We start from the raw sequence: 71559 nt of genomic DNA on the forward strand, positions 1-71559 counted from the left end.
CTCTCCCCTTCCTAGAGGGTTTGTAGTCAGAGAATTTGAAGACAAGTGACACTGAGAGGTTCATAGAGCTTGAGGATCTGGGACTGCCAGTAGGGTGCATTGGGTTTTAGCAAAGTGTATTGTGGGTAGGGAGGGCCCTTGATACACTCTCAGGATGGGAACTGCACCTTGATCCCTGACTGTCTCAGGGTATCATCTCCTCTGACAAGAGGACACCATTTCAAACCATGCTCTTAAGTTTTGGCCCCTGAAGCCCACGGAAAAAGCATCAAGTAGCCCTCCTTTCCTTGCTATTGAGTCTGCAGCTTGCAAAGGAACCACTGTTTCTCTAGACCTATGGGAAGGAGGCTATACTTTGTGTGGCCATAATGTTCTGGGGACAGAAAGCCCCTCTGTGCTTTCTTTATCTATCCCAATGTTCCTCTTATAGGGGCTGGACAGTATTCTCCCTTTGCTGGTCTTAGGCAAATTCTCAGAACAAAGGTTCACACCACTATGATGAAATATAGTGGCAGTGAGGAGGTGTCACCAACAAAGATTGAGAGGCAGATGTAGGTGAATTGACTGTGGGCCATGATGATGGGGAACCTCACTTTGCTAAATGGAAATGTCTGGAAATTTTCCCTGATGACCAGTAACCATCTTTTTCTCTTTATTTTTGGCCAATTATTTTTTTTTGGGGGGGGAACAGGTTTATTTTTTTTAATTTAATTTTGTTGTCAAGGTGGTGTGCAGAGGGGTTACAGTTACCTAGTATGGTATTGAGCACAAACTTGTCAAACTTGTCACCCCTGTCCCTCATTTTTTGGAAATTGGGAGATAGCCATCTTTTTTTTTAGACACTTTTTCTGTGTGACACAGGAAGAGGAAGTGAGGGAGGCCAATCCTCTTATAGCCTTTTGGGACTATAAGGGAGAGACAAATGGGACTGGGATACTATATGTTAGGGTGAGGTGTTTCCTTCCTCACCTCAACTGATGGCAGATCCTGGACACCTCCTTCTGCTGTGAAAGAATGGCTCTTCTCACTTCAAAGTCACATTTCCCTGGGAACTGGGGGACAGAAGTAATGGTGCAACTCATGTGGACACTTCTGTAGGGATTTCCTAAAGGTGACAGAGGGATAGGTTTTAGCACACCTTTTTGTATGGAGTGTCCTCAAAACATTCATACTTACTTATCAGTGGGCTAGTACCTTTTCCCTCATGCTGGCCTGCATATCCATCTTGTACGCTATAGTGACCATCTCCTTGCCCCTTCCTCCAGCCCAGAGCAGGAATCTGGTGTTGGTATCTGTTCCCCACAGCCTTGCCAGCTAACACCAGAGGGGCAGTTGGTCCAGGTCTTAAGTCAGGAGTTTTATTGCTCCTTCCTCAGTGCCCTGCTGACCAGGTCCACACTCTCGGGCAGGAGTGGAGGTGTCCTGCATCTGGCCACTCTACCCAGGGCCTCCTAGGTCTGATGGAAGGGTGGAGATCTCCCTCTGGGCTGGAATGTAAAGTCCCTTCAATTCCTCATTTTCAATCTTCCCCTAATCCCAAGCAGGAGCCTCACCCTCTGATGACATAGATTACAGTCAGATTGACTTCAGGAAATGACTCAGTCGGAAAGGAAGGACAGGGCTGGTCCTTATGTATTCTTGTTCTCTCTTCCAAACCCCAACCTCTCTCAGATTGGGAAGCAGAAGGCAGGCATTACTTGCCTGATTATCCTACTTGGGGTTTCCCTGTACTGTCAGCAGGGGTAGAGTCCACAGGTTTCCCCATTTTCATGGAGTCTCAGCTCCTCTCCCTCAAAATCTAGGCTTTGTCCCTTGAAAGCAAAGGGGCTCACTTTTTCTGACTCTCAAGGACAGAGATAGTAATTATAGTGTCTGAGAGAGCAAGAGTAACACAGAAGTACAATGAGGACTGGGAAGCCTGTCCATCTTCCATAGAATCTTCTCATTGGACCCTAGCAGAGACTACTACATCTTCTGCCATCCATACTCGTTTTGTGTGTGTGTGTGTGTGTGTGTGTGTGTGTGTGTGTGTGTGTGTGTGTGTGTGTGTGTGTGTGTGTGTGTGTGTGTGTGTATGCGTGTGTGTGTTAGTACTAGGGGATTGGACTCAGGGCCTGGGCGATGCATTTGAACTTAGTTTTCTCTTTTCCTTTTTTTTGTTTGTCAGTCATGGGATTTGAACTCTGAGCCTCGGCCCTGTCCCTGAGCTCTTCAGCTCAAGGCAAATGATGCCAACCACTTGATCCACAATGCCACTTCCAGTTTTCTGGTGGTTAACTGGAGATGAGTCTTGCAGACTTTCCTTCCTAGATGGTTTGAACCATGATCCTCAGATCTCAACCTCCTAAGTAGCTAGGATTGCACCTATGAGCCACTGATGCTTGGCCTCATCTGTAATCTATAAAAATGACAGTGTCTCCCATGGTTTTCTAAGGCTGAGTGAAAAGGTGGAGAAGGGATAGGTATGTTTACCTAGTTGATTAGATGTCACTACTTGTGTGTAAGTTTTATTATTATTTGGGATGTTATAGGGAGGGATTTCTTTGTTTTACCTCAGATCTAAACTCATCGCTCACGAGTCCTTAGCCTTTCCCCTCCAAAGACCTCCAAGAAATGCAGTGCCTACCAATTCCACCAGGTTGAAGTAGGAGGCAGGTGGACAAAGGTGACGGAGCAGAGGCTGCAATTATCTGACAAGATGTGCTCTGTGGTACTAGTGCTAGAAAAGGAGACCGGGCCGGATAATTTAGCCACGTCCATCAGCAGATGGGTTGGAGGCTTGCTCACAACGCCCTCCGCTCTCACCTCAGGGTCCAGTGAGTCGTCCTTCCACAAGTCTCAGAGCAAGTTCCAACTCCTCCAGATCCCGGAGGTACTGACAAGAGGGACTTTCAAACCGATCACGGACAGGAAGCCAGTGGAACGGACAAACACCTCGGGGCGGAAGTGGTGAGGTCACATCCGCCCCCTGCATGGGTCCTCCCGCGGCCAATGAGAGGGGCGGAAGTGGGTTCTCTGGAGTGCTGTCCGGCCTCCTGCGGTGGCCTCAACTCAGTTCCCGGCTGAACCTCCACCCTGTCCCCTAGGGCCTACCTGAATCTCCTGAGCTGGAAGACAGGTGAGGGCCAGGTCAGGCTGAAGACACCATCGGGGCTCTGCAGAGCTGACCCATCCGGGCGGTGATGACTCTGTGAAAACCTGGAGGGGCGGGACGGGAAGTCCCACCCCATGCTGACGTCACCCACTGTGGCGCCAATGCAAACTGATCAAATCTTCCGGTGGGGTTTCCTGGCTTCGTGTGAACTTGTGCAAATTTTACTCGTAACACAGAAAGAGGTGTCAGCATCCAGTGGTTTGGGCAGATTGGCCTTTGCCAAGTGATCTCACATTTCATAATCCAGTGTGGATCTCCATTTCACGTTTCACTTACAGTCAGAAACTTACCTCTTAACTCTACTAAACACAAACATACATTTTATGGATGTGTGCACGCATGTGTAACTTGATTGGATTGGCCAAGGTGATTACTAAAACACACCTCCGTGTGTATGTCTGTGAGAATGTTTCTAGAGACAGATCATCTGGGCTCTGACCTCATCAACGGTTATGTTATTTGGAGACAGCCAACGTCAGCTCCATACTGGTTATCTTCCAGCCTTAGCCACCACAACTTGCCATTGCAGGCTTGTGTTAACAAGCAGGGTCTAATCAACTGTTTATTTCACTGATGGTCTGAACTTGCAAATACACTATAGGAAGTCTCAATTAGGTATCATCCTAGGCTCTTGGTGCCTCAAACATAGAAGTGAATGAAATGTACACAAGAAATTTGAGAAAAGCACAGGTTTGCTAAAGTAAAAGTAAGACTAAAGTGGGAATACACTCCACAGCTTGAGATAGGGCCTAACTAAGAGAGCTCTTGGGTGCTAGCAATGGTGTCCATGACAATTTAAGCTTGGTTTGGATCAAACTGGGGATTCATAGTGTCTCTCCACAAAATGAGCCCTTCAGGATGGACATTTTGGATTGGCAGGTAGCAGCTGTATGACAGTTTTCCAACTTTACACACCCATCACTGAAATGGGGAGTTAGTATAGGTTTGGGGGCATGTCTTGGATAGAGGTAGATCATTGTGTCTTTAAGAGTGGTGATTGAAAGCATGGCCTTTTTTATGTCAGGTTACTGTGGTAGTTTGAGCCAAATGGAGCCATGATTTTGAAGATTATTTTGTTTATGTCTCCTTCATGGAATGCTTTGTTGTTCCTAGCTGCCATGACAAGTGTGGCTCAGTTCTACCATGTCCTCTCACTATGATATACTCTCTCACCACACACCCAGAAACAATGGGGCCAGCATGGTTGGATTGACAGCTCTGAAGTTGTGAGCTACAATAAATGCTTCCTCCCTTATGTTGTTCTTGTTGCAGGTGTTTTGTCACAGCGACAAAAAAGCAAATACACACAGACACACACACAGACACACACACTCCAGTCAAACCTTCCCTTAACCCTACTGGAAATGGAGGTAAGTCCATTCACATGAAATTGTCTCATATAGTTTACATACATTTTTTCCTATGCCCTTAAAGTTTGTGGGAAGAAGAGTTTAAAGGTGATCAATTAATTATTGTGCAAGAAGAAATCTGAAGGAAACTCAGCATTCAGTCTGTGGCATGGGTTTATGGGCTGCTTTGGGGCCCGTTTATACCGAGACTTGTGAACAAAAGTGGAGCACACACATTTGAAATCTTGCAATTTTCCCAGAAAAGAAATGCTTGTGAGGTTGGAGCCAAAGAAAGTGGGGCTGCTGAAGAAAATGAGGGCCAGGAAAGCAAAACTTAGTATTTTACACTAGGACAAAAGGATGTATCTACTTTGGGTAATTCAGTAATTAAACAGGTCCCACTCATCACAGCTGCAATAGTTTAGATGTTTTAACTCATTTGAAAACTCCCCTCCCTGAGATAGAACCACAGGACATCCTGCTGGCAGAGGGCACCAGGGAAGTGTTAATTGTGTGCATCCCTCCAGGCACTCAGAAACCACTGCCCCATCATTGTGACTACTGAATGGACTGGATGAACTGCTTGAGCTGGCATTAGAACCTGGCACTGTGCACATCTGTATGATGCTTGTTTTCAGGCATGTAGAATGTAAGAGTTGTGATACCATGGAGGCATCCACTCATTGAAAAGAAAGGATGGTGAGGCAGGGCAATGTGTGACATAGTCAGAATCATGCTGGCAGGCCCTGAGGTGAATCCTGAAGTTGTTACAGTGGTATCACAGATGCAATGTAGAGCATATTTATTTTGTGTGTGTGTATGTTCTGGTAGTGTGTTAGAATTCAGGGCCTCATATTCTCATTTGACTTTTTTACTCACAGGTGGCACTATACTACGTGAGCAAAATGGCCACTTTTGATATCTTGCTGGTTAATTGGAGATGAGAGTCTAACATTCTTTTGTGGAGTCTGACTTCAAACTGCAACTCTCAGTTATCAGCTTCCTGCATAGTTAGTATTGTAGGCATGAGTCAGTAGCGCCCAACTATGACAACAGGCTTTTAGAATGCCAATATTATGGAACAACTTCCAAGGGGCAATGAGTTGAATCAGCCCCCAAGAGAGGCTATATGGACTGAAAATGGTAAAGCTATAGGAGTAGTGCTGCCCAAGCCCTTCAGATATTAGATATGGAGTTCCATGGTTTTCTGATTGCCATTCTGAGTCTTCTTCTCAGTTTGGTGTGGCCTCTCATTTACCACTCTCTTATTACCGCCTTGTAGAATTAGCCATTGTGTCTTGGGAGAATATTGTAACCAGAAGTTATTGCATTTGGCAAGACTCCATAATTTTAGTTTCCCTGGCTGAATTTCTTCCATGCTTCATCTCTAATTATTTCCTAGTTTACTCATTCGTAAAATAGGGATAGCAATAGTATAACATGAGAGCCTTGGTGTGATATTGCCCTTCCCTGGGGACTGCTGTAACAATATACCATAAACTAGGTGAATTAACGAAATACATCTTCATTCTATCATGATTCTGGAAGTTCGAAGTCCATTGTCAATGTGTGGGCAGGGCTTTAGCATCCTTTGAAAGTTATAGGGGCTGATATGTTTTGCCTTTTTCAGGTTTTACACGAACCCAGCTTTTGCTGAGCTTGTGACAGAATCACTCCAGTTTCTGCCTTCATTTTCAGATGGCTATCTTTCCTGTTTATGAGTGTAAATTTCCTTTTTCTGATAGTCAGATGGATTAAGAAGCCAATCCAATGCTATCTATGTCAACTTGACTACATATACAAAATCACTGCCATCTAATGGGGTCACCTTCACAGGTTTTGGGAATTAGTTCTTCAGTATCTCTTTTTGGATGGCAATTTAGTTACCTTTAATATAGTTTATTTTCTTTAGGCAGTTGTACAAAGGAGTTGCCATTCCATAGAGCAGTTTATGAATACAGTGCTTCTGATCAATATCACCCCTTCCAACATTCCTACCTATCCTCCAAACCCACCCTTTCCCTCACTTTTCTTAATTTTTCAATTATGCATTGAATTTTTCCCATTTATTTATATATACAATGCATCTTTGTCTGTGTCATACCTTCTACAATTTCACCCCCTTTCCACCCACCCTTTCCCTTATTTTTCTGTTCTGTGGCATATACAATGCATTCTTGCCTGCATTCTAGTCTCTTCACCCATTCATTTTTCTACCTCTCTCCTCTTGACTCCCCCTACCTCGCAAGTTCCCATTTCCTACTACTCATTCTGTTAGGCTTTGACTTAGTCTTTCTAAATAATTATACTCTTCGCACTCTCCTTAGATTCTATTTGCTTCAGTTAATTCATTTATAACCAGTTGGCTGATACCCTGTGTTTACTAGTAAATGTATAGGTACATTCTAGTTCCCATTAATGACGGAAACTATGCAAGCTGTGTTTCTCTGGGTCTGGCTTACTTCACTTAACATAATCCTCTCCAAATCTATTTCCTTATAAATGACTCAATTTCATTCTTCCTGATGGATGAATAGAATTCCATTGTGTATATACCACATTTTCTTGATCCAGTCATCCATTGAGGGGCATCTGGGCCGATTTCAGATCTTGGCTAGGGTAAATAATACTGCAATGAATATGATTGTGATGGTAGCTTTAGTGTATCCCTATTTGTGTTCTATTGGATTAAATACCCAGAAGTGGAATTGCTGAGTCATAAAATAGTTTTATGTTTCATTTTTTTGGGATCCTCCATATTGTTTTCCAGAGTTGTTCAACAAGTTTACATTCCCACAAACAGTGTAATAGAGTTTCCTTTTTGCCACATCCATGCAAGCATTTGTTATTTTTTAGTTTTCTTGATAATGGCCATTCTAACTGGGGTGAGGTAGAATCTCAATGTTGTTTTGATTTTCATTTCTTTTATGGCCAGAGATGTTGAACATTTTTTTTTCATGTGTCTATTGGCCATATTTGCTTTTTCTTCTGAGAAGTCTCTCTTTAAATCATTAGTGCATTTTTTTAAGTTGGGTTTTTGTTTTTTTGAGGGTTTATTTTTTGAAGGTTCAATTTTTTGAGCTGTAAGTGTATTTTGGATATTAGGCCCTTGTCTGGTGGATAGTTGGTAAAAATCCTCTCCCATTATTTGATCTTTCTATTTAGCTTGTTAGCTTGTCCTTTGCGATGGAGAAATTTTTAAGTTGGATGTCATCCCTTTCATCAATTCTCTCTCTGATTTATGGTGTCTCTGAATTTTTAACTTAGAAAGTTTGACCCTTACCCAGGAGCCCTAGTGTTTCCCCTACCATTTCCTGTAAAAATGTCATGGTTTCTGGCCTTACATTGAGGTATTTGATTAGTTTTGAACTGATACTGGTACAAGGTGATATATGGGTATCTAGTTTCAGTTTTCTGCACATGCACGTCCAGTTCTGCCAGCACCATTTGTTAAATAGGTTATCTTTCTTCCAGCCTATATTTTTGCTTCTTTATAAAATATTAGATTGCTATAGATCTGTGGGTTCATTTCTGTGTCTTCTAATCTGTCCAATTAGTTTGGAGTACAATTTAAACCCATAATACAGATTATTAAATTTCCCACAAAGTAAGTGGATATACAAAGGAATTATTAGAACTGAATGTCTAAGACAAGCATTTTGGAGATTTTAAATTTCTAAGTCAGTATGTATCTTAGAGTTGAGGCAGTTTTCTGCTTTCTTTTATGATTGTGGTTAAATGGATAGCTCATTTCACATCTTGGAACTATGTGAACGAGGTACAAATTTTTTGTATAATAAGATAAAAAGCAACCCAAAGAGCCTTAGTGGGTTTGTGACCTTAGTGTGATGGTTCCCCACAGAAAATACTTAGGAAGGAAAAGTTACTGTCCCAGAAGTAGGGTACTCATTCTTTCCACTATACTCTCTTGAGGACCTAGAGTATGCCAAGCTCCAGGGATGCAGGTTGGTAGTGGGAAACATTGAACATCCTGAGCTTAGTTCTCAAGTCACAGAGCAGAAGTACAAGTCTGATTGTATCTGTGCCAGTCTAAGGAAGAGCTAGCTGTTCAAGGGGCTGGAAAAAGCAACCAATTTAGCATATCACATGTGATACATAACCTGTAATATAATGGAGACTGACCAAATAGTCAGGCTCCATTATAAATGCCTATGTACATTCATTTGTACAAAGAATCCAGTATGGATTTGGTTCAGTCCTGTCATATTGCAGGAGTAAGTTTGTGGAAAACTTCATGATAATCATTCAGAATCTAGACTGAAGGACTTGTGTGAAAGTTCACCATGTCTCATATCCTAGCGATAATTTCTTCAGACTATATGGGAGCTGTTCCAGTCTCATGACTAGCATTTGGAGATCAGTTAAATGCTTCTGGTCAGGGAGGTAGAGATAAAAGAAAAGTGGAACAGGGGACAAATTCACCCAGAATGTTCAATGTACATATGTGATAAAGGAAGTGGAAAATGTGAAATTAGCCTGGGGGGGGGGGATAGAACAGACAAGATGGGGAAAATGATGAAAGGGGTGACTGTGAACAGGAAGTATTGGACATGTAAGTGTACATGTTAAAGTATAATCCCCTTGTATAAAACAATTTAACAATTTAAAAAGAACTTTCTCTTATTCAAAAATGAAACAAAACAAAAACTTAGCCACTGGCTGTGTGGCTACCATTAAGGAAATTCTGGTCAGAAGGAACAAAAGATCTCATCCTCTTACCCAGGGAGGGTAAGAAGTCAAGGATGGTTGCTGACATTTGTCCCTCAAGAGGTCCACCTGCTTCCACTCACCGTTTTATGTGCCTTTATAGCATTGTCCCCTCTGTCTTGAATTTCCTTTGCTCTCTTTCTAAGCTTGGAATCTCATTTGTCCTTTCAGATTTAGGTCATTGGCTTCAAAGTCCATGAAGATATAACTGTAATCCCTCTGTACAGTATTTTTTGGGGGGGAGGTCCAATCGTGGGGCCTGTACTCTGGGCCTGGGCACTGTCCCTCAGCTCTTCAGCTCAAGGCTAGTGCTCTACCACTTGAGCCACAGCACTACTTCTGGCTTTTTTCTTTTTGCTTATTTGGTGCTAAGGAATTGAACCCAGGGCCTCAGGCATGCAAGGCAAGCACTCTACCACTGAGCCACCATCCCAGCCCTCTGTACAGTATTTTTACAATAAAAAAACATACAAAAAAGTCCATGCAGTTTGTCATACACAATGCTATTTTATGATTATACATTTATTTGTGTTCCCAGTGACTCTGACAGTGCTTGGGATAAGGCGGTGGCTTCATAAAACATGTTGGATGAAGGCAGCTTAAGGATTAAACTTCCTGATGCTTTAAGAGAAGTCAAGGTGAGGAGAAGACATGTGAGTTAGGGTAGAGAGTCCCAGAGAAAATGTGACAGAAGCACACAGTGGTGAGGGAAAGCACAGCAGAGATCTAGTAATCAGAATCAAATAAGGACAAGAATGACAGAAAGTTGCTTGAGCATCTGGTTGATAGCTTGGGTAGCCATTATCCTGATGGTCTGCACTTTTTGCCTGAACACATGCAGTTGATCTGCACTTTTGAGGGAAGAATCACTGGCCGAGAGAGTCCCAGAAGATCCCTGACCTCCCCCTGTAACCTAGAAAGACTTCCTGGAATCCCTGGCAGCAGCAGGAAAGAGTACTGTCCTCCTTGTCTCTCAAGAACTGCAGTTTGCATCCATTTCACTAGACGCCTAACTATTGCTCCATATTTCTAAGCCTCCAAACTCAACGCTCCATTTACCTCACCCTTGTCTGGACTCCAGACACAATCAGAAAGCTCGCATGTTTAAACAAGCCAGGAGAAAGTTGCCAAGAACAGAGGTCTGTCTTGATTTGAAAAATCAGGTTGTATTTTGCAAGAAAAAAATGTCCTGTGGTTTCCCACAATTTCCCAATTGGAAACATTCAGAGTGTGAAGTTTAGAGAACGTAGGGCTGGGAATATCAGGTTGAGAGAGGGCAGTCCCATATTTCCAGGCTGAAGTACTTGTTGGTCAGACATGCCGGAGCTCTTAAGAAAGTCTAGTTGACTTGCCTAGGGTTGGATGCCAGTTGCTATTCCTCTCACTGGAGCAGTATAAAAGTGTAGTTCAGTGCAAGTCTTCTAATTCCCTAGTCTCTCCACTCTACTGCTGAATTCCAGGGGAGGAACCCTGCTGGTGTGAAGCTCTGATCCACAACCACTTCCTTCTTAACTCATGGCTGATAATCTAAGTGTCATAGTGTAGCAGAGTTCTCTCCGCCAAGGCTCTGCCTGGTCTCTAGAAGTCTATCACATTAGAGACAAGATGTATACAAAAGTGGAAAAGCCACCAACTCAGAAGTGTGGCATACCTCCAAGGTAATCTTTAAACTGCAGTCCTGACATACACTGATGTTTTGGAACACTGTAACATATGTCAATTCCCAAATCACATGGATATACTCACTGGTTTATTTTAATGCAGAACTATTATTTGTCCTTGGGTGGAGAACATTAGGAGCCTACCATAAGATGCTCCTGGAAGAATACATTAGTACATCAAAGGGAAAGATTCAACAAAGTAGAAGTCAATCGTTGCTAGAGTTAAAGATGAGGATGTCATCCTGCATATGGACAAGGGCCTTTGTCAATGTCAATATGACTTATAGGTCTGTACACAGGCCAGTGAAGCTTTGGACCTCCATCCAGGATGGAACATCAGACAAGACATTGAGGTGAGGAGCGGTTTAGCAGAAGGTTCCTTTGCATTGCTGGAGAGAGGGCACTGGGAGTTTCTGGATTTTTTTTTATATAAAAAAAACACTGGTACAATACAGGGTTGTATGTTCAATGCCTTAACGCATTGATAATACTCCACTTTAAGACCAAGGATCTGACTGTTTAATACATTCCTATATTTTTCTGTTTATTTTCATGTGCTTCTCTTGGCAAAATGGTTGTTAATGCAAAAGAATATACTGACAGTGGTCTGTGTATTTGTGTTGTTGTAGAAGGCAATCAAGCCCCATGTTCTAGCTATCCTTAGGATGAACTAATAACATTGATTTTGTGGGCCTTCAAAACAGTGGTTCAGCTGCTGAACTCCCTGGAACCTTATCAAGGTAGCCTCTGGACTCTGACCTATCTTCCTGGATGGTATCTTTGGCTCCTCCACCTCTATCTGCTAGGTGGCATGCTACAGAAGCTTCTCTATGCTTTCACTTTCCCCCTGTATTTCCGTGTTCATTTGAAACCTTCTTAATTCTAGGCATTGTATATCACCTGGAGGATGAATGAGCATGGGAGTTGACATGGGGTCCTGGTGCTTCAGCAGCTGAAGCTTAATTCATGTTACTCATCTGTAAAACCAGCTGATGTAATTATATCCATTTCCCAGTGGGTGTTGGAAAGCCTAATTACCACTTGTGAAATGTTTTGAAGTTCTCAAAAGAAAGCTGGCATATTATGGCACAGTATGAGTCTCACAATAGTAATCCTTTCCAGTTTTTCTTGAGGCTAACTAGTATTCATATTGCCAGTCATGAAACTGTTGTAACAAAGTATGACTACTATACATTGTGATACTACCTTAATACTTAAAGTATTGCTGTGCTCATGAAAAACTCTTAACTAGAAATGATGATGATAGACTAGGTCACTTGTTATGAGGTTGCATTGTTTTTGGATTCCAAAAAAAAAATAAACTAATGGAGTTCTTATGGGGTTGGCATTTGAAAGAGCATCAAACAGCAGGAGCATTCTTTGAACACCTAGTATACAGCAGCCAGTGTGTTAGGTAATTTCTCCTTGAATCTTCTTAAGACGCTGGTAGAGTGTGATTTATTGTCTCTCTCTCTTGCAGAAGAAAATAAGGGAGGTTTAGTAAAGTTGACTCACTCAAGGAAGATGAAGTTGGCACTTGTAAGCAGGGTGATAGGTAACGGAGAAGCGATCTGAGATAAGATAACCACAAAGTCCAGGCAGGAGTTTAAAAAGGTAGGTTCCACATGTCCACTTTATGAATCCCCATCAATAGGCTTTCTGCTCACGGAGAGCAAAATCACAGGAGAATTCAGTCAGATGGAGAGGTGATTATTTTAGTTCAGTGTAATGTGAGTTTCAGATTGCAAATGAATCTGGAAGTCTGAGGTGTGGAAAGCAAGTCGGTACACAAACTGTGGCTTCCCGAAGAGATCTGAAAGGTGAGGTTTGAGCTAGATCACCAAAATGCAACATTTTACCCATTGCCATAACTTGCCTGCCCCAAGATTCACTTGTTTCAGGAGAAAACTCCAGAAAGCAGCTTGAAGCCAGGTGACAGGTGTCTTGGAAGACCTTACAGGGGCGGGGGGCGGGATTACTAGGTGGAGTGCTTCCGCCTTCACCCAGTGAGCATCCTTCTTCGGTTCTCCACTCCGGGTCTCCATCTCCCTGGCTCCACCTCCCACTGTGTACTCTGCTGACAGCTGGAGTACCGAACAACGCCCATCCCCGAGGCCGAGAGCTCAGGGAGGGGCTCAGGGCGCATGCGCAGTTGCTCTACGGAAGCCCACAAGGAGGGGCGGGGTGTGTGCGCGCGCGCGCGCGTGTGTATGTGTGCGTGTGTGTGCGCGTGTGTGTGTGTGTGAGTGTGTGCGCGCGCGCGGGCGCGCGCCCGCGCGGCGGCTCAGGTTTCTTGGGGCGGCGGCGTTGTCGTCGGGGACGCGGTGGCGTTGGCACCATGACCCCGCTGTAACGCGCAGGCTGTGCGGCGCGGGGGGAGGGGGGAAGAGGCGGACGCAACCGTGAAGTTCTCCGCCATGAACCTGAGGGGCCTCTTCCAGGACTTCAACCCTAGGTGAGGCTCTGGCGTTGGCCGCGTTTCCAGGACTACCGGAGGGCGGAGGACTTGGGCGCGAGCTGGGGCTCGGGTTCCGGGGAGGCGAGGCGGCTGAGATGCTGCAGCCCGAGGACCCTTCCTGACCCCCCTGATGGGGACCAGCGGCTCTCGGGCTAAGCTTAGGGCCTCTGCGCTTGGCTGTGTGCGCGCTCCTCCCGCGTCAACTAACAGCACCCGGCCACGGCCCAAGTCGCCCAGCTCGGAGCCCCGTCCTTCCCCACGGGAAGCCTACTGCTCTCTGCCTGCCCACCCTCCGTGGGATCCCGACTTACCCCACTCGTTCCCATCGTTTCGACTTCCAGTTTCACTTCCCATTCTCGGTGCGAAGGCCAATCCCTTGGTCCGATGCCCCTATCCCTGACCCCAGCCAGCTCTTTCCTCCAGCCCGTCAGTCCTTGAGGTTTTCCTGCAGTTTGTGCCCATCCCTCTTTTGCTCGATTTGTTGTTGAACTGATGTGTGAAACATTCTGAGATCCTTGATGTGTGTGTTAGGGTATGGCCGTATCTTACATAATGCATGGAGGGGGGGGAGAATGAACGTGATAATATTCTACACACATGTTTCCCACCGGTCTTGGCTACGTTATTTGCAGGAAGTAGAAATTGCTGTCCTTATTTTCCAGATGGAGAACATCCAGTCGACTGTGAGGAGAAAAGTCTGGCTAAGGAATCAAGTCTATACACTTGCACTTGTGCAACTCTTCTAAAACTCCTTTCTTCCCTAGGCTGTGAGCTCTCTGGAGTAGAACCCACCTCCTCTCTTCTCCCTTTCTGGCACCTTCTGTCTATCCACCTGGTCTACAGTACATAGTAGGCACTTTTTGAAATGCCTGTGAAAACAAACTGAGCCAACAGACCTGGATTGGAGATCAGGCCATAGGAAACCAAATGATTCTCTGCCCTTCTTAGGCCCATCTATAATATAAGGAATTGGTCAAATACATCTCTTAAGGCCTCTACTCAATGGAGACGGTATCTGTTTCTGTTATTACCAAGTAGGAAGCCGGACACTGTAAACCATTTGTGTCCTAAGTCCCATGCTAGGTACTTCAGATGCTGGGCATTCCCATCATGTGAGTAAAAAGGGGCCTGTAAATAGATGATTTCCTGAACAGTACAGTGCTGAACTGTGAGAACATATCTTGGCGGCTTGTTGGGAATGAAACAAACTCTTGGAAGAATGTGCATGTGTTAGGGGTGCAGTCTCCTTAGGGATGATGACTTGTTTATTTTTTTAATGATCTTTAAGTGTTGTACAAAGGAGTTTCAATTCGACATGCAAATTAATAAGCACTTTGATCAATGTCAGCTGGTGACATTTTAAGCTATGAGCTATTGTGACTTCCAAGGTGCTCTTATTCCTCTGAGTTCATATTCTAATATTGTGTGCCAATCTCCTCTCCCTGTGCAGTCATTATCATTGTTGGCATTGAAGGTACTCTGGCAGAGAGGAATTTATTTAGAGTAGACACCAGAGAACTAACTGTATTGCCTTTCCCTTCTGCTTGTTGGAGTTGAGCTTGGTTTGCAAGGGAACAGTTGGAGCTGGACATGCCTTGTGTGTCTTCATTGTTTGCAGAGAGTGTAATGAGAAAGATATGTAAAAGCTGAATTTGTTTTATGTCCTTGGGTAACCCACTTATCTATTTAATCTGTAGACTGAGTATAATCCCTCACTAGGCTAGTGAGAATGAATTAATGATTGACTGCAAATGATTTACAAACAGAAAGTTCCCTAACTTGTTTGCCATAGATAGATCTAATAATCTCTCAGGCTAACAGTCATGACAGAAAAATAGTACTGTACTGTTAAAACCCTCAACCATGTTTTCCTTAGCCTGTTTCCTCCCCTCCTCCCCATACTAGTATATTCTGTGCTGAACAGATTTATAAGAATTACCAACATATTTATCTGTACCTGATTTATACCTGGTTAAAATGCGTCTCTACCTAAAATGGTTAAGGTATTTTTAACTATGTCATTTTCCTGATTCAGAGTTGCCAATGGGAGAGAGCAGTGGCACTTTACAGATGTTTCAAGAAGATATTGAATGAGTAATATTGGCGAGTTGGTTTTATCTGATGGTGTTTCATGTCTGGATACATCTTATTTTTGACAGTGTGCTTTTGCCTTAGAAGAGCCTTTCAGTCAGCTAGACAGAAAACTTATGGATATAGAGGGAAATACCTTGTGCGAGGGCATCAGATCTTGCTGCTGCTGCCTTGCTTCTTGCCTTTAATTCTGAGCCAATTCATAACCACTCTTCTACCCCAGGATCTCCAAACACACTCTTCACTTTATTGGGAATATTTCCTTTCTCTCTGAGCTAGTTGACTCCTATTTATCCTTAAGATTTCTGCTTACTAGGTTCTAATTCATGGAAGCCTTTCTGAATTACCCAAACAGGTCCATTATTCTGTGTTTTTGTGCCATAGACTGCCTTTATACCACTTATTTGTGCCCTGCATTTGTCTGTTTTACTTGATTTATACCTCTCTCCCCTACCCTTAACATGATGTAGGGCTAAGGCCATGATTCTACTATTATTGTACTTTGTGCATATGAGATAATAGCTGGCTCAGTAAATATTTGTGAAATGAATGAGTAAATAACTCTCCAGAGCCTAAAAGAACAATCAATGGCTACCTTTATCATGGAAATCACATATATGTCACAAAGCTTGGTTCCCAAGCCAGGTTGTGGCTCAAGATCTTCATTCCTAATTTCAGGTCTTGGTGAATCAGAACCTGCTGCAGTATTGCCAAGACTGTGGAAACTGCAGTGACAGAAAATGATTCACAGTGTTAACAGTTGTGTAGGGCTGCCAGCTTATCCTCTACCTATTTCCATCTGGCAATAGAACCGGTTGATTATGAACTTCTTTTCTAACTGCTTTTTGGTTATAGATGTTAAGACGTACTGACAGATTCTGGACCCACAAAGAAGTTCTTTCTTCAGTGTCTGAGACTTCCTTAATAGCTTATGAACTCTATTCATAGAATATGATTCCTGGACATTCCTGGGAGATAGGGATCTAGGAGTTGGTGGCTTTCAACGGGTACCCAGGACAATATCCCAAGATCTTAGATTTTCTTTCTTTCTTTTTTTATTGTAAAGATCATGTACAGAAGGATTATGGTTACATAAGTCAGGTAATGAGTACATTTCTTCTTTTTTTTTTTGTCAGTCATGGGGCTTGAATTCTGGGCTTGGGAGCTGTCCCTGTGCTCTTCAGCTCAAGGCGAGTGCTCTACCGCTTGAGCCACAGTACCACTTCTGGTTTTCTAGTGGTTTATTGGAGATAAGAGTCTCATGGACTTTCCTACCCAGGCTGGCTTTGAACCGCGATCCTCAAATCTCAGCCTCCTGAGTAGCTAGGATTACAGGCGTGAGCCACTGGTACTGGGATGTACATTTCTTTTTGATGAGTGTTAGCCTCCCTCATTTTCTTCCCCATTTTCTTCCTCCTTTCCCCCAAGTTGTAAAGTTCATTTACAACATAGTGTCTAGTGAGTATCACTGTTGCATTGGTTACCCTTTGTCCAGACATTTCTGTGATTTCCCTTTCCTTTCCCCAAATCATATAAACTTATATACAAGACAAAGGGTACTGAATCAAAAACAGTGACAACAGGGCATAAATCAAAGGGAATAAAAGGTGAGGAAAAAGAAATAACTGCAAACAGTACATTATAAAAACCTCTTGTTTCCATTTCTTGGAGTTCATTTTGATAAGCTTCATTTTATATGGTCATATGAGCTATTGTGATCCTCTGCTAAGATATCATAGGCATATTCTAGAATGAGAGAAACTCTGCAGGCTGTGTTTCTTTGTCTGGCTTGCTTCGTTTAATATAATTTTTTCCAAGTCTTTCCATTTCCTTATGAATGGTTCGATGTAATTCTTTCTGATGGAGGCATAGAATTCCATTGTGTGTATATACCACATTTTCTTGATCCATTCATCTACTGAGGGGCATCTGGGTTGGCTCCATATGTTAGCTATGGTAAATAATTCTGCAGCGAACATGGTTGTGCTGGTCGCTTTAGTGTGGTCTTGTTTCTAATCATTTGGAGAAATGCCAAGGAGTGGCATTGCTGGGTCATACGGAAGCTCTATGATTAGTCTTTTGAGGAAACCTCCATACTGCTTTCCAGACTGGTTGAACAAGTTTACATTCACACCAACAGTGTAGTAAGTGTTCCATTTGGCCACATCCCTGCCAGGCTCTGTTATTATCAGTTTTCTTGATAATGGCCATTCTAAATGGGGTGAGGTGGAATCTTAATGTTATTTTGATTTGTATTTCTTTTATGGCTAAAGATGTTGAACATGTCTTCATTTGTATATTGGTGATTGTTATTTCTCCTTCAGAGAAGAAGAAATTTAAGTCTTTAGCCCAAGATCTTGGATTTTCTACCACTCTCATGGAATTGTTGACTTAGTAAACAGCCAGGCAGCACTGGAAGGCTGTGAGAGCTTTCTCTCAGGTGTGCTGGACTAGGAGGAAAAGATTGAGAAATGCCTCTCTGGGGTTTTCATAATGAAACTTGAGTGAGCATGGAGGACTGATGAGGTCAGTGTGTTTGAAACTTCTTTTATGTGTGTGCCAGCACCAGGGCTTGAACTCAGGTCCTCATAGTGTTATTTGGCTTGCTCACAACTGGCACTCTACTACTTGAATCACACCTCTAGTATTTCCTTTCCTCCTCCCTCCTCCTCCTCCTTCTCCTCCTCCTCCTCCTCCTCCTCCTCCTCCTCCTCCTCCTCCTCCTCCTCCTCCTCCTCCTCCTCCTCCTCCTCCTCCTCCTCCTCCTCCTCCTCCTCTTCTTTTTCTTCTTCTATTTTTTTTTTTTTGCTGGTTCATTGTACATAAAGTCTCTCAGACTTTTCTGCCCAGAGTAGCTTCCACTATTGGTCCTCGGATCTCAGCCTCCTGAATAGTTAGGATTATAAGTGTGAGCAATCAGTGCCTGACATTTGTCAATATGTATGTATCACCTCTTCTGAAACCATTCTGTGGATTATATAAATTATCTTCTTTTATTTGAAATCAGCAAAAATAAATGTGATTGTTGAATTTGGTTGATTATAAAAGGCAGCTACCTGACCTTTGTGTTTTGTAAATTATCTTTAAAGCATCATTCATGGAACAGTTCCCAGGTTCCTACCATGTGCGAAGAGATATGCTTGGTGCTCTGAGTACAAGAATAAAAGGGATGTAGCCCCTTTTCAGTGTTCAAACCTAGTTGATGATGAATTTTGGTCAGCATGAATGTATTGTCAGTACTGTTAATGAACTACTCATTACTGAAATGATGGCTTTTCTGTTCTGCCATGTTAAGCCACCTGTAGTTAGAAAATTATCTTGGATTTACTGGTTGATGGTTATTATTCATAGCTATGACTTAATGAGTACCTACCTTGTGCTAGACACAACATATAAACTTTGTATGCATTGTGTCTAGTGTGTGTGTGTGTGTGTGTGTGTGTGTGTGTGTGTGTGTGTGTGTGTGTGTGTGTGTGTGTGTGTGTGTGTGTGTGTGTGTGTGTGTGTGTGTGTGTGTGTCCTGATGGTTGACTTCAAGGCCTGGGCACTGTCCTTGCGCTTTTTCATTCCTATCTTTTGAGCCACAACTCTACTTCAAGGTTTTTGGGTAGTTAATTAGAGATGGGATCTTCATGGTCTTTCTTACCCAGGCTGACTTTGAATTGCAATCCTCAGATCTTAGCTAGGATTACAGGCATGAGTTACTGGTGTCCAGCATCATTGTCTCTTCTTTTTACAACTACCTTACAAGTTAGATATCAGCCTCATTTTAGAGAATTTTAGAAGGCTTATGACTTCCCTTAAGTCACATAGGCAGTAAGGAAACAAGTCAGGATTTTAATTCCGGTCAGTATTTTGAAATCTGGGCTCCATCAACCTAGTCAGTGCTGCCTCTCTCATTTAGTGACAGACAGCCTTTTCTTCCCATAGCAAGTCCAGGATGCTAGGAGACATTCTGTTCATGAATTGTAAATGATTAATAAAACAGACCTTAAATTTGAGGTTGTATATCCAAATAAGGAATGTTATTTAGAGAACTAAATTAAAAAATATTTTATAATATTCTAGTTTCTTCAAATATATATACACAAATATCTATATATACAAATATATGTTTGTACACGTATCCACATGTATGCACACACACATATATATATATTAGGTTTATATAATGTTATAATATATGATATTGATGTATATACACACACACCTATTCCATTGCTCATATTCCTTGTTACTCATCTGAAATTCCCTTTAGAACTGGTTTTACAACTCATATAAGAAAATCTGTCTCATTATATTATAATCATGTAGTATTTTGAATCAAAATACTGCCCCCTGATTTGATCATGTATCTTATTCACTACACTTGGCTGTGGCTGACTTTGGGCAGTTTACAAAACTGAAATCCACTCTTGAGAAGGTTTGGCACCATTTTGGATATTCAAAATAATAGCCTGCAGGCTCTCAAGGCAATTCTATGAGGAAGGATCCAAAGATGGTTTAAGCAATGACATAGTGGAATTCAGTTCACTGCCTCCCAAAGGGGCTACTTAAAGCAATACAAGTGTAAAACTTATGCTTTTGAAATTAGCATTCTTACTACTTTGATAGCTGCATGTGTTTTTTTTTTCTTGGCTGCTGTTCAAGGGCCAGGATTTTGAGGTGCTGACTAAATGTGTTGAATGAATAGATGTTGGGTAAAACTCAAATTGAGACGTGTACTAATACAAAGTCCTTGTTTTAGGGGAAAGGCAGAAGATTTTGGAGGAGTGTTCATTTCCTAAGACTATGGGAGTTAATCTTACTTACATTGACGTTAGAGATTTCTAATTGCTTTAACTGATCCTGGTTCATATTTGTATATGCTGACTAGAATTTCAAATAAAAGCTGTGATTTGAACTCTGGAGATAGATACTTTATAACTAATAATTAATCCATCCTTTCCTGCGAACTCATAGTGAGAAAAATGATTTCTAAATGGGATTGTTACAACAGTATGACAATTTCCTATTTCCTAATACTACCAGAACTATAATAATTAAATTGTATAATAGATTCATTATATCATTCACCTAGTGCTTTCATATACCACTTTCCTAAGTGCATGAGAAATAACTAGATAAACTTAGGGGAAATAATTCACCTAAAACCACAGAGTGAGAAATGGCAGATAAGGAACTTAGAAGTGCATCTACCCACTAGTGTGGGCTCTTTCTATTCTTTCTTAAGATTGATTTGGTTTCATTTGGATTTTGTGCTTTTTAATACCTTATTTTGTACTTTTAAAAGATATCTACTAATTATGTGCCCTTAAACTTTTTTGTCTTTACAAATTAAAGCCAGTTAAATTTTCTGCTCAAAATTTTAAATTTGCTTAGCAACATTCTGCCCAGTGTAGGAAGTATAGTCCATTTTTAACAGTTTGTGAGAATATCAGTTTACTAGTATGCCAATTGGAGCCATTACATCAAGCCGTGTGTGTGTGTGTGTGTGTGTGTGTGTGTGTGTGTGTGTGTGTGTGTGTGTGTGTGTGTGTGTGTGTGTGTGTGTGTGTGTGTGTGTGTGTGTGTGTCTCTGTGCATTTGTACAGGCTTCCGTCAAGCCAGCAGCTTCCAGTAGAGAAACCTGATGGATCTAAAGAGTCCAGCTACATTTTGCTTTTTTTTCTGGTACTGGGGCTTGAACTTAGGGACTCTTGCCCTTGGTTGGCCTTTTTGATCATGGCTAGCACTCTGCCACTTGAGCCAATGTCTCTACTTCCAGCTTTCAGATCTCAGTTGTTTTGTGCTGGTACTGGGGGCTTGAACTCAGGGCCTAGGAGCTTTTTGTGTTCAAGGATAGAGCCCTAACACTTGAGCCACAGCTCTACTTCTGGATTTTTAGTGGTTAATTGGAAATGAGGATCTCATCGACTTCCTACCTGGGATGGCTTCAAACTTTGATCCTCAGATCTCAGCCACCTGAGTAGCTAGAATTACAGGCAGGAGCCACTGGCAGCCAGCTTTCAGCTGCAGTTTTTGATTTGTACAAAACAAATATTAGACCTTTTACACAGAGGTAATGTTTTTGCTACATTCCCTCTGTTCTTCTCCCCATCAAATTGAGCAAAAGGAATTTCAGCCTGAGCAGAAAACTATAAGGTCTAGTTCATGTTATACTACTCATTAATAATGTACTAACATTATTGATTCACAGGTAAGTCTTTCTTAAGATATCGCTAGTTTGTTTCCTCCCAAATTTCATGTGTTGGAAACCTAATCCAAAAATTAATATGGTAGGGGGCTGGGAAGGTGGCTCAGTAGTAGATTGCTTGCCTTGCATGGATGAGGCCCTGGGTTCGATTCCTCAGCACCACATAAGCAAAAAGAAAAAAAAAGCCAGAAGTGGCGCTGTGGCTCAAGTGGTAGAGTGCTAGCCTTGAGTTGAAGAGCTGAGGGACAGCGTCCAGGCCCAGAGTTCAGGCCCCACGATCAGACCCCCCCCAAATTAATATGGTAATAGTATTTGAAAGTAGAGCCATTGAGAGACAATTAGGATTAGATAGGATTATGAGAATAGAGTACTAATCATGGCATTAATTATTTTATAAGTGGTGAGATCCAAGCTAGCATACTTGCCCTATCTTCCTTTGTGTGTGTGTGTGTGTGTGTGTGTGTGTGTGTGTGTGTGTGTGTGTGTGTGTGTGTGTGTATAATTTTATTTTTTTTGTCAGTCATGGGGCTTGAACTCTGGGTCTGGGCACTGTCCTTCAGCTCTTCAGCTCAAGGCTAGTTCTCCACCACTTGAGCCACAGCACCACTTCTGTTTTCTGGTGGTTTATTGGAGAGAAGAGTCTCAGGGACTTTCCTGCCAGGGCTGGCTTTGAACTGTGATCCTCAGATCTCAGCCTCCTGAGTAGCTAGGATTACAGGCATGAGCCACTGGTGCCCGGCCTCTCTTCTATATTATGGTGCAGCAAGAAGGCCCGTTCTATGTTCCTGAAAGTATAAGAGAATTTTGACTAGCATCTGAAATAAGAAATCAGTTTCTCCCTTATGCTTAGGTAGGTTATCCTAAATGGAAGTTATTAGAACTGAAATTTTGTGTCAGGAGTGAAGCATTGCTGTACAAATACCTAAAAAATGTGGAAGTGGCTTTGGAACTAAGTAATATCTATAGGCTAGAACAGTTTTGAATCAAATATTAGAGAAATTCTGTATTGCTGAGAATGCAGTGTTAAGGACAATTCTGCTCAATGCTCAGGAGAAGAGTAGGCAAAGTCTGTGATACCTTACACATTACCTGGTCTTGACTAGAATGTTGGTAGACCTGTGAACACTAAAGACCTTTCAAAACTGATAAGATCTCAAATGGAGCAGAGGATTTTGGAGCCTGGACTAAGAAGACCATCCGATTACAAAGTTGTTAAGAACTTGGCTGCGTTGTATCCATGGCCTAGAGGTTTATAGAATGCAGAATTTAAGAGTAATAAATGATGTTAATCTGGTGGAAGTAATTTCTTTTTGTGTCTCAGACCTGGGGCTTGAATTCAGAGCCTGGCTCCTGTCACTGAGCTTTTAAACTCAAGGCTAGTGCTTTACCACATGAGCCATAGCTCCACCTTCAGCTTCTTTGCTAGTTAATTGGACATAACAGTCTCAGGGACTTTCCTGCCCAGGCTTGCTTCACACCGTGATCCTTACATCTCAGACTTCCCAGTAGCTAGGATTATAGTACAGGCATGAGCTGCCAGCAGCCAGCTTAGTGGAAGTAATTTCTAAGCAACAAGTTATTTAGGTTATTGCATGAATATTTGTCAAAGTGAATAGAGAGAGCAAAAGGTAACTAAGAGACAATTTATAATTAAAAGTGACTAGTTAAATTTGTGAAATTCTGTGTAACAGTGTGATAGAGAATGAAAGAACATTTTTCTGGAGAGGAAACCAAGAGTGTGGACAGGTGACTGTTAGCTGCTAAGTAGACCAGGTTCAGATTGGGTGACTTATTGAGACAATAGGAGAAAGACTCGAATGACATTTTCAAGATCATTAAGGCTTCTTTTCCCATCACAGACCCACAAGTCTAAGAGGACAGAATGGTTTTAGGAGTCAAATGTAAAGCACTGGCCACAGGCTTACTGCCTAGGACCACTTTGAATCTCTGCTCCTCCAATTCTGGCATAGTGCTCCTTGACATTCCAGCTAGGGCCCAAGCAGCCCCAAGTGTAGCTTACGCTACTTGTTAAAGCAGCATGTGGTGTCAAGGATAATTCTATAGTCAGCGCTTAATTTCTGCTTTATTGGGTTTTGGACTTATTTTTAATTTATACCTTTTAAAATGGCTGTTTTATTCTTGTCTTACCACAGTATTTTGAAAATAGGTAACTTGTTTAGATTGACAGGCTTATAGGTAACTTCCTCAAGGTGAGTCATACCTTAGTTTCACCCATGTCTGACTTAGATGAAACTTTGGACATATATATATATGTCCAAATTATATATATATATATATATATATATATATATATATATATATATATATAATTGTCAAAGTGATGTACAGAGGGGTTACAGTTGGACTTTTGGGTTGATACTGGGATAACTTAAGACTTTGGGAGGCCATTGGGATAGAATGCATGAAATTTGCATTGTGTGAGGTACATTAATTTGGGGAGGGGGTAAGAGAAGAATTCTATGATTTGAATGTATCCTCCAAATAGTCATGTGTCAGTGGTATCTGGAAGTGGAGCCCAAGGTTCTACTACTCCTTTTGGGAAGTAACCAGGATTAGAGGAGTTCATGTGGGTGAGGCACCCATGACCTTATAAGACACCATGACCCTATAAGACACACTCTGCTGTGCTATAAGTGTCTTATACGAAAAGGAAGGGAGACCCAAGCTGGCAGCTTGCCCTGTCTTCCCATGTGATGCCTGAACCATGTTTGATACAGCAGCAAGTAGATTCTCACCCAATGCTGAGCACACACAGATGCCAGTGCCATCCTTCTGGACCTCCCAGCCTCCAGAACTTCTGTTCTTTAGAAAATACCCAATCTGGGGTATATTGTTGTAGTGACAAGAAAGCAACAGAGACAGATATAATTGGGAAAAATCCCCCCAAATTTGGAAGTAGTGGTTAAGTCTAGAGCATCATGAGTTGAACCTCTAGTTTGTAGAGAATTAAGGAAAACCTGTACTGGGATACTCGTCTGTTTTTTGGAAAATAATTCAAAGTAGTTTAGGCTCTAACTTGACTTAAAAAAAAGTTTTCTTGCCTCTGTGTTACCAGCATCTTTCTCTTGCCAGTCAGGCTTTGTATTTCTTACTTGTTACTGAGTCAAATAAAAAGTTAGCTATGAAATATTTTAGTTTAATTGAGATAAAATTTCTTTCCCCCCAAATTTAAAGAATAACGTGTATATGTATGTATATATATATGCATTATGTACTTTAAATTTCGACTACTTTTTGAAGAAACAGTAAGTTTTCCTTAGCTGGTGTGTGTGTGTGTGTGTGTGTGTGTGTGTGTGTGTGTGTGTGTGTGTGTGTGTGTGTGTGTGTGTGTGTGTGTGTGTGTGTGTGTGTGTGTGTGTGTGTGTGTGTGTGTGTGTGTGTCTGTCTGTCTGTCTGTCTGTCTGTCTGTCTGTCTGTCTGTCTTTTTTTCTTAATTTTGGTAGTACTTTGATTTGAATTTATGTACTCATTATCTTCGTGTGTGTGTGTGTGTGTGTGTGTGTCTGTCTGTCTGTCTGTCTGTCTGTCTGTCTATCTGTCTGTCTGTCTGTCTGTCTGTCTTTTTTTCTTAATTTTGGTAGTACTTTGATTTGAATTTATGTACTCATTATCTTGCCCATGTAATTGTAACTCCTCTGTACGGTATTCTCACAAGAAAAAATTAAAAAAAGAAAATCTAAAAAGGAAAAAAAGAAGAAGACTTTGTGTTTGCTATCTCTTGAACCAAGACCCTAGTCCCTTTTGCTTTTAGTGTTTTCCAAATAAGATCTTTAATTTTTACCCAAGGCCAGCCTTGAAAAGTGATTTTCTTACCTGTATACCTCCAGAAGCTGGAATTTTAGGGTTGTACCACCACACCTTGATTGTTCATTGAAATTGAGGGTTTGCTAACATTTTGCCCAGGCAGGCCTGGAACTACAGTTCTGATTTCTCCCTTCATCCATATATATAGAGAGAGAGAAAGAGAGAGGGTTATAATATAATGTTATATATACTTCTGCTTTTAGTTTTTTATTTCCATATTTTGACTTGCTACCTTTTCCCTAAATTTGTTAGAAACACTGTTCATTAGTTTCTTGTTGCAGTTTTGTTCAGTTTTTACTTTATTTAAACTTTTGGAATGGTTACATTTTTCTCTGACTTTTGTTTTGGCAGCAACCAAGGAGATTTGTAATATTTTATTTGTGTTGTAAATATTCTGCAATAGCATTGTATTTTAGCCTTAATCCTTATTTAAGAAGGAACCTAACATTAAGTTATAATCCTCCCAGCTCTGCAATTAGTGCTTTCTAATAAGTATTAATTCTTTGCTGTGATGTATTCTGTCTCTAGTCTGTCTGCTTCCACTCTTTACTGAGTATAATCTATCTTGCACATATGTATATCCCTTCTTTTATTCTTTTTGTGTATGTGCTGATCCTGGAGCTTGAACTCAGGGCCTAGGTGTTGTCCCTGAGCTTTTTCACTCAAGGGTAGCACTCTACCACTTGAAGTATAGCTCTGCTTCTGCCTCTTTATGGTAGTTATTTGGAAAAAAATATCACAGGCTTTCCTGCTACTGGTGGTTTCAAGCCACAGTTCTCAGATCCCAGCCTCCTGAGTAGCTAGGATTGTAAGTGTGAGCCACCTGAGTGACCTTTGTTTTTGTTTTTGTTTTCTCCTTTTTATAGAACAGCAGTAGTCAGAAGAATTGGCCTTCCCAAATATACCATGTCTTATTTCTCGAAATATGGAGATATGTGGTAGCAGATGGAGTTAAATTTTCTAATTATCATATAATCAGGAGACAGAAAAGGTGAGAGTGTTTCAGGATGAGGAGGACTGATCTCTCCAGTGCTGACTTTGAAGATGGACGAAAGGGCTGCTAAAGAATGTGGCATCCTATCTAAGCTAGAAAAGGCATGAAAACATTCTTTCAAAGCATTCAGAAGGAATGCAGAAGCCTTGCTGACACCTTCAAGTTAGCTGAGTGAGATACATACTGAACATCTGACCTCCTGAGCTAAGAAATTTGGGCCATTGGCTTTTCTGGTAGTTTTGTATGGCAGCATACAGGAAATAAACACTAGGGCCATGCAACCCATTTATGTTCTTCTAACTCTAGTAAATGAGTCACAAATTCCACTTCATATCATTATTTGTCCTCTTCCAGAATCCTCTTGTTTCCTTTTTGTTTCTTTTTTCTTTTCATGTAGTAGACATAAAACTCTTAGTTTCCCTTGAAATTATGTCAAAAACCTTGAGATAAGCACTTTTCTAACATTTAAAATATTCTGGTATATCTATTTTTAAAATTAACTTCCCTATTCTCTTATTAAGAAAACTCTTTTTTTGCAGAAGACAATAAATTTGGCTCCAATGTTTATCCTTCCATTTATTTGTTACAGAACTCTTAGAGTTTTACTTCTGCCTGTTATCTGAGACTCATATCTATCATCCTTATATCAGCTAATTTTTCAGTTCAATGATTGCTTTTAGAAATTGTTTTTAAGGACTTTTTTTTGGCTAAAGATATATATAACCATAGGTTTTGCTTGATAAATTGGTTCTGATTTTCTCCATTTTGGAACACCTTGTGTACTTTAAGTAGTGAAAACAAAGTTGTCTGTGCTCTTTACTGTGTTTTATAAATCCTTTTCTTAATTTTTGTACCTCCTACTCCACGAGTCCTATTCTTCTCCTATTCTTCTCTAAAGAATGAAGTCATTCTTACCCTGACATCATTCAGTGTTAGCTGTCTTATTCTTTGTGACATCTTGTAAAAGTCTCTTTGAATTGACTTAGACTTCTTCATAGACCCCTAGAGGACCTTGGGATATTTTCCATTGATCTATAAGGTCAAATTTATGTTCATAATAAATGCTACGATTTCCTTTGACATTTTCTCTGTGTCAACAATTGGCAAAGGTAGTGGTGGGTCAAACAGCAGCTAACCGGACATGAATCAGGACAGTGCTGCCAACTACACTAGTTATCGTGGGATTGTACACCAAAACACACCTTTGAAAATCTCTGCTTCCAAAACAGAAAAAATAAATATTAATCTCATATTCACTTTGACCTTTAAATATACATCAAGTTTTAATATCCCATGTGACCAAATGGGAATAATAGGAAGTCTGCTGCATACTTATGTGGGACGTTTTGAGTCAAAGAAAAACACTTCTGCACCTCAGTTTGAAGCTGCTATTTTCATGGATTACTATTTTTATTTGAAGGACAACTAGCTGACAAGTGCGTGGTTATTCCAGTTAGGGTTTTCTTTTGAAAATGGCAGAAGAGAACCTGCTACTTGAAGGAAAATGATTCAGGTTTTGGACAGGGTGACGATAAAGGTCAAGTTTCATTCTGCCTCCATCTTGTTTTCCTGGCATCATTTGTTGAAGAGGCTATCTTTTCTCCAGTGTGTATTTTTTGGCTTCTTTGTAAAAAAATTAGATGGTTGTGGCCATGCAGTTTTATTTTTGAGTCTCCAACTCTGTTATATTGCTCTTTGTGTCTGTTTTCATATCATTATCATGCTTAAAAAACTGTCTCTGTAGTGTAATTAGTCTATTATTGTGATAAATTCACTCCAGTATTGCTATTTTTACTTGTGATTGAGTCTTTCATTCTTCCATACAAAATTTTGGATCATTTTTTCTGTTTCTGTTGAATAACATTTGGACTTTAATGAGTATTGATTGTGTCCAATTTAAGGCTATTATGAATGGGGTGGTTTTTCTGATTCTTTCTCAGATAATTCATTGTTAGTATACAGCAAATCTACCAATTTTTGTATGTTGATTTTGTATCCTGCTAAAGTTGACCTACCTCGTAACCCCGCCATATTACTATTGAGTGTGAAGCAGTGGTGTGTTAAGCAATAGCCATGCTTATTTCAGCACTGTTCACAATAGCAAAATGGTAGAATCAGCTGAGTTGTCTAACAACAAATGAGTGCATAAAAAGTATTACAAAGAAAAAAAAGATATTCTGTCTTGTGCAAGAGGATGGATGGAATTGGAAATTATCATGTAAAAGATAAGCCACACTCAAAAAGTCAAAAAGGTAACAGATGTGTTTGCTCTCATTTGCGGAAATTAGAGCCAAAAACATATTCGTGGAAATGTATATATATGTATGTACAAATATGTCTGTGTGTATATGAAAATATATACACATATATAGAACCTAATTCTAACTGTGGAACTCTGCAAGAGAATAAGGTGAAGGGAGAGATGGAGAAAAAATAGAGGATGAATACTTTTGAAATATATTACAACTATATATGAACATGATATAAGCACTCTTAAAGTGCATGATCACTAGGGGGGTTTTAGGGTGGTAGAAATGAAGGAGATAGAGAGTAGTATTCTAATTAGCATATAGCACATGCACATCTGAAAAATCTTGGTGAAAACTCTTGGTACAATTAAGACTCACTAAAAACAAATGAGAGAAAAGGAAAATGAGTTCTGTTGGGGGAGGCAGGTACCCGTGGGAGGGGATAAGTGAATAGAGAGGGCGAAAGTGGATGAATATGGCCAAAGTAATTTAATTGCACATATAAAAATAGAGCATTGATATCTGCTGAAGTTGTTCTAGAAGGTGAGTAGTAAGTGACAGTGATTGAGGAGGTGAGTTTGGGGATGCAAAAGCCCTTCTTGTATGCTAAAAAAATAAGTATGCTAATAAAAAAATGGGAAAAGCGGGCTGGGATGGTGGCTCAGTGGTAGAGCGCTCGCCTTGCATGCCTGAGGCCCTGGGTTCGATTCCTCAGCACCACATAAGCAAAAAGAAAAAAAAAGCCGGAAGTGGCGCTGTGGCTCAAGTGGTAGAGCGCTAGCCTTGAGCTGAAGAGCTGAGGGACAGCGCTCAGGCCCCACGACCAGACCCCCCCCCCAAAAAAAAAAAATGGGAAAAGCAAAAATGATAAATTTAAGCTTTCGGGAGAGAATCAGATTTTTCTAACTTGTATCCACAACTTCCCAGTGCTTGAAACATTTCTAGTGTAATAGGTAGTAATCATAACTAGTATGATTATTTTGCTTTTATATAGTAAATTGTGTCATCAGTTGATAGAGTTTCATGACACATTGAACCAATATTTTCCATTTGACCTACATGGTATTACACAATCACATAGGGACAAAAGAGTTGTTCAGAGTATACAAGAGACTCATAGATTTTAACATTGCAAAGTATAAAAAAATCCATTGATTGGGTTTCAGCCTTCACATTGCAGTTAACCTTTAAGAAGCTACTTTAGCTGGGCACTTGTGGCTCATGCCTGTAATCCTAGCTATTCAGGAGGCTGAGATCTGAGGATCACAGTTCAAAGCCAGCCCTGGCAAGAAAGTCCATGAGACTCTTTTTTTTTTTTTTTTTTTTTTGGTCCAGTTGTGGCGCCTGAACTCTGGGCCTGGGCACTGTCCCTCAGCTCTTCAGTTCAAGGCTAGTGCTCTACCACTTGAGCCACAGCGCCACTTCTGGCTTTTTTCTTTTTGCTTTATGTGGTGCTGAGGAATCGAACTCAGGGCCTCATGCATGCAAGGCAAGCGCTCTACCACTGAGCCACCTTCCCAGCCCCTCCATGACACTCTTATCTCCAGGAAACCACCAGAAAACTGGAAGAGGCACTGTGGCTCAAGTGGTAGAGCGCTCACCTTGAGCTGAAGAGCCCAGGGGCAAATCTCAGGCTCAGAATTCAAGCCCCACAACCAACCCCACCCCCCAAAAAGAAGCTGTCTTTTGTTGAGTTATGGTAATTCTATTGAGAATATCTACCATTATCTACTTGTCTTTATAAAGCTAGATTTTCAGCATATATTTGGTTTTGAAAAATAATTTGATAAAAAATGTATTTACGGTAATATGTAATATGTTTACTCATGTTACTTTTATTCTTTTTGTGTGGTGGTCCTGGGACTTGAACTCAGGGCCTGGGTACTGTCCCTGAGCTTTGCTCAAAGCTTGTACTCTACCACCTGAGCCACAGCCTCACTTTTGGTTTTTTGGTAGCTAATTGGAGACAAGAGTCTCATGGACTTTACTGCCTGGGATGGCTTTGAACCGTGGTTCTCAGATCTCAGACTCTTGAGTAACTAGAATTATAAGCATGAGTCACTTATGTTACTTTTAATTAGTAATTTTTAATAGCTACTTAGATATCTGATAAATATCAGTAGGGATAACTGCTATGAACAAAGCTCTTTGGGCTAATTTTTTTGTTAAAATATTTTTATTAGTATATATTATTGTACAAAATGAGAGATTCCATGGTGACAGTTTTTGTACCTATATATGTGTTTTGATTGTATTTACACCATTACTTTGTCTTTATTTCTACATCTCTCCCTCTTTTTAACCTTACAAAGTTGGGGTGTTTTTTGTTAATGAGTTTTTTTTTTGTGAAAATACTGTACAGAGGGGATAAGAAATGTACTCATTACCTTGCTCATGTAATGGGCTAATTTTTAAGAGTGTCAAGGAGTCCTGATACTAGGAATTAACAAAACTATATTGTAGTATTTTATTGAAAGCACTTTTCATAGCCATTATTTTATAATCTCCTATTAGATGCAAATGATGACCTGATTTTATGAATGACACAAGATCTATATATAACTATATGTGTATATAATATATAGAATGCTTTAAAATATAACATTTAATAATAAAATAGTGATAATATATAATAATTAGAAACCCATTCAATGATAATATTCTTTACTCTCATTTGAGGTTTGCCTCTGAGTTTAATTTTGTACATTCCATCTCCTACAACATCTATTTACTTTTATCCAATTGAAGCTTCCTGTCATTTTTTCAGTGTAAAAGTATTACTTGGACCTTGAAGAAAACTAAGATATGCCAAGCAAAAGCATGTAAAGACCATTGTTAATCTTCCCCAGAAGAGGTAACTATGAAGTGTTCAGTGTATATTTACTTACATAGATGTTCTTCTAACCATGTTTATCAGTGTGAAATCAATACAGCCTAGTACTCAATTAAATGACTTTGGAGTAGATGTTTAGTTTGAATTTCCACTCCATGAGCCTTTGGACAAGCCTTTAAAAATTAAGCTTCTATTTCCTTGTGGAATGTAATTTTCTTTCTTTTTTCTTTTCTTTTTGTTTTTGTGCAGGTACTCAGGCTTGAAATCAGGGCCTGGGTGCATCACTTAGCTTTTTTGCTCAAGGTTAGTATTCTACCACTTGAGCCACTACTCCACTTCCAGCCTTTTGGCGATTAAGTGTAGATAAGAATCTTAGGGATTTTCCTGCCCAGGCTGGCTTTGAACCATGATCCTCATGTCTCAGCTTCTTGAATAGATAGGATTCTGGGCATGGGCCACCAGCACCTGGCTTGGAATTTTTATTTCCCAAAATGGAAATAATTGCAGTGCCTTTTTCATAGGTTTGCCTTGAGCCGTAGGTGATATCATGCTTGATGAACAGATTAGTGTCTGACATTCCATAAACATTCAATAAATATTAGGTGCTGATTTTGTTACATACATGTGCAGGTATATCAATAGATACATTAGATTTAATTACCCCCGCCCCCTTTTTATTTTTATTTTGCCTGTCGTGGGGCCTGAACTCTGGGCCTGGGCGTTGTCTCTCAGCTCTTCAGCTCAAGGCTAGCACTCTACCACTTGAGCCACAGTGCCACTTCCAGCTTTTTCTGTTATGTGGTGCTGAGGAATCGAACCCAGGGCCTCATGCATGCAGGGCAAGCACTCTACCACTGAGCCACCTTCTCAGTCCTAATTTTACCCTTTTTGTTGTATAGTTGTATGAGTTTTGATAGACTCAAATATGAAAATGCCATCCAGATATAGAAGAGTTTTGCCACTGCAGAAAAGTTCCTCAGATTTCCCTCAGCACAACCACTAGTTACTACACTGCTATATTCTGTGTCGAAAAGTTTTGTCTTTTTCAGAGTATCAAATAAATGAAGTTGTATGTTGTGTTTTCATTGTTATTTTACTTAGGATCATGTATTTCAGGTCCATTCATGTTGTGTGCAGCTCTAGTTTGTTCCTTTCTCCTGCAGATTGGCATTTCACTGAATGGTTGTATCACAAACAGTTTAACGATTCACTAATGGTTGTATCACAGTTTAATGATTCACTATGTTATATACATTTGGGTTGTTTTTAGTGATTTTTCATGACAAGCATTTGGTTACAAGCCTTTGAGTTATTATTTCCCTTTTTCATTGGTAAAAAGCTAGTTGTGGGGTTGCTGGGCAATAAAGCTAGGACTTTATAAGGAACAGCTGACATGGTTTTGAATGTGACTACTATTTTGTGTTCCTACCAGCGTATATGAGAGTTACAGTTCCCTGTTGGCCTTGCACTACTGTCAGCCATTTTAATTTTAACCCTTCCAGTGATTGTATAATTTCATCTTGTTGTGAGTATGATTGGCATACAGTAAAATTTTAGTGATGGAACTACTGGTCGTATTTTCTTGTGCTTGTGTAAGTCTTTGTATATTTTCTATAATGATGTATCCCTTTGTAATGTTTGCCCATTTAAAATTTTTTTAGAAGTTGTGAAGTTGTCAAACTTGTTCTTATAAACTGGATATAGGTACTTTTTAGATAGGTTTAGAATATGGTTTTTTTTTCTGATTTGTAGCTTAGCTTTTCATTTTCTTTACATTTTAGAGTTTTTAATTTTGAAGAAGTACAATTTTATATCACATCTAAGAAATGTTTACCTATGCTCAGCTTGCAAATAGTGTTTACTATTTATAGTTTGAGGTATTGCATTTAGGTTTGTGATCCATCCATGTCGCAGGAATTTTTGTATGTACTGTGAAGTTAACAGTCATTTTTCTAGCTGGTCCAGCAGCAAGGACTTTGGTGCAGTGGCAGGACTGCTCTACATCTGTATCTTTCAACAGCATTTACACAAGTATATGTATCTGACAAAATTCAGAACGTACAATAAAAAGGGCAAATTTTACACTATGTATAATACTTTCGTCACTGAATTACCTTGGCAATAAAGTAGCTTATAGTATCCTTTACTTCTAATTATTAGTAGTGCTTATAGTAATAATCCCTCCTTTCCTATTTTTATGTTCTGGTACTGGGACTTGAACTCAAGACCTGGGTGCGGGCCCTTAACATTTCTGCTGAAGGCTAGCACTCTACTACTTGAGCCACATGTCCACTATGTAGTTAGTTAATTGGACATAAGAGTCTCACAGACTTTTCTGGCTGGGCTGGCATCAAACTTTAATTCTCAGATCTCAACCCCTGAGTAGCTATGATTACAGATGTGATCCTCTGGTGCCCAGTGAATTAGTGAGTTTTTATGAGATGAAAAATACTGCTTTTATCCCTCTCTATTTAAGTATGAGGTTTGTAAAAATGCATCTTCTTGAGTAATTTTCTTTTTCCCCTAGTAAATTCCTCATCTATGCCTGTTTGCTGCTATTCTCTGTGCTGCTTGCCCTTCGTCTGGATGGCATCATTCAGTGGAGTTATTGGGCTGTCTTTGCCCCAATATGGTTGTGGAAGCTAATGGTCATTGTTGGAGCCTCAGTTGGAACTGGAGTCTGGGCACGAAATCCTCAATATCGGTAAGGTTACTTTTAAAATCCTCTGAGCTCTATCCTGAGGGAACAATATCTTGTTTTCTCTCATTCATGAAAAATTGAGTCATTTTCTTTTCTTCCTATTTGGAGTTTTACAAGAAGTGTTGTAAAGGCAAACAGATCTCTTCAATTTTTTTCAAGACTTGTTTTTTATCAATATGTATTTTCTTTTAAAAGCAATGTTTCAGTGATTCAGAACTCAGCCAGCCCACAAATGCCCACACATGACCTAAAATATATCCAAATACAGACTGATTAGGTTGTACTAGACTAAGAGTCATGAAATTACTGTGTTCTTCCAGCCTTGACCCTGAGGGATCTTTCCCCACTTTACGTTTTAAAACTGGAGTCCCCATGGCTCCACTCTCCACTCCTGGGTTTCTATGAGTGGAAGTGATGTCAGGAGGCAGAGTGGTCTTCAGAAGCCTGTAAGTGCTTTGGACTGTGGCTGGAGAATGCGGAAAATTAAGAACCAGCTGCAGACACAGAAGGCAGCACTTTGAGAAACAAGGCAGAGGGTTCAGTGTTGCTGAACTCTATGGACGTCTTTCCCTTCTCTCCTCAAGGGATAAACTACATGACAGCAGGGTGCGGAGGACTGCAAAATGGGCTTTTCTAAACCTTTACCATTAAGATAAGGAGTGAAGCAGTGCCCAGTAGGCCAGTGGGCAGGATAGGGGGAGGTTCATGAGGCTGCTCATATGGGAAGAGTGTAGAAGTTGGAGGCCCACCTCAACTTTTAAAATTTTTCATTTATTGTAAATACATTATTAAAAATAGAAATTGCTATTCAATGAACCTAGGGACTTTAAATACCTACACAAAGAGACTTAGTAGTTAAGGACCATTCATACATAGATAGTGATTGAAATTCTTAGATTATTTTTCCTGGAAGATTGTTTGCCTGTATAGAAGTACTTCTTTTCTTTTTGTGTTTGTTCCTCAATAAGTGTTAATATGTTAGTTTCCATCGATTGATATTTAAAAGCTATTTTATCTGTTTCTCTGCTGATTCAAAATCTTTTCCCTTACTCAAGATGCGTAAGGAAAGGAACTATGTATTTGGTTAAATTAAGGAAGGTCATATTAACTAGTAAAATGCCATTAGGTCCTTTGGGAATAACTTCTTTCTCGAGCTCATGTGGACTGACTATTCAAATGGTATTTCAGAAATGTTCATTTGTAATTTCAGTAAACATTGTAGGCCTTTATAGGTGTGTAAATGTGTTATAAAGCAATGTTCTCATTTGTGGCCTTATTTTTAAGTTAATAGCCTATTAAGTTCCTGATGATATTTAAAGAGCAGTTATAACTAATTGTGTTGTACACAGTATTAACTCTTTTGTTCTTTGTCTTTCATCTGCAGGTTTTAATTCATCCTAATGAAATAAAGGAAATATTTAAAAAACTATATATATACATATATATATTTACATTTTAAAGTAGGACCTTGCAATGTTACCGTGCTTTATTGACTGTATCCCATAGTCATACATAAAGCTAGCAATTATTACAGCATTGCATGAAATGTGATTTATATGGTATTGAATTTATTGTGATATGAACATCATGAGATTTAAGAGATATTTATTGGATTGTAACAATAGAGACAATATTTTTTGTGCCAGCACTTGGCTTGCATTTATTTCTTCTTATATACTGTTTTTTTGATGATTGAATGACATGGATGTTGGGCTAGGCATGGTAGTTCATGCCTGAATTCCCATCTACTTTTGAGAGAGATTGGTAGGATTATGGTTTTGAGACCACTCTGGGCCTAAAGTTAGTGATACTCCCATCTCAACCAATTAGACAGATGTGGTGGCATGTCTATGGTTCCAGCTATGTAAGAGTACAGTTTGAGGCTTGCCCAGAGCACAAACATGAAACCTTATCCAGAGAAATAACACAGAAAAGGGCTGGGGGCATGGTTCAAGAGATAGAGGCATGAGACCCTAAATTGAAACCACAATGTCAGAGAGAGAGAGATAAGGGAGTGTGATGGAAGAAGACTGCCTGTTAAAGATTAGGTAAAGGTAGCTTTCTACCTAATTTTCTTCTGTTTCTTGTCAAATTTCCAAGTAAAATTCAAAGTGCCGACTTGAATTGGTATTATTGTGGATTGCTTGTTTACAGCAGAAGGTCTGAACTAAAGATGTTTTCATTCTTCTGTCACTTTTTAGAGCAGAAGGAGAAACATGTGTGGAATTTAAAGCCATGCTAATTGCTGTGGGCATCCATTTGCTGCTGCTGATGTTTGAAGTCTTGGTCTGTGACAGAATTGAGAGAGGAAGCCATTTCTGGCTTCTGGTCTTCATGCCACTCTTCTTTGTTTCCCCTGTGTCTGTTGCTGCTTGTGTCTGGGGCTTTCGACATGACAGGTCACTAGAGGTGAGAATTGGTGTCTTTAAGGATGTTCTCTAAATAGTGAATTTTTTTTTGTCAGTCGTGGGACTGGGCACTGTCCCTCAGCTCTTCAGCTCAAGGTGAGCGCTCTACCACTTGAGCCACAGCACCATTTCTGGTTTTCTGGTGGTTTATTGGAGATAAGAGTCTCATGGACTTTCCTGCCCTGGCTGGCTTTGAACTGTGATCCTCAGATCTCAGCCTCCTGAGTAGCTAGGATTACAGGTGTGAGCCACTGGCGCCCAGCCTAAACAGTGATTTTAATGTAATTTTCTTGCATTTTGTTAGGAACAGATTGATCTTTAACCCTAGCTCATGCTATATAAGGAAACAAATGACAATAGAATAAATGGTTCTCTTTCTTGATTTTCTCCCTAGGACATCAGCCTTCTTTTAGCTTCTGTCTTTCCAGTCCACCTATATCCATCAAGCTTCTCCAGAAAAAAAGAATCAATAGGATAGGTAGGCATGTAGATGTAAAAAAAAAAAAAAACTGTTAAGGAACTGACTCTCATGGTTATGGGGCTGGTAAGTCTGAGATGTGTCAAACAGGCAGATAAGCTGCAGAGTCAGCAGGAGTTGATGCAGCAATTCTGATGCTAAATATCTTTCTCACCAAGGAACCTTATTAGTCTTTGCACTTAGATCATTCAACTGATTGAAAGAAGCCCACCCATGCCACATTTTCAAGGGTAATTTCCTTTGTGTAAAGCCAGTCCCTTCACATCAGGATGTACCTTACTGTTCCATTAAATAACTAGGTATTACACTTAGTCAAATGGATGTATAAAACTAACTCAGCTGGGCACTAGTGGTTAACACCTATAATCCTAGCTACTCAGGAAGCTGAGATATGAGGATCACAGTTCGAAGCCAGCCTAGGCAGGAAGGTCCCTGAGACTCTTATCTCCAATTAATCACAGAAAAAAAGCTTAAAATGGTGCTGTGGCTCAAGTGGTAGGGCACTATCTTTGAGCAAAAGGAGCTCAGGGACAGCACCCAGGCCCAGAGTTCAAGCACTAGGACCAGCAAAACCAAAAAAAAGACAAAATTAACTGTCATCACCACACACCCCGTGATCTGGCTCCACATCTGTTCTTGGTTGTCTTATGTGAATGTGCCATTTCTTCAGTATTTATTGTGTATTTATTCTATGCCACACACTTTTGCCTAAGAATAGGGGCTACACAGATGAATTCAACTTCAGGACTAGTAATAGTAGTAATGAAAATAATTGTGGGTAGTACCTAAGAATGGGGCTACACAGATGAATTCAACTTCAGGACTAGTAATAGTAGTAATGAAAATAATCGTGGGTAGTATTTATTGTCTGCTTACTTTGTGGAGAGGCAGTTCACATGGAGCAGTATCTTATTCAGTGTTCTCAGCAGCCATGTGAGTTAGGCACAGCTATTTTCCAGAAAAGATAATTGGTTCATTAAGTCTCCCTGCTTCCAAAGCCTGTGTATTTTCCAGCATGTAAGATGGGTTAAGAGAAGAACTAGAAGCATAGTCCCTTTATATGTGGTTTTGCTTTCCATGCTTTTAGTTACCTGGACAACTGCTGTCTGAAAAGACACCGTACAGTGCAGTGAGATGTTTGGGGAGAGAGAGAGAGAGACAGAGAGAGAGAGACCACATTCACAACACTTTTGTTACAGTATATTGTTACAGTTGTTATATTTTATGATTGCTATCACTAATTCCTCCCTTGCCTAATTTATAAATTCAACTTCATCATTGGTGGGTATGGACTGGGCAAAAATAGTACTTAAAGGATTGGGAGTTCATCCTCTAGGAGTCTTGGAGCATATCCCCTGTGGATAAGTAGGGGTGGTGACTATTGATGCCTTGTTCTAAATCATATAGAGCAGAGTAGAGGAAGGAGAATGCTTGCTGTTGGACTGGAAGGGACTTAGGAGTTGAGAGTGAGCCATGACCCCAGGTGCAGTTTTAAAAGGAAGGTGCCCAAAGAGAGGAAGAGTGGTGGAGCAAGGCCCTGTGAGTTGGAGGGAATCGGACCCAGAGCAACAGGTAAGGTTGGCCTCTGAATGAGGCAGGGAGGACTACTCCTCTGGACCTGGTGGAAAGCCATGTTGTAGGTGTGTTCGGTGGGTCAGGAGAATATAGAGGGATGTACCTCCTGTCTGTCTGCAGTTCCCTGATCCTTCACAAGTCCAGGTACATTTCTGCCCTGCTCTCCTGTAGCTGCTGCCACATGTTGGTGATGAAATTCACATGATGCATGGACTGGGCCCCAAGTTTATGGTCACCAGCTGCAGCCAGACTACATATTAACCGTATTAACTATAGCTTGCTGGCCCCCAAGGGATGAAAACAGGTTTGAAGATTGGCGTGAAGAAAATCTTACTTTTTTATGAATGAGAAACCCAGGTAGATAGACTGTTTATTACTTACAAAATATTGGGAGTATCAAATTTTCACGAGAAGCACGATTAGGAAACAGAAGTCTCTCTTACCTTCCTGGGGTATATAATGGGAGCAAGTTTTAGTAGCCCTGAGCTGATGCTCCTTGGGCTGGTTCAGTTCAGTACCCTCTTTGATTATACTGACAGCTCCCCACTTTCTAGAGCCATTTGCCTCCTCTGCCTCTATTCGTCTTTTCTTGTTCTTTACCTTCCTCTTTGGGGACCTGTCAGGGTCAGCATTTGGTGAGGAACTTAGCCACAATCACCCCACCAAGTTTACTGTCTCTCATCTGCAAAATAAAAGAAAGCAGGAACAGTGAGTCCCTTTCCAGCCTTTGATCAGAAGTCATGCTGTTTCCCTGCTCATTGGTGGACTTCCCACTACCTGCTATACTTGCCATGGGCCACGTATTCAGCAGGCTGCCCTGAAGCTCTGGTCACTATTGAGCATTTCCTGACACCAGAGGCACTGCCTTCACTTCTCTTAATGTGAAGCCTATGATGGTTAATTTTCCTTATTGACCTCTATGGAAAGCACTGAGATCAGGCCAGGTCTGTGAGGATTTTACCAGACACATAGGCTGGGACCTAGATGGAATTAAAAGGAAGGAGAAAGCCAGAGAGCACGGGTATTCTCTCTCTTCTCTTTTGTGTCTTCTCTCCAGTTTTCCTTCTTTTCCCTCTCTGTTTCTCCCTTTCCTTCCTCTTACTTCCTCTTGCTCTTCTTCCACACTTCTGAACTTCCTCTCACTTTCCCTTCTCCTCTCCCTTCATCCCTCCTCTCCTTCCCTCTCATTCTCATCTCTCTCTCCTCTCCCCTTTTCCCTCTTCCCTTTCTCCTCTCCTCTCCCTTCTCATACTCTCCCGTTATCCCTCTCATCTACCCTCTTTGCCCCTCTTCACTCTCCTCTGTTCTTCTAGCCTCACCTCCTGTCCTCGTCCTCCCCATCCCCCTTCCCCTTTCTTCATTTCCTCACCTTGTCCTTCAGTCTTCTTGTTTTTCCTCTCCCTCTTCTCCCTGCTCTCCTCTCCCGTATCTCCTCACCCCTCCTCTCTCTCTTCTCCACTCCCCTCTCCTCTCTCTCTCCTCTACTTCCTATCTTCTCTACATTCCTCTTATCTTATGTCCCCTCTTCCTTTCTAATCCCCCTTCATGCATCCTCTCCCTATCCCTTTCTCCCCTCCCTTCTCTTCTTCTCTTCCTCATTCCTGCCCCCCACCCCGTCCCTTTGCTCTCGCTGTTCCTTTGCTTTCCCTGTATTTTTCTCTCCTCCTTTTCTCTCCTCTCCCTCTCCTGTCCATCTCCTCTCTCCTGTCCTTTATCCTCTCTTTTGCTCTCTTCTACATTCTTCTTTCCTCTTTTCTCCTCTCCAGCTCTTTTGCTCTAGATCTTGTTTCTTCTCTCCTCTCCTCCCTCATCCTCTTCTTCTGGTCCCTGTGTCTCCTCCCTTCTCCTCTTCCCTGTACTCTCCTTTCTTCCTCTCTACTTGATCTCCCTTTTCCTCTCCTTTCCTCTCTTCTTGTTCCTCTCTTCCCCTCTCCACTTTTTTCTCTCCTCTCCCTCCTCTCTCCTCTCCCTAGCCTCTCCAAGTTCTTTCATCACCCTGTCCAATTTCATTTCCTCTCCTCTTTATCTCCTCTGTTCCATCCTTTCTCCTTTCCTCTCTACTTTTTCCTGTCCTTTCCTCTCCCCCTCCTCTCCACCTCCTCTTCTCTCTCTTTTCTTGTCTCTCCTCCCTCCTCTCCCTTCTCTCCTTCTCTGTCTCCTCCCTTTTTCTCTCTCCTTTCCTCTCCTTTGTCCTCTCCCCCCTCCTCTTTTACATTCCCCCCTCCTGTCTCTCCATCTCCATCTTCTCTCACTTTCCCCTGTCTGCTTCCTGGCCACAGTGGTAAGAGCTGATTGCTCTGCGAGGCCTTCCTCACCATGATAGACTGCAACCTCTGAAAAGATAAATCAAAATAAATCTTTTTCTTCCTACATTGTTTCCTAAGGTGTGTCTCAGCAGCGAAAAGTCTGAATCACACAGAGCCTTTGTCTCCCTTGGTCTTGTACTCCTTCGTGAGTTCCTCTTCCTTCGCTTCCTTACAAGGGGCCCTTTCTCAGCATTTTGTTTCTCAGTAGCTTTACTGATTGCTCGTACTTGATCTTATTGGCACTTCTATGCACCTTAGGTGCTGTTGCCCTAAATTCTCATTCCTAATCTCCCATTTCTGTACTAGTCACATTTGCCTCCTCATCCAGCTCCCCCCCCCCAATCCATCCTTCTTCCAGGTTAAGGGCACCTAAGCATACATGCATGCCTTTTCACTTTGTGCCAGTATTGCCTAGCATGTTGTTTCTACTAGTTTAGCAAATTAAGTGAAAGTAAGTTTTAAAAATCATCCAAAAAGCCAAGCTAGCTGAATGTTGGTAGCTCACGCTTACAATTCTAGCTACTCAGGAGGGTGAGATCTGAGGATTGTGGTTCACTGCCAGCCTGGGCAGGAAAAGTCTATAAGACTTTTATCTCCAGTTAACCACAGAAAGCCACAAGTGGAATTGTGATTGTAGTGGCAGAGAGATTTCCTTGAGCAGAAAAACTTAGGACCAGTGCCCAGGCCCTGAGTTCAAGCCCTACAACTCACAACAACAAGAAAAGCCAGTCATGGGTGGCTTGTAGATATAATCCTATTTGGGAAACTGAAAAGTCTGTGAGACACTTATCTTCAGTTAATCAGCTAGAGATGTGGCTCAAGTGGTAGATTGACAGCCTTGAGTAGAATCCTAAGAGACAATGCCCAGGCCCTGAGGCCTCTGTACCAGCACACACACACACGCACACACACACACACACACACACACACAAACAGCCTTACATCAACAAAAAAACACAGAAATCAGAAATGTTCTAGGTGGATACATTTGCTCTAACATTGTTCAGTGAAGGAAGGAAGTATGTTACTTGACATTCTAGGTAAGAAAGTTTTGGTGTAACAAGTGTTGTATATTTTGTAAGACACTTAACCTTGACTGTTTTGCGTTGAAGTTAAGTGCCGGTTGTAAGCGTTGGTGAAAGGAGACTGCCGTGTGGTTCAGGCAGAAGAGAGTTTATTGGGAGAACCACACTGCCAGCCTGCACCAAATGTAGGTGTGTGTGTGAAGGGCAGGAACTAATGGCAGAGAGATATTATGTAGGGAAAGGTAAAGAGGAGGTAAGGCTGCAGGAGATGTGAAAGTGACCTCAGGATGAGAAAGTGACCTCAGAGGATGAGGAAGTAACCTTAGTGAATGAGGAAGTGACCTCAGAGGATGAGGAAGTGACCTCAACCTAAGGTCCTTTTGTTGACTTGCAGTCAGGTGATTAACAGTTGCAAGTGATCACCAGTTTGGGATAGGTGATTTCTGGTAAGGCTGTGTGCTGTCCTTCACAAAGGGGAGGAGGGATGACCTAACACCAGTACTATGCCCCCGGCCTTTGGGACATCTAAAAGTAATTTTACACTAAAAAGTAATTTTCCTACTAACTCTACCACCTCTTGAAAGACCCTAGTCCCCTAGGATACTTTCGTCAATAGGAGGGCGCCTCAGAAACTCAAGACTCCAGGCCGGGAGATGCAACAAGCAAGAGGAGTTTATTGGGCGTTTGTGCAAATGGACTCTCTGCCTCTGGAAGGGAGAGAGCCCCGAGCAGCGATTACAAGCCTTTTTAAAGGCAAAAACCACAAGATTAACACATAACACAAAGCGTCCCGTGATTGGTCCATTTAAAGGTCACTATATACACCAACAATCACTTTGCCACGTGGGAAATGACTGGGGGGAGGACTCAAGTGGGGGTGGTTACTTTGGACAATAAGAGTTAGGGGAGTTCACATAGTTACAGACTTGTGATTGGTTGACATATGGCCTAGTTTGCTGGTCCTGCCAGGTGGTCGTTATCTCAAGGTCCTGTCTGGGGAATTTCTACATGGGATCTGAGGAACACGTACTGTCTGTTCTTTATCTAAGACCACTGACCTTGTCCTGGAGCTGACATCTGGGCTCTGAGACTTTATCCAATTCCTTATTTCCAGGGAGGGGGTTGGTGTTAGCGCACGCAAGTTTACAAAAGCAAAATCAGCAGTTAGCAATTGTAAAATGTAACTCTAATTTTTAATCTTTCACTCTGATCAGTGCTATCAGGCTAAGGAACACTGATAGGCTTATTTAGAAACTGTTTTGGACAGGAACTGAAAGACAGGTTTAAGAAGCCTATGAAAATATGTAACTTTGGGTTTTTTTTAGAGAGGGAAAGTAAGTACCAGAGGAGGCACGGTGTTAGGCATGACTTCCACAAAGTGAACCTTTCATATATTCACACTTTCGTCATTCCCACCTACAAGAAGCAACAACAGGTCTGAGTTGAGCTCCTTGTTGACTTTTCTGACATTGAAACAGGAGAATATACAGTGACAGGGATGTAACATGGGCAGCTGAGATGTGCCTGATGAGCTGACTGTAGTAAGAAGGAAGTGTGGGATCTGGTAAAAAGGAGTTTTCACATGGAGAGGACAGATCAAAGCCCATGTCCTGAGCTTTCAAAATGTGCCAAAGGTACTCTAGGCACTATAGTGAACTCAGGACACCAAGAGTAGTGGCCACTAAGAGGAAAACTGACGCTTAACATCTGTCAAAGCATCATACAGACTTATAGCCTAAAATAGTTTATTAGGTCATACTCCAGTCTTTTCCAAGAAGATAGACTATTACAATTCAGGGTTCTCAGCAAGTGCTGTGATATAAACCTAGTGTTGAGGGGAAATGTGGATGAAGAACACATAATAAGGGTAGATGTGTCTTATTTAAATAATTGTAGGGTTTGGGGAATTGCATAGTACATAACAGGTACACAGATCCCATCTCTAATTGTAGGTTTTAAAGAGTGAAATAAAACTCTTTATTTATGTAATTTATCTTTTCAGATGACATAGGATGGGAATACTATATTTACAACTAATTTCTTAAATCAGTGGAATTAGCTATTAAGCATTTCTTTTGGCCTAGAGATCAGAACTAATGACTCATGAATTGCACTGTGGATAGCGAACTTTGGAGTAATCTCTGAGCCAAGTCATACATCTCCAGTCTGTGGATAATGACAGGTACTGTCACCAGAAGGAAGAGTGCCCTGAATGCCTTTGAGAACAAAGGACCATCTAGAACTAGGGACCGACTGGACATGGGAAATGGATTATGGGAGGAGAATGGTGATACAGGGGCTATCTTAAGCAGTCAGGGCTAGAGAGCAGGCAGGGGATTCAAAAGAAGTTTGGGTGGCAAAATGGATCAAATTTGGACTGAATATGAGCGTGCAAGGAATACAATAGGAGGTGCTTCCTAGGTTTGTTGTTTGGGGAATCCAGCTACTATAGTGCCTTATGGAGATTGAAAGGAGAGGGGCAGGGTACCGAGGATAACAAGCTCAACTGGGGACTGACAACATTTAAGATACCACTGAGAGCCAAGTATCACTTTAATAGCTGCATCACCAAGGTAAGCCAGAGTGAAGCTAAAACTACTCCCCAATACCAAGGCTGTGATGAGTGAGTGAGTGTGTGTGTGTGTGTGTGTGTGTGTGTGTGTGTGTGTGTTTCTATTGGGAATTGAGTTTTAGGTGCTGGGATGCATTGCCATTCAATGAGGGAAAAAAAAAATCTCAAGAAAGACTTGTCAGAGCACTCGTAGGATGTGGACATTTGTGTGGTGGGGTGTGTGTGTGTGTGTGTGTGTGTGTGTGTGTGTGCGTGTGTGTGTGTGTGTGTGTGTGTGTGTGTGTGTGCGTGTGTGTGTGTGTGTGTGCTACCCTGGAGCTTGAACCCAGGGCTTGGGCACTTTCCTTGAACTTTTTTGCTCAAGGCTAGCACTCTACTACTTGGGCCACAACTCCATTTCTGTCCTTTTTTCATAGTTAATTGGAGATAATAGTCTCATGGGCTTTCCTGCCCAGGTTGGCTTCAAACCTCAATCCTTACATCCCAGCTTCCTGAGTAGCTCGGATTACAGGCGTGAGCCAGCTGTGTCCAGCTTGTGGTGGGACTTTTGAACCTCCAAAAACAGGATAACAAAAAGGAAGCAATCATTCACCAAGGTGAATGCTGCAAAGATACCCAGGAAACTGCAAGTGGAAATTGTGTGTTGTTTCCTGTTACTGGAGACGTTAACGAAGGCAGTTTCTTATTGGGATGGTCATAGGTGATGTTTAGAGTGGCAGCTGAGTCAATAGGGACTCACCTAGCCATTTCTGTCTCACAAAGCTGGAAGACAGCAGATAAGGGGCTAAGCCAAAAGAAGGGTAGAGGATCATGAAAGGGTAGGCTTATTTGGGCCTGGTTATTTTTTTCAAATGGTAAATAGATAACATGTTTCTGGTTGGTAAGGGTTGATGTTCTGGATGGCTAGATGTAACCTGTGGAGAAGAAGGGATAGGATATATAGGATATAGGGCCAAGTCCTGGGTCCAAGAGAAAGGAAATACAAGGGTGGTTACAAACAGAGATGACTGAGAGAGAGAGAGAGAGAGAGAGAGAGAGAGAGAGAGAGAGAGAGAGAGAGAGAGAGAGACAAGGTCATCGTTGGGTCAGAAGTGATCAAACCTCTAGTGGCAAAAGGAGCAGGGCACCGCTGGGCAGAAGGATGAGACGGAAGGCCAGCACACTTGTTATCACAGAGCTGCTGTGCTCGTGTAGTGCTCCAAATCAGGAGTTTCCAGTGTAACATAGTCTGAGTTTTATTATATTAAAATGTGCCATGCCTGGTAATGTGTAACCAAAACTGCAGAAGTAATATCTTTTATGATAACTGATTCTTCTCTTTATTTTTAGTTAGAAATCCTGTGTTCTGTCAACATTCTCCAGTTTATATTCATTGCCTTAAGACTGGACAAGATCATCCACTGGCCCTGGCTTGTATGTAACTTTTTAAGTCCTTAAGTAACATTTGAAAATAGAAAAGTAACCTATTTGTTATAGAAAATTTGGAAATGACAGGCAAACATAAGTAATACACCAATAATCACGTTATCCCACCACTGGGAAATAACATGCTTAGTGTTTACCTAGTGTTTTTTTTTTATTCCTTTCCTGTGTACTAATAGTTGGGATTATGTTGCATGTAAAATTTTGTATTCTGCTATTTTGTTTTAGCATACCATAAACATTTGCACATGTCAAGTAAATAAACAGCTTTCTGACTTTAGTGATGGAAAGTACTCTATTGAATTTATCAAACCATTCCCTTATTTCAGAATGTTTCAGATGTTGCCACCAGTGTTTACAATTTTAGATTTTAAGTTTTCTGAATTTTTAATTGATATATAGTAACTGTACATATTTAAGGGATCTGTTGTGAACTTCCTGAACATGTTACGATGTGTAATGGATCTGATTGAGTAATCGGATTGGAGTAATTGAAATCTCTGTTCCCTCAGATATTTATCATTTCTTTGTGTTGAAATGTTTAAAGTGTTCTCTGTAATTTTGAAATATTCAATAATTGTTGTTAACCATAGTTATTTTGATGTTAAGTAAACTGAAGTTTTTTAGTGTGTATTCCAGTACTGGGGCTTGAACTCAGGGTATCACACTATTGCTTGGCTTTTTCACTCAAGGCCAAGCACTCTCACTTGAAACACACTTCCACTTCCATTGAGATCCTTAAATATATGTGTGTGTGTGTGTGTGTGTGCATATGTGCGTGTGCATATGTATGTGTGTGTGTACTGTACTGACATGTTCCTTTTCCAAAAAAACCTGTATGTCTTTATGAAGTTACATTCTTGCTGAAAATGGGCTCATAAATCATGATTCAAGCCTAGCTTCAGTTAATGATTGTGGAGGTACATGCCTGGAGGGAAGGATACAAAGATAAATCACAATTTGTACATTACAGGTTACAGTATTATTTCAACTACTAAATAGACAGACAGTGGGAACAGAGACAGAAGAGTTATAGTGCCCTCTGAGATGTTAGGTTTTTGCCAAGTGGTTTGGATTCTGTTTTCCTTGTTGTTTGTCATGTACTTTTGTATACCAGATATTCTCTATACTAAATATAGTTTACTTTAAAAAATACCTAAACTAGCTGGGCTCTGAGAGCTCACTGTAATCCTAGCTACTCAGGAAGCTGAGATCTGAGGATTATGGTTCAAATCCAGTACAGGCAGAAAGTCCAGAAGACTCTTACAAATTACCAAAGAAAAAGCCAGAAGCGGAGCCATAGGTTAAGTGGGAGAGGGCTAGCCTTGAGCAAAAGAAGCTCAGAGACGGTGGAAAGGCCCGGAGTTGAAGTCCCAGGGGACTGCCAATAAAGAGATAGATGAGTAAAAAAAAATACTATACACACAAAAAGGGAAATTTCTTACTGGCAAACCAGGAAAAAAAATAAGGGAGTATAGGCTACCAAATTAAAGATATTTATCAATTCTGCCTACTGGCTTTGATAAAAGATTAATAATAAAAGTACTTGTTCAGGTCTCATCTTACATCTTCTGGGCTGTCAAGTTCAGAATTCATTGTATCATGACGTAGAGGAAATAAATCTAGTCAGAACCAACTTGTTGACATTATAGTAACCTCACAGGGCACCAAGGATCGTGGCTCCTTTGAGGAAAATGGATACCTCACATCTGTCAAGACAGCACAGACACCACTCAACCAAAATAGTTTGTTTTGTTTTGTTTTGTTTATTGGGTCCAGTCATGGGGCCTGAACTCTGGGCCTGGGCGCTGTCCCTCAGCTCTTCAGCTCAAGGCTGCGCTCTACCCCTTGAGCCACAGCACCACTTCCAGCTTTTTTCTTTTTGCTTATGTGGTGCTGCGGAATCAAACCCAGGGCTTCTATGCATGCAAGGCAAGTGCTCTACCACTGAGCCACTTTCCCAGCCCCCAAATCGTTTTTTTTAAATTATTATATCATCCCCCCATTCTTTTATAAAACTTGCTAATTGTCCCTTAGACCAAGTGTTGAATGCGTGACCAAGAATAAGGCAATATATGTGAGTGAGGGCTTTAGGATATGCAGAGGCCTTGGTTCAGATGCCAAGCTACCAGGTGAAGGAAGAGAGATTGTTGACAGGCCCTGTGGTGGTGATTTTGCTTTTCATGTTGCTTTTATGGCAGCCGGCCTGTCTCTATGTATTCCTGACATTACAGTGGCACCCATGAGGCTGTGGTGGAATCTCGGACTCTTGTCTCTCTGTTCCTCCCTGCAGGTAGTCTGTGTCCCCCTGTGGATCCTCATGTCCTTTCTGTGCCTGGTGGTCCTCTATTACATTGTGTGGTCTGTCTTGTTCCTGCGCTCTATGGATGTGATTGCAGAACAGCGAAGGACACACATAACCATGGCACTGAGCTGGATGACCATTGTGGTGCCTCTTCTTACTTTTGAGGTAAGCGTTCTATGGGAAACCTCTTTGGCCTCTGCAGCCACCTGTTTCCTCTACCTTTGCCCTGTGTACTTCAAATGGTAGCCGTCTAACCCTTGACATGTCAGTGGGTACCTGAGGACAGAAGGTCCAGAAGAAGGTCAGCACAGTGAGATCATAGTCTTTCCTCTCCACCCCCCCCCCCGTGGGAAGGAGACAGGTAAATAGGTAGACAGTGCACACTAGAATGAACACTGATGCTTCCTTAGAGAAAACCATAGGAGGAGTTTCTCATAAAACTAGTGATGAGCAATTTGCAAGCCGATGGACTTTGCTTGGTCCTGGGAAGGGAAATTCATCCAATTCTAACCCCAGGATGGGTGGGTTTTGGCCATTTCCTGGGGTGACTTTCCCTCCTCAGAGACCTGCTGGGGGAGGAGCTGCCTACTGAGGCAGCTTGTGACTTTGTCTATTTTTAAGCAATGCGGCAACAGGACGTTGACGGTGTGTCTCCTTCTGTAGATTTTGCTGGTTCACAAGTTGGATGGCCACAATGCTTTCTCTTGTATTCCAATATTCGTTCCTCTGTGGCTCTCGCTGATCACACTGATGGCAACTACATTTGGACAGAAGGGAGGAAACCACTGTATGTATTCAACTTCTCAGAAGCCCTTGGGCGGGGTGTGCAGATGCATATGCCTGAACTTTATGAGAGGATGAGGTCTGAGGGCCCCAGTTTAGCATCTGGAACATCTTACGCATGGATACACACCACAGCTAGCCTCCAGTGTATACTGTGATTGGAGCGTAGATGAAACGAGACAAGCCACCTGTCTGAGCTCCCATTTCCTCCTTTGCAAACTAAGTCTTCTGATCGCTTGTCCTAAGGCTTGGAGGATGGATAAAAAAAATCTTAGTGTCCCCCAATTAGCCTACGTCCCATTTTGCCCTGTCTCCTTTCTATAAGGAAGTCTTGCTAGCTGTTTCTGGCTGGAGCATACTACCTTTTCACTGGCACACTGTGGCATGCAGATTTGAGATGATCTTTGAAGAGAGCCCCTTCCTCACAAAGCTATGAACTGTACTAGATTGAAGTCAGAAAATTGATCTTCTGGCAACCTGGGGTTATGTCCTGGCCTAATCCAATTCCTTCCTCAGATTTGAGAGGGTAAGAGAAAGCTTTTGCTTAGATGATACTCTTTATCATCCATGAGTCTGGGGTGGGGTAGGGAAGATTGGAGGAAGATTACACAGGCTAAGCATCATAGGTGTTCGGGAATTACTACAGCAAGTAGGGATTTTCGAACTTCAGCATCAGCATCAGTTCCTAGAGGACCAGGTAAAACAGCTCTGCCGGCCCCATTCCATCCCACAGTAAGAGAATTTCTGAATTAGGAGGCTTGGGGTGGGACCCAGGAATCCCCATCTTAACAGGGGCCTTGGGCTGCCATGTTGTCAGTCTGAGACTTAACCTTGAGAATCTGGGGGCTGGAAGTCCAAATTCTTCTCTTTATTGAGCCTTTATACATTGGTCATTTATTTCTGAGGAATCTGGACAACGTGATACACTTCTCATTCAGGACAGGAGAGTAATGCACAAGCCAATCCTAAGACTTGAAAAGGAAAAAATAAAACAAAAACTCTTGTTTTGCAGGGTGGTTTGGTATCCGCAAAGATTTCTGCCAGTTTCTGCTGGAAATTTTCCCATTTTTGAGAGAATATGGAAACATTTCCTATGATCTCCATCACGAAGATAATGAAGAAATGGAAGAAACCCCGGTACCAGAACCTCCTAAAATTGCTCCTATGTTTCGCAAGAAGGCCAGAGTGGTCATTACCCAGAGTCCTGGAAAGTATGTCCTCCCTCCTCCAAAATTAAATATCGAAATGCCAGACTAAAGGGCACTGGCGGGGCCGGAGCATGAGTGGACTGGGATGCACACTCCTCCATTCCTCTGCCTCTCCCCTCCCCAGATGCAGAACGGAGCTGGGCCTCCAGGGACCTCCATCTCATGCCTCGTTTGCATTCAGTGTCGATTGGCCACTCACCACCATGGGACACAGAGGTGGCAGGGGACGAAGGGTATCCACAGATACAGATGCCAGGGTGTGTGAGGGAGGTTGGAGTCCACTTCCTTCCGTTTGCGTATCTGAGGCATGTGCTCCTCCCCATGGGACCCACCTGGGGTGATGTCTGCTGTCCATTAGGCCCGCAGAGGAGCATCTGTGGACCAGGCAGGTTTTTTTTTTTAAAGAACTAAATTTCCCATCAAAGTGTTGGAAGATGTGCTTTCCATGGGGCTGCTACAGGTAGCCTAGTGGGAACTGTACCCAGGTGTGCATGCACCTGTGTTCACACGGCGCAGCCATGCTTTTCCCTGCCCCGATGGTGGATCTGTTTCCCTATGGATATGCTGACAGTAGGCCTTCTTGGCCTCACCAGCAAGCCCTTCCCAGTGGAGTCACTCCATGCCTGTATAGTATTTATACAAATATTTTAGCATTGTAATATACAGTGTTAAATCCTAGTTCTGTACAGCATATTCTGTTAAAGTATTTTTTTACAAGCTTGTGCTGGAAATGGACATGTTCTGCCACAAAAGTGGAAGCAGATGGCATGCCTGCCTCACCACAGATGGGTGCCGCACCCCCACGGGACATCGCCATTAATGCTCTGGAATGCATTCATGTGCATAGTAGCTGTTACTGCCAGCATAGCCGCGAAAAGTTAGGAAAGATCTGTGCTGTCCCACTCCTCAGAAAAACTGGCTAGCAGAAACATAGAAAGTCCTTCCTGAGGCTCGGACACTGGAGCAAGTTGCTGACAGCAGAAATATCAAGGCCACTGAGTCCGGCCTCTGTTAAAGTCTGGCTTTGTGCCTGCCAGCAGCCGTGTCATTGCTGTCATCTGTCAGTGCGGTTTCTCCAGGCGCTGCTACTATAGCCAGCCTGGAACCCAGCCCGCAAGCATAGAAGCCCTCTGCTCAAATCAAGTAGGTCATTTTTCAAAGGACATAAAGAGGAGCATAGGTATTACTGACCAGGAGATGAAGACAGGTTTTCACTTGATCAGTTAATTGTTCAGTGGCCTCAATCAGACATAACTAAAGTCCTCTCTTTCCCCGATCCCACCCCTGGTGTAGGACCCATCAAATCTGTTCTATTTCAGAGGAAAGGGGGGACTGAATGGCATAGACTTTCTTCCTTGGTGTGTAAAATATGTAGCTAAGTCCACTATTTTTGCCTCCTGTAGTTGTTCAATAAATTGGTTCCTCATTTTATATGTACACTGTGAGTATCTTGTTTCATAGGTGTCCTGGGGAACTAGAATTGAGCTCAGCCAGCATCAAGGGCAATTTCTTGGTGCTATAGGCAATCAAGGCTAGAAGGTGTTGTGGGTGAGTGGTGGCCTTTGTGATGACTCTGTCTTCAAAGGACAGCAGGAAGGGTGCACAGAGAGGAAGACAAGCATCAGCACTCTACCATTGGCTGAGTATCAAGTGGGGAAAGTGGGGATGCTGTAAAAAGTCTTTCACTGGCTGGGTAATACCTCCCTGTCATTGTTAATGCTTCAGAGGCTTTGTAGATTTCTTTTGAGGATTCAGGGCCAGTCTGAAACCTTTTGGAGTACTGCTGATACCTTATGCAGCTGTGTCAACAGCCATGGATTGCTTATTGCTGCAAGACCAGCCATGTCAAGCTGTCGCTGAGGGAAGATGGTAGGAGATTGAGGAAAGCACACATACACACACACACACACACACACTCTCTCTCTCTCTCTCTCTCTCTCTCTCTCTCTCTCTCTCTCTCTCTCTCTCTCTCTCTCTCTCTCTCTCTCTCTCTCTACCTTGGAGACACCCTATCTACCTTGGAGAAAGCTGGGACCAGATGGGCTGTCAGCACCCAGAAGGCTGAGGGACTGAAAACAGTCCAGATTCTGGTTCAGCATATTTATTGACAGAGTTTTTTTCATAAAGGGAAGAGGCAAATCAGAATATTCAAAACAAGTTGCATTCAGCAGGTGCTGCAGCTTTAGCAATACAGGAAACAGAGGACCTGTGCTTAGAGATAGCTGAGCTCAATCTCTAGCTTGAAGGTTACGATGAGAGAAAGATCCTTTTGCTGTGCCTTATAGCCGATCAGCTAGTGCCATTTCAAGCCATGAGCAGGGGTGACAAGGCTCAGGACTGTTGCCCCAAGAACTCATATCTCTGCCCATGGACAGATGTAACCAGGCTCATGTCTCTGGCTCCCAACTTCTCCCCCTTTTTCTTTATCTAAATCTGCTGTTGCTGTTCCAAATGAAGATGATGTTGGATCCTTAATCCAGTGATTCTTCTTCCAACTGCCTGTGTGAGGACTATAAGAACAAAATAAAGAAATATCATTGCAAGTCCAATCACAATTAGATACCATGCAGAGTGTTTTATAACATTAGGAGATTTAAAGCCTTTCAATTTTTGCAAAATCATGTCAGCTATTTGTGTGGGAGAAGATTCCTCTATAGGAATCTTTTGTAACTGAATAATATCTTGGCTAAATTTCTGCAGATAAAAGGTAGTCTCTGAAGCTGACCGAATTCCTTGCAAATGAGCCTGTACTCATGTCCAATTCTACTGAGACTCACTATAATGAAGGCTGCTTATACACTTAGATTTTACCCATTCATGGCAAAGAAGGTCTTGTTTACATTTTAGAGCATTCAATTCATTGCCTAAAACAAGTACTTTTTATTCCAAAGTGTTTAGTCTGCCATTAGCCCTCTAAGCAAAATCAACCTATGTCTCAAAGGTTGGAAACACATTATGAGCCAATAGGTTTATGGCATGGCTGGTGTGGATGTTATTTGCCGGGGTAACATTAGAGGTGGCAAAAGAAGCTCTATGCATAACCAAGGACACTGCGCCAAAGACAGGAAGTGAGGTTACTCGCTTATGTCTAGCTAGTTGCGTATGCATCTCTTTAACAACTTGCAATATGGAGGGCTACTAAGGTTAATAGGAGTCATAGCAAAAGGTGGCTGGTGTAAAATTTAAAAGTTCTGCCCTTTACTTATGCTAGAGAGGCCATTTGTCAAGTTACAATCTCCACAAGTCACATTGTACAATTGTCCATCCTGGGTGACAACAAGCAGCACACAGGGATGGAATACACAGGCATAAATGCCAGTTCGATCTGCCTCTGCTCTATCATATTCTAATAAGGCCTATTCAGATTGGTTAAATCGATAACCATGAGAAGTTCCCATAAGTCCTGTTGCACAGGTCAATGGGAAGTCTAACTACTGGTATTACCCAAATACCCATGCTTGCTATATCTGCAGTACTGGAAGAATTTGTTGACCATAATACTAAGGAATAGTTGCTGAATGTCTAGGGGAAGGCAAAAGGAAGTAAACAATCTCTCCAGGGAGGAGCAGTCCATGACTTATACTCAATCTCATGAGAAACACAGGCAGTTAAAGTGAGTCACCAAGAGGCATTGAATGCATCAGTAAAATTAACCCCCACAAACTGAATTATCTCATCCCTTTCATGCCCAGTAGACATCATCCAGCCTTGCCTTTTTATGTATTTCTTTTACCTCTGGACAGACTTGAGGGGATCCAAAGCAAAGAGGAGGACCAGAACTTAATCCTGAATAATTAAAGGATTTATATTTGGGTTGTACATGATGACTGGCTGTTCCCGCAGTCAACCTGGTATCATTAGTTGTTACAATAATAAAAGGAGCATGTCAAGTAGTGGGGTGAAGGACTGGAGGTGAAGGCAAATATATCCAATAAATTCCTTGATTCCCTGCAGGACTTACCTGAATAGTTCTCAATAGCAAAAGAGAGAAGAATATACCTTCCAGCGGTCCCCAAATCCTCTTCTGTGGCAAAGGTTCCCTCTATGGACTGTTGTTTTCTGTCAGTGCTGCACACTGCCTCCTCCATATTGTTCTGCTCCTTCTAGAAAAACACAAGATTACCCTCAACCCTACACTAACAACCTATGCTGTCCCATCCATTGTCCAGTATCCTCCCATAAGACCATAGGACCAGCATCCAGAGGCTTAATGTCCCAATAGTTTTCAGCTGCAGTCAAGCCTTCACTACAAACATTTTTAAAAAAAAATTTAAATGGCCGGGCACTGGTGGCTCACGCCTGTAATGCTAGCTATTCAGAAGGCTGAGATCTGAGGATCGTGGGTCAAAGCCAGCCCAGGCAGGACAGTCCGTGAGACTCTTTATCTCCAATAAAACCACTCAGAAAACCAGAAGTGGCTCTGTGGCTCAAGTCATAGAGCACTCGTCTTGAGCTAAAGAACTAAGAGACAGTGCGCAGGCCCAGAGTTCAAGCCCCAGGACCGACAAGAATATAAAAGAAATTTAAGTGTAGAGCGCCAAATGAAGGATCTTGGAAGGTGAAAGGACAATTCCTGCCCCAGCTCCCCCTTTTAATTTTTCCAATTGAGGCTTTAGCATGCCATTAGGTTCAACTGTTGTTCACCTTGGGGATTATAAGGAGTGCCTGTGGTATGAGCAATGCAAAAGCTAGAGCACAAATTAGCAAACTTTGTGGAAGGATAAGCAGATCTGTTATCATTTTGTATATGGCAGGGGGCACCGAAGCATCCAAAAGATGAAAAATACCATGACTGGCAGCCTTTCCTATTTTGGGAGAGGCAAAAATGAAACCTGAACAAGTATGCTAACAAGTACAAATTTTTGTTTTCCAAAGGAAGTGACATGAAGTTACATCCATTTGCCATATAGCATTAGGGCTGAGCCCTTCCAGATTGAAGCCATCTTGGGGAAGAGACTGGAGAATAATGAATCAAGGGTATTTTTTAAAAAAAAAAAAAAACAATTTGTCTAGCTTTTTCTCAAGTGTTCCAAAACTGTTTATGTAAAAGCAGCATTTTGATGAAAAAAATGGAGTGATTTTGTTGAGCTCTTTGTAACTTACTGGAATTGATTACCCTGGCAACTGGGGAATCTACTTGTTTTTTTTAAAATTTTATTGTAAAGGTGATTTATATAAGGTTCAGCTGAAAGGAGACCATCATGTGGTTCAGGCAGAAAAAGAGTTTATTGCAGGGAAAGCATCCTACTGGCCTACACAAGATGGAGGGTGTGAGGGGGAGCAAGGGATGCAGGTGAAGCGAATGGAAAGGGAAGCGAGGTAAGGGGCAAGGGAAAGGCTGCATGGGTACCAGGAGCAAAACAAGAAAAGGCAGAACTAACCATGGAGACTGATACATAGGGAAAGGGTGGGGAGGAGAAACGGCCTCAGCCAAGACCTCAGGGCCTGGGGTGTCTCCCACTGCCTCCAGGTGGGCCACTTATGTGGGTTAGAAATGATTGGGGACAGGGAGGGCTCTTGGGAAGGAGTCACGTGTGCACCCAAGAAGAACAATGGGGAAGGGGTCATTTTTTCCCAGGCAGATCTAACATTGTACAGATGGGTTACAGGTGCGTAAGTCACTATCATTTTTAAAATATAAAGTGATTCCAGTGGATGAAGGTAGCCCGAGCTGCAAAAGTCCCATGGGTTCCATAACCTTGTTGACAGCTCTTAAGTCCTGTAATAATCTATATTTACCAGCAGATTTTTTTAAAATAATGAATATGCGAGTATTCCATGAGCTATTGGTGGGACAGATATGCCCTGCTCATTTACTGATTGATGTGCTATTTCTAGCTTCTCCCTATTAAGGGGCCTCTGATCTACCCAGACTGGCTCTTCAGAGTACCATTTTATTTTATCTGCAGTGTTTTGAGCTAGAGAACTCATCACTGGCCCAAGGGAAAGAGGAATCATAACCTAAACCCTGCCTATGCTGATGAGGTTGAGGCTGAATGGGTGAAACATTACCTTGAATTTTTTCCTAAGCCTTGAGTTGGCAAGTACCCTTGATTTAGCATTTGATTTATAACTACTGGAGAGGGACTGTACCAATTGGCACAAAATTAACTGGTAAGATGTCCTTTCCCCACAGTGTGACAGGGAGATCAGCAAGAATACAGGGAGTGAAAGGCCCACTCTGATCCTGTCATTTCAACCTTAAAAGTTGAAAGCTTTCCAATAATCTTTTAGATTGACCCAGCCCTGCAATAAGGTATTAGTAGGATTAGAGGTCCAGCTAGATGGCCAATGTCTAGCTGCAATCACTGAAATATCTGCTCCAGTATCCAAGCAGCCCAAAAAGTGCTTTCCATTAATTCATCATTGTGTTCCTGGCCTATTTTGAGGGATTTTCTTTCTTTCCAAAATGCTTTTGATGACCCAAAACCTTGTTCACCTTAGGGGATTGAGTTAATGTTTTTCTTCTCTTGACACTGAGCAGCAATACCAGTTGTGTTATTCTCTGGCCTAACTGAATACCTTGAGTTGCTTTTGTGGGGTGAACCATAATCTTGTTGTAAATTTAATTTTATTGTGAAGGTGATGTACAGAGGGGTTACAGTCACATACGTAAGGTAATGAGTACATTTCTTATGGAATATTGTTACTCCTTCCTTCATTTTTCTCCCATTTCCCCTTCTCCTCAACTCCCCCTCCCCTGAAGTTGTAAGGTTCATTTCCATCATATTGTCCTGTGAGCATCACTATTGCATTGGTTGACACTTTCTCCTTTATGTCACCATTTTGTTGTTCCTCTTCATTTCTCCAAATCAGATAAACATATATACAAGACACAGGGTACCAAAATCAAATACAGTGACAACAAGGGATAAATCAAAGGGAGGGGGGAGAAAAAAGAAACAACGTCACACAGTACATTAAAAACAAGAACAACAACAAAGAAACCTTCTTCTTTCCATATCTTGGAGTTCATTTTCATTAGCATCATCTTACATGGTCATATGTATGTATCTATTGATCTATTGTGATCCTCTGCTAGGACTATCCTAGACATATACTAATTATTACAAATGAGGGAAAGCATGGAGCCTAGGTTTCTTTGGGTCAAGCTTACTTCACTTAAAATGAAATACACTTAGAGCTCAAAATATGAAATCCCCAAAAACAAATCCTCAAAGACACAACCGCCATATTCACAAGTGGGCTAGAGACTTAAAGAGAGACATCTCTGAAGAGGAAATAAGAATTGTCAATAGACACATGAAGAAAAGCTCAACATCTCTGGCCATAAAAGAAATGCAAATCAAAACAACATTGAGATTCCACCTCACCCCAGTTAGAATGGCTATAAGCAAGAACTCTAATAACAACAGATGCTGGGGGGGATGTGGCCAAAAGGGAATGATACTACACTGTTGGTGGGAGTGTAAACTTGTTCAACCACTCTGGAAAGCAGTATGGAGATTCCTCAAAAGACTCCCCATAGAGCTCCCCTATGACCCAGAAATCCCACTCTTTTACCCAAATGACCACAAACAAGGCACAATCATGTTCACTGCAGCATTATTTACCAGAGCTAAGATGTGGAACCAATCTAGTTGCCCCAGATTATAAATTCTAGTCCTGATTGACAGGTTCTTGATCAGGAGTTAATTTGAATTGGGTGATGGAACAGAGGTCCAGTTCTGTGTGTCCTGCTGTGGCCCTATAAAGAGTCTTAATGGTTGGCCATTCTGGTCCTGAGGAGAAGTAAAGATTACTTCCCCCAAGGTTTGGGGGGAGGGGGGAGAAGAGTTGGCCCCTCTATCTGTTTCCCAGAACCAAACGATTTCCCTCCAAATCTCTCTTAAAGCCTTTTGCAGTGGGGGCAAATTCCAAGTTTTCTTATTCCCCACACCAGAGGCTGTCTGCACTGTCTAGCCAAGTGATGATGCTTCCCACAATTGAAGGATCTCTTGCTTTTGAATAATTCCTTCCTGCCTTTAAGAGCAGCAGCTGCCAAGGCAGCTCCTCAGATGTGGGCTGGGCCTCTTCCTGCACACAGACAGATTATTTCTGAAAGAGTATTCTTTCTCCAATGTGGCTGAAGGGCTGCCTTACCTGTAGGATTTTTTTCAAAAGTGAATTGTTTCACGATAATTCCCCTGCTTCTACATCTGAGGTAAGTCTACCTATATCTCTTACTAATCTGCTAATAAATTCTTGAGAGGGCCAATGAGGACCTTGGGTCAAACTGGTTAACGTGATTCCTCTGTCCCCATCTCCTGGAGGAGGAAATTCCTTCCATACCTGTCTTGCCAACTGTGCTATGGTCATGTAGACTCCTAAAGGAACAGGAAGTTGCCGCCGCCCTCCTTGGTATTGAGCCTGACCCAACATCATGTCCAAAGTAACATTTCCATTTGGGTGCCTGTGGCAATGATCCTGACACAACTCAGTATAGGCTATTTTCCACAATTGATAGTAACCTCCTTTAAAAGCTGCCCTGGCAAGATCAGCCTGGTCCTGTGGAAGAAAAGCTATTGTGACCAGGCAGTCAAGGATATGCATGGTGAAGTGGGCCATAGGCCCATAAGCTTCAACAGCTTTTTATTTTTTTTAATTCCTTTAGGGTTTTAAAAGGAACTGGCTCCGGATCTCAAGTATTTTGCCCATGGTTTTTTGGATCAAGTCTTCAAACACAGGGAAAGGCTGGAAACCAGGCAAATCCTCTGCTGCTCTCTATGCCTCTTTAAGGGCAGCCTATAAAGGTGAGGGACCTGAGGTTTTCTTTTGGCTGAGCTGGAAGCTCTAGGCTCATGACATGAGAGAGAGGATAATTTTGTGCCATATGATCCTAGACTATGATGTGAAAAGTGCCCCTGTCTGAATCACTACTTTCCTGATTCAGGGTCCCAGCCTGTGATGACAGGGCACTAGCTGGTGCTGTTGTCTCGGAACTATTCATATCCTTGTATCATGGTGGAAAGGTTTTGAATTATACCCCTGTCAAGGTGGAGGAGGAAGGCACCTTTCTAATACCCCAATTATCATCAGGACATTCATTGATAAGCACCCACAAACAAATATGGGAACACTGGTCCCTCTGCTATATCTCAATCCTATTTTGCTTGCCAACCTTCTCCCGAGTATCTTTTTAGAGTGTTCTGTGTGGGGAACAAGTCTATTGAACGAAGTTTAAAAATTCCTGTAGCTCATCCCATCACTTTTTTTTTCCCCTCCGTTGCTTGTGGGGCCTGAACTCTGGGCCTGGGCGCTGTCCCTCAGCTCTTCAGCTCAAGGCGAGCGCTCTACCACTTGAGCCACAGTGCCACTTCCGTCTTTTTCTGCTTATGTGGTGCTGAGGAATCGAACCCAGGGCCTCATGCATGCAAGGCAAGCACTCTACCACTGAGCCGCCTTGCCAGCCCCAGCTCCCTTCACTTTTAATATAGCCTTGAGAGTCTGCACATACAGATCTCACTTCATTGATTGATTTTTTTCCCATCTTTCCCACCTGGCTATAATCTACTCCCCTACCCCCCATTATATCGGGCCCCTGTGGAGAGAATCTCCTTACCTTAAGCCAGTGAAGTTTCCTTGTACTCAGGTCAAGTTTCTCTTCACGTGCCATTTGTTATGGAACAGCGGTGTCAAGCTGTCTCTGAGGGAAGATGGCAGTGGCAGGAGATTGAGGAAAACACACAAACACACACAGAAACAAACACAGTCAGTATATTTCACAAGGGGTTGATAGCTAAAATGTATGAAGAACTTCAAAAACTTAATGGTAAAAAGAAAGTCGAACTCAAATAACATAATTAGAAATGAGAAATGAAATAGACATTTCTACAAGAAGACATACAAATGGCCAAATGGATGTGTGAAAAAAAATTAAACATCACTGATCATTAGAAAAATGCAAATCAAAAGGCAAAAGGAGATACTACCTCTAGTAAGAATGGCTATTATCAAAAACATAAGGGAGCCCAGGAGTACTTTCCATTCTGGTGAGAGTTAAGGAAGGAGAAAGGGGAAAAGAGTAAAGAGGCAGAGGCAGCCTGGAAGGAAGGTGAGGGGTTGGGGTAGGGGTGGGAGTACAGTCCTCCAGCAGACCTGAAGTCCCAGGGCTTTTGTGATGAAGCAGGACTATGCTGACTGGGCAGTCAGATCAAATGGAACTCACCAGTAGATGGCTGGACTAGCCTTCTCCCTGACTATACTGTTCCAGTAGGTCTTGCCAGGCCACAGGTGCCCCTGCCTAGCCTGCTGCCTGGCCCCAGTCCCTATGCCTGTGCCTTGGTTATTGGGTAGGCTATTAAGAACCTCTCCTCACCCTGGGTCTCTGCACCCACCTCTCCTCCCCCCAGCATCTGTCCCACCCCCGCCCCACAGAAACACTTGCAACCGCTTCTCCTTGTCCTTCTGTGTGTCCTGTGCCTGCTTCTTCTGGAGTGGACACCCATGCCTGCACCTGCCTTTCCTCTCTCTGAGGTCCATACACTGAGCCAACACTCACCTTTCCTCACCCTGGCACTGACACACCTTCCCTGCCTCTCCAGGCCAGTACTGGATGACTAATGATGCTCTAGGGAAGATACCTCCAAAAGGGAGGACGCCTCTGCCTAGCCCTTGGGTACCACGCTCTTTATCTTGTTGTTGAAGTGGACACCAAGAAAATGTATTAGTAAAGCAACATGAAAAAAGATAGTACACCACCAAGACAGAGGTGAGGACACATCTGATAACAGGTGCAATGAGTGTTTAACATCATGGGTATTTATGGTGTATTAATGTGTATTATGTGTATTTATGTTGTTATAGTTTTATCAGTTCAACTGAGAGGTTTTAGGAATTACCTCCTCATTGAACTTTGATCATTGATATCTGGGCATACCTTCAAAGCAAGGATGCATTTTGCTATGTACTTCTTTTAAGATAGGTATTCATCCTCTTCATCCCACAAAGTTTCAGGGCATAGAAAAATATATGTAAGTTATATGAAACAATTTCACATGAATGACCTTACCTCAAATCCGAGTAGGGCTATGGGAAGAGAAGGTGTTTTTATGTGTGTTAGCTTTTGTCACTGTGACAAAACACCTGCAACAAGAACACCATCAGGGAGGAAGCATTTATTGCAGCTCACAATTTCAGAGCTGTCGATCCAACCATGCTGACCCCACTGTTTCTGGGTTTGTGGTGAGAGAGTATATCATGGTGAGAGGACATGGTGGAGCTGATTCACTCTTCTCATGGCAGCTAGGAACAACAAAGAATTCCATGAAAGAGACATAAACAAAATAACCTTCAAAATCATGCCTCCAGGGAACCACTTTCTCCATTCTGGGTTAAACTACCACAATTACCTGATAAAACAAGGCCCATGCCTGCTATCACCACTCTTAAGACAATCACACTGCTACCTATATCCAAGAAATGCCCCTAAACCACTCCTAACTCCCCACTTTGGTGGTAGGTGAAATTGGAAAACTATAATATAGCTCCCACCTGCCAATCCAAAATGACCATCATGAAGGGCTCATTTTGTGGAGAGACACTATGAACCCCCAGCTTGATCCAAACCAAGCTTAAATTGTCATAGATACCATTAGTAGCATTCAGAGCTCTCTTGGTGAGGCCCTCTTTCAAGCTATGGAGTGTATTCCCACTTTAGTCTAACTTTTACTTTAGCAAACCTGTGCTTTTCTCAAATTTCTTGTGTGCATTTCATTCACTTGTATGTTTGAGGCACCAAGAGCCTAGGATGATACCTAATTGAGACTTCCTATAATGTATTTGCAAGTTCAGACCATCAGAGGACTAAACAGTTGATCAGATCCTGCTTGTTAACACAAGCCTACAATGGTAGCTGTGGTGGCTAAGGCTGGAAGACCATGAGTTTGAAGCTGACGTTGGCTGTCTCTAAATACATAACCGTTGATGAGGTCAGAGCCGAGATGATCTGTCTCTAGAAACATTCTCACAGATATACACACAGAGGTATGTTTTAGTAATCGCCTTTGCCAATCCAATTCAATGCAATCCAGTCAAGTTATACATACGTGCACACATCCATAAAATCTGTTTGTGTTTAGTCGAGTTAGAAAGTAAGTTTCTGACTGTAAGTGAAATGTGAAATGAAGTTCAACACTGGATTATGAAATATGAGATCACTTGGCAAAGGACAATCTGCCCAAATCACTGGATTGTTAAAAGCTGTTTAAATTTAGACAATAAATTAATTCTAAAAGTGATCATTTGCTCAGTAATCAAATGGGGGTAATGAAATACTTATATCACAGCAGTAGTGAACATTAAAATAATAGTACAAATATGAAAATTTTAATAAACATCTACAAGAAGAGATATTGTCCTTGCTTTTGTTGTTATTGCTACTGTATTATTTTGACATCTTGGAAAAATTACCTATAATGATGTGTATAAATCAAAAAATAAAAAAGCTGCATCTTTAAAGTAGGTTCCCCTTAGGGGAAAGGGAAGTTCTTCTGTCCTACAGCCTTCAGATTACCCACTTCCATCCAGTGTGTTATTAATGGAACTTAGAAAGGTAGGATAGAGTCATAACTAGAAATACTTCTCTTGGATATGATTTCTTGCTGCTATGATGTGGTCCTTGTTTAGCCCTGTTGAATTCTATCATATGATAGATAGATAGATAGATAGATAGATAGATAGATAGATAGATAGATACATACATACATACATACATACACACATACATACACGTATACATACACACATAAATACATACCATAATTTTAGAAGTATGAAAAAAAGGTTACCATGAGGACAATCTGGTGGGAAGTGTGTTAAAATGGAATTTGCAAGAATTACTAAAAAGAAAAAAAAAGTAAAATCTGCCCTGTTCATACAAGGCCAAGACCCCCTCCCCGCTCCCCCACAAGATGTAACGGGATAAGTGTGCTCACATGTCCAGGTCCACAGCTCGTTTTCTATGAAGAGACTTCTAGAGGAGGAAGCGAGGGGAGGAACCTGAGGGCTGAGGAGGTGGGGATATTCACTGTATTATGCTGGAGGAGTCATCTCCACCGCCCGGAGGGGTCAGCTCTGCAGAGCCCCGATGGTGCCTTCAGCCTGACCTGGCCCTCACCTGTCTTCCAGCTCAGGAGATTCAGGCAGGCCCTAGGGGACAAGGTGGAGGTTCAGCCGGGAACTGAGTTGAGGCCACCGCAGGAGGCCGGACAGCACTCCAGAGAACCCACTTCCGCCCCTCTCATTGGCCGCGGGAGGACCCGTGCAGGGGGCGGATGTGACCTCACCACTTCCGCCCCGAGGTGTTTGTCCGTTCCACTGGCTTCCTGTCCGTGATCGGTTTGAAAGTCCCTCTCGTCAGTACCTCCGGGATCTGGAGGAGTTGGAACTTGCTCTGAGACTTGTGGAAGGACGACTCACTGGACCCTGAGGTGAGAGCGGAGGGCGTTGTGAGCAAGCCTCCAACCCATCTGCTGATGGACGTGGCTAAATTATCCGGCCCGGTCTCCTTTGTTCTTTTTTTTTTTTTGGGTCCAGTCATGGGGCCTGAACTCTGGGCCTGGGCACTGTCCCTCAGCTCTTCAGCTCAAGGCTAGCACTCTACCACTTGAGCCACAGCGCCACTTCCGGCTTTTTTCTTTTTGGTTATGTGGTGCTGAGGAATAGAACCCAGGGCCTTCAACTTCCCAGCCCCCTGTCTCCTTTTCTAGCCTGGATACCACTGAGTTGAGGTTCTGAGGGAGGCTAGAGGGGACGCCAGACAACCCACTTCCGTTCCTCAGATCAGCTATTGGACGATTCGCACACGGAAGCGGATGTAACCACCACTTCCGCCCCAGACGGGAGAGCCGTTAGAAGTCTCTAACCGGTGAATGTATTTTGAGTCTGTAAATTGGCGCAGTTCTCAACTAATTCCTGTGTTCCCACTTCTCCCTCATCTTTCCATCCTTCCCTCCCTACCCCTTTTTCTGCCTGAAGGAACCCTGGGAGTCATAGTGTTGGTCTAAATTCTTCGGAGTTGAGAAGTTTGTAGTCTCTAAAGGATCAAGGTGAGATATGAGGGTGGACAATGGATAACTCCCCAAAGAGGGCCCCAAATAGTTACACCTTCCCTTTGTTGTCATCTGAGCCCCACATGGGGATGTGTAGCAAGAACAGCACCACCACGCCTACTTTGGGAGTCACAGCCTTAGACATAAAGAGTTCAGGAAGACACAGGAAACTCTCCCTTCCTTTATATTTCGAAATAATCCAGCCCAGCCTCCCATTTTAACCCCGGGACCACAAGAGATCCAACTAACCAGTATTATAGGTCCCTGCCATCATCCACCCCTCCCCTATACCTTTCACCTTAGGTAACCATGGGAGTCAGAGTCTTGGTGTGAGGTAAATAGAGGGTCAAAGTGCTGCACACTGTGTGGTCAAGGTAAAAGCTGAAGAAAAATCAAAGTGAAATCCTTATTGTGAGGTTACTAAACAGTTTAGCCCTCTCTTTACTTCATGCCTCAGTCCCAGCAGGACCACAAGGGACCCTCTCATTAAGCTAGCCTGGCCCCACCCCTCCCCCATAAACTGCATCCTTACATTTGTCCCCCAGTTCTAACAGAGGTGTAAGCTGGCATTGAGAGGAGCCATTGTTGGACCACAGAAAGTGTTGCCTAGGATGTGCCAGGAGTGAAGGTAAGAACTCAGTAGGTCCAATATCCACAAGGGGCCACAAAGAATTTCTCCATCTGGCAGTTGTCCCTGGGCAGGTGTGCAAGATACAAGGTCCCCTCACTAACTTTTGCTCCACTTCAAAGAGGTGAGACCTTATTCTAACACCTTGCCTCAGGCCAACTGGAGTGGAGGATGGGATCTCAGCTCTGCTAGGATAAAGTTGATATCCAGAATAAACACAGGGGACCTTCTTCTCCCTCCCCCAGACCAGTATGGATCTCAAAGACAGGAACCTCCTCTCCCATTGCATTGAAGTCACAGTGATGTCCTTTAAGGATGAAGACATACATAGAGATCAAGTGAGGACTGCTTGGTGTCTCTGCCAAGAGCTCCAGGGCCAGAAGTTGAGAACATGTTTCCTTTGATTAAACAGGAGATGACACTCAGGAGTCAATACGGAGTTACACCTTGAAAGTTTACCATGGTCCCCATCTATCCGAAAACATAGTACTCAGCACATTGTCTAGCTTCACATGCTCTTCTGACACCTGTCAATTCTCACACAACCACTGGCACTATTAGCATCTTTTCACACAACCACTGGCACTATTAGCATCTTCTTTTCATACACGCTCATGGGACAAGACCAGCTAGGAAATGTGTGACCCTAAAGCACCCCCCAAACCAAAGTCCAGTAATAGGCTTTTTAGTAATAGACTTTTGTGAGAGCTCCTAAGGCTACAGTTCTCAGCTTAGGTCATGCATATGTTCCCTCTCTCATCTAGGTCTTCGAAGCCCCATCACTGAAGTCCTGCAAACTGTGACCTTCTCTGTTCAAGAAAAGTCATGCAGCGTCGTGCTCAGAAAGGCCAGCACAGCAAGCGTGCACTTGGCCCTAGGGCTCAAAGGCAGGCACCCAGCCCAATGATACAACTAATTCCTATTGCATTAGATGTGTCCTCTTTTGCTGCCACCTCTTTTCCCACCACTCTGATCCCCATCACCCAAAATGGGTTGCCTGCTGAGATCCAGCATGGTTTCCAGAGTTCTCAGAGAGTGTTAGCTACCCCCATGCGCTTGTGCTCCCTTCTGTATGGCCACTTCAGTCAGGCTTCCTGGACTCAAGAAAACTTGTGTCTCCAGGGTAGCATGATCGATCCTGAGTCTTTGCAGGAGGATGCATTATCTTTAGTGCTCCTCATGATCCTCAAATATGAGAAACATGAGGTGGTTACCAGGGCAGAAATGATGACCTGCATCCTCAGAAGCCACTGTGCTTATTTTCCTGTCATCTTTAGTAGAGCGGTTGATTGTATGCAGCTGGTATTTGGCATTGATGTGAAGGAAGTGGAGCCCAACAGCCACTCCTACATCCTTGTCATTACCCTGGGGCTCACCTATGATGGCATGCTTAGTGATGTCCAAGGCATGCCAAAGACTGGCCTCCTGATAGTCATCCTGGCCATCATATTTATGGAGGGCAACCACGCTCCTGAATCTGCAGTCTGGGATATTCTTTGTAAAATGGGTGTGTGTGTTCAGCAGAAGCATGACATCTATGGAGATCCCAGAAAGTTAATAACAGTAGATTTTGTGCAGGAGCAGTACCTAGAATACCAGCAGGTGCCCAACAGTTTTCCTGCCCGCTTTGAGTTCCTGTGGGGCCCAAGAGCCCATGCTGAAACAACCAAAGTTAAAGTCTTAGAGCACTGGGCTAAGTTTACTGGGTGTGATCCCAGATGCTTTCCATTCTTATATGAAGAGGCTTTGAGAGATGACCAGCAGAGCACCCACACATGAGTAGTAGTCATAGACGTATTGTGGTGGGAGGCTCATTAGTTTCCAATAGCAGCTCCTGCTCCATGTTACATGAAACCATTTTTTTACTTTGTATTTAAAAAGTGAGAGCCTTCTTAGTAGAGCCCAGGACCTGTTGAGGGGAAAGTGCTGCGTACAATTATGTCATTCTGTTGTATTTGTGTAACTCTCCCTTTCAATTGAATGTTTATCTAACTTCAGAATGGAAAATTGTAAATGACAATAGTCACATCTATTTGCTGTTAATATAATTTAGGAGTGAATCTTCCTAATTTTTCAACCAGTTGCCAAAACATAAGACTTCAATATTATATAAAGAAATGGATAAATGAAATGTTAATTCTTGACTTCTTCAATTGACTTCCCTGTGACATTAAAAAATATGTATGTTGATCTGGATTTTTCTGCGCTCTAACTTGAATGTAGATGAAAGTACATCTTAATAAATGTGTTCCCCAACTTACTGTTCCATTCATTCTTCACCCCTTCATTGAACACCTGCTCTTTGGAAGATGTTTGATTACTGGCAGAGGTATTAGTAAATTGGGTTTGGTCCGGTCCACATTTACTCATAGGATGATGGTGTCTAGGAGTAGCACTCACGTCAGGGGGTGTTGAGATGTCCTCGAAGATGAAAAGAACAGGCCGGGCGCTGGTGGTTCACGCCTGTTATCCTAGCTACTCAGGAGGCTGAGATCTGAGGATCGCGGTTCAAAGCCAGCCCGGGCAGGAGAGACCGTGAGACTCCTATCTCAAATAAACCACCAGAAAACCGGAAGTGGCGCTGTAGCTCAAGTGGTAGAGCGCTCGCCTTGAGCTGAAGAGCTGAGGGACAGTGCCCAGGCCCAGAGTTCAAGCCCCACGACCGACAAAAAAAAAAAAAAAAAAAAAAAAGATGAACACATGAAGTAGGGACGAGGAGGCAGGGATCCAAGGACAGCAGCCCATGGTCAATGTCCATAGCCAAGTCAGGCTCCCATTTGTGGAAACTCTAATTCTTTGTGTGGGAGTTTACTGCTGCAGCATGGGTCACATCCTAGGATGAAGTATCGTCAGCCAGAGAGAATGGGAGTCTGCTCTGCTCTGTGCAGCTCCTTTTGGGTGCAAGGAAGAATGTCTTCCTGGGGCACATATGTGAAGTGCAAAGGAAGTAGGTGAATTATCTGACCACGTAAGGTCTAGAAGCTCCTGTCCAAGTGCTCTTCTGGGTGGGTTGATGAGCCAGAACACACTATTAAAATAACATTTTTATTTTGTTATATTGAGTGATTTGACCCACTCTAAGCAAATACTAGATTTTAGTGCAGTGGGGGAGGGAGGCTGGTACTAGGACTTGAACACGGTGCCTCATGGTCTCACTGGAGGTTTTTTTTTTTTTTCTCACAGTTGACACTTTACCACATGAACACCTAAGGTCTGACATTTTCTTCCCAGGTTGGGTTTAAACATTAAACCTATGTATCTCCACTGCCTGAGTAGCCTGGATTACAGGCATGAGTCACCAGCTCATGGGGGAATTTCCTCCAATCAATTTAGTAAGGGACTGGGTTAGAAAGAGACCTCAGGTCTCATGTGGAGAGCATGCTGTAACCACTCATCCATCCTAGCCTAGGGCCAACCTTCTGACTCACAGTCCATGTCTCTTCTCAACATTACACAATGTCTCTGTAGTGACCAAAGAAGGGCCTTGAAAAGGCCAACACATTATAAACAGCCATAAACAAGTAACAGTGCAAAGCAAACACTGTTGCCTGCAGTTGGTTCCTAAAATGTGATTCTTCCCACATGTGGATATTTCTGTCAATTCTGCCCTGATTTACAACCTCTTTCTCTTGTTCATCCTCCATGTGCCCTCCCTTCCAATTCTACACTGCTTTCCTGATTCCTAGCTCTTCCAGACCCACTCCTCTGGAGGCCATAAAGAGTCACATGTCCTACCCTTAACACAGAGCATTGATGGGCCTTGCAGAAACCCCCACCAGCAAGGAAGTCAGACCTGAAGACCAGTGCATCTCAGAAAAGGTCTTTATGGAAAACAAAGTCCAGAGAGGGAAGCAGATCAGCCCCTGATACTTAGACTAACAACAGTAATTTAACCAGGTAAACAAAAAACCTCATCCACTTGGGCCCTCAAGGCAGTATTCATGTCTGTCCTTCTCATGCCTGTAATGTTCTGTAATGGTCTGTGTTGATCTAATATAAGCAACATCTTTTCCAAATCTGAGTTTGTTTCTGATAGTTACTCCCTTACTTCCTTCTGTGGGGATTTTTTTTTGGAGCTGGTCCTGGGACTCGAACTCAGGGCCTCAGTGCTGTCTCTAAGAAATTTTCCTGAAGGCTGGCACTCTACCACTTCAGCCACAGCTCCACTTCTGGAGTTTTTGGTAGGTTAGTGGAGATAAGAGTCTCATGGACTTTTCTTCCCAGGCTAGTTTTGAACCACCATCCTAAGATCTTAGCTTCCTGAGAACCTAGGGTTATAGATGTGAGCCACCAGTGTCTGGCTCCTGTGTTTTTAATCTCTTAGAATGCATTGTAAATTTTTTGAGAGCAAGACTCCATGTGTTGACTACAAGGTATAAAAGAAACAAAGCTTCAATGTGTGTTCTCTTTCTGACTAGGAGGTAGGCAGTGTTAACTTTTGGTTGATATGAGAGACAGAGTATTAAGAAAACTCTGGCCTGTGTCAAGGAACCCTAGAATTTTTCCTGTTCCTGTCTGTAAAGTTTTCAGGGTATCTGCTTTGACATTGAGGTCTTTGATCCATGTGGAATTGATGTGGTGCAGGGGGATATACGGGGATCTAGTTTTAGTTTTCTACAGGTGTTTAACCAAATTTGCCAGCACCATTTACTGAAGAGGCTGTCTTTCTTCCAATCTATTTTTTTTAGCTCCCTTATCGAAGATTAGGTGGTTATAGATCTGTGGGTTCATTTCTGGGTCTTTAGTTCTATTCTATTGGTCTTCAGGTCTGTTCTTGTGCCAGTACCAAGCTATTTTGATTATTATGGCTTTGTAGTAGAGTTTGAAATTTGGTATTGACATTCCTCTAGCACTGTTCTTTCTGCTAAGGATCGTTTTTGCTATTTGGGTTCTTTTATTGTTCCATATGAATTTTGGGGTTGCTTCTTCTATTTCATTGAAGAAAGAGGTTAGACTATTGATAAGTTTCGCATTGAATTTGTAGCTAGCCTTTGGCAATATTGCCATTTTCACGATGTTAATCCTCCCAATCCAGGAGCATGGGAGGCATTTCCACTTCCTAAGTTCTGCCTTAGTTTCCTTTTTTTAGGTTTTTAAAGTTTTCATCACAGAGGTCCTTCACTTCTTTAACTCCTACGTATTTTATTTTTTTGTGGGGCTATTATGAAAGGACTTGCTTTCCTGATTTCAGCTGCACTCTTCTCATTGTTGGCACATAGAAAAGCCTTTGATTTCTGAGGGTTAATTTTATACCCTGCTACTTTGCCAAAATTTCAAATCAGCTCAAGTAATTTGGGAGTGGAGTCCATGGGGTTCTTTAAATACAAGAGATAAAGAGATTAAACTTCCTGCCACTGCCATCTCCTTTTTGTAACTGTCCAGTTGCCTAGGCACACTAAGGACTCCTTTTCCTCTTCCTCCTCCCCTTTTCTTTCTTTTTGTCCTTCTTATCCACCTCCTCTTTGTTCTTTGTCTCTCTTTCTTTGAGGTAGGTTCTTGCCCTGTAATTCAGACTGTTGTCGAACTCATGTAGTCCAGGCTAGCAATGAACTCCAGATTCTTTTTCCTCAGCCTCCTGAATGTGGGGATTACAGCCAGGCACCACTATTCCTGGTTGAAGATTTCTTAAATGAGGTAAAAGATTTACAGTTCCTTCAGTTCTATTCCCATGGTATTTCAAAGGAGCCCTACTGACATAGGATCAAGTTGTGGGAGAGAGGAAGAATTTTAATACCCTTCTGGAGGTCTCAGTCTTTTTGCTAGCCTGTGCCCAGGGACTGTACCTACATGTGCTTTTCATTCGCTACACCTAAACTTTTTGTGTCGGGATCAGTGTTCTTCTCAGGAGTTGGATTCCCTGTCTTGAGAGCTTTAGGTGTCTTCCCAGTTGTTGCAGATGCTGCCAGGACAAGTTGGAGGCAGGGTCCTCAGGATCAAAATATGCTTTGTCTCATCCCCTGTATCCTGTAGAGGCCACCTTCTTCATTGGTGGACTGTAAAGGGTGGACTTTTGCACAGATCTCCTTCTTTAGACACAATATGAGAACTTTCAAATCTAGGCCACTTTTAGGCCAGGCTGGTAGATAGAAGAGAGAAAAACTAATACAAGAACTTCACCAGCATGGTGATCTTACTCTAACTGCTACTTTCCTAATCTCCCACTAACACCTATTCTTCATGAAATGGAACTTCTGATTTTACTGTAGTACTTGCAGCAAAAGTGCAACGTGTTTCTATTACCAAGTGTGGTAAATGACAGAATTCACTGCAAAGGTCAGTGGTGAGGATTATATTGGATGTTTGCAAAGCACTGCAGAGTCCTTGAGATCTAGATAGTACTCATGAACTTGTGAAAGCCTTTCCATTCTTCTCAGCAGTGTCCCAATCTACAACAACTTGGGTAGACTATGGAGGAGCTGAGTCCCCAGCACCAAATGGGGGACTTCAAACCATTAAATCAGGTATGAAAGCCTGCTGCACTAGGGAAAATAAGAGGCATTACAGAATTAACTCATGGCTACAAGTCATCCTAGCAAAATGGTATTGCACACAATCAGCA

General features: G+C 42.2%; 2 protein-coding genes across 4 annotated transcripts; both read left to right on the forward strand.

Annotated features, from left to right (window-relative positions):
* The first annotated feature begins 13113 nt into the window (after positions 1-13113).
* Positions 13114-51752, forward strand: Tmem185a (transmembrane protein 185A). Of its 2 annotated transcripts, XM_070039603.1 has the most exons (8): positions 13115-13347; positions 31473-31559; positions 34066-34242; positions 36441-36648; positions 45933-46016; positions 48319-48495; positions 48994-49117; positions 50126-51752. In XM_070039603.1, the coding sequence occupies exons 3-8, from the start codon at positions 34184-34186 to the stop codon at positions 50368-50370; spliced, it is 897 nt and encodes a 298-aa protein (XP_069895704.1). In that variant the 5' UTR covers positions 13115-13347; positions 31473-31559; positions 34066-34183; the 3' UTR covers positions 50371-51752. The 2 variants fall into 2 exon arrangements, with proteins under 2 accessions (XP_069895703.1, XP_069895704.1); XM_070039602.1 differs by lacking the exon at positions 31473-31559 and having other exon boundaries at positions 13114-13347.
* An 11892-nt stretch (positions 51753-63644) lies between these two features.
* LOC138839310 (melanoma-associated antigen 10-like) lies at positions 63645-67109 on the forward strand. 2 transcript variants are annotated; one of them, XM_070038881.1, is made up of 4 exons: positions 63645-63751; positions 64299-64369; positions 64918-65000; positions 65765-67109. In XM_070038881.1, exon 4 carries the CDS (start codon positions 65826-65828, stop codon positions 66777-66779), a length of 954 nt encoding a protein of 317 aa, XP_069894982.1. In that variant the 5' UTR covers positions 63645-63751; positions 64299-64369; positions 64918-65000; positions 65765-65825; the 3' UTR covers positions 66780-67109. The 2 variants fall into 2 exon arrangements, with proteins under 2 accessions (XP_069894982.1, XP_069894983.1); XM_070038882.1 differs by lacking the exon at positions 63645-63751 and having other exon boundaries at positions 64200-64369.
* Positions 67110-71559: the final 4450 nt, after the last annotated feature.

Source organism: Dipodomys merriami, unplaced genomic scaffold (genome assembly GCF_024711535.1).
Source record: "Dipodomys merriami isolate MVZ:Mamm:240054 unplaced genomic scaffold, mDipMer1.0.p SCAF_3, whole genome shotgun sequence".
Lineage (NCBI taxonomy): Eukaryota > Metazoa > Chordata > Mammalia > Rodentia > Heteromyidae > Dipodomys > Dipodomys merriami.

Coding starts and splice junctions, on each gene's coding strand:
- LOC138839310 (XM_070038881.1), top strand. CDS start 65,826: ATGCAGCGTCGTGCTCAGAAAGGCCAGCACAGCAAGCGTGCACTTGGC.
- Tmem185a (XM_070039602.1), top strand. CDS start 13,310: ATGAACCTGAGGGGCCTCTTCCAGGACTTCAACCCTAG. Junction 34,243..36,440: donor GCACGAAATCCTCAATATCG/GTAAGGTTACTT, acceptor GTCACTTTTTAG/AGCAGAAGGAGAAACATGTG. Junction 36,649..45,932: donor GACATGACAGGTCACTAGAG/GTGAGAATTGGT, acceptor CTTTATTTTTAG/TTAGAAATCCTGTGTTCTGT.